General features: G+C 46.3%; 1 protein-coding gene across 1 annotated transcript; it reads left to right on the top strand.

Moving 5' to 3' along the window:
- Window positions 1-10240: 10240 nt before the first annotated feature.
- Window positions 10241-57875, top strand: LOC143958250 (vomeronasal type-2 receptor 1-like). Its single transcript, XM_077467768.1, has 5 exons — window positions 10241-10335; window positions 11607-11861; window positions 22903-23197; window positions 42261-43046; window positions 57612-57875. The coding sequence occupies exons 1-5, from the start codon at window positions 10241-10243 to the stop codon at window positions 57873-57875; spliced, it is 1695 nt and encodes a 564-aa protein (XP_077323894.1).
- The last annotated feature ends 12939 nt before the right edge of the window (window positions 57876-70814 follow it).

The raw sequence follows: 70814 nt of genomic DNA, 5'->3' as shown, positions 1-70814 counted from the left end.
TTTCCTCTTTTGACCCAGCTACTATAGAGGAAGTCACTAAACTTTTTTATAATGCCCACTTAACCTCCTGCCCCCTGGACCCTCTTTCTTCTCAAATACTATGGTCACCATCTGACTCAATCCTACACTCCTTAACTCATATCTTCAACCTCTTACTCTCTACTGGCATCTTCCCCAACCCTCTAAAACATGAGCTAGTCACCCCCATACCAAAAAAGGCCTCAGACCCCACCAATCTTAACAACTTAAGACCCATCTCTTTACTCCATTTTGCCTCCAAACTCCTTGAACGTTTAGTCTACAACCGACTGAGCGACCACCTCATTGAAAATAACCTTCTCGATCCTCTTCAGTCTGGATTTCACTCACAGCACTCCACAGAAACTGCCCTTCTAAAACTCACTAACGACTTACTAACAGCCAAAACCAACGGTCATTATTCCATACTCTTACTCTTGGACCTTTCTGCTGCCTTTGATACAGTTGACCACCCCCTCCTCTTTAAAAAACTCAATTTGCTTGGTCTCCATGGCTGCACTCTCCGTTGGGTTGAATCTTACCTATCTCATCGCACCTTCAGTGTCACTTACAACTCCACTTCCTCTTCTCCAACTCCCCTTTCCGTTGGGGTCCCCCAAGGTTCTGTCCTTGGACCTCTACTATTCTCGATCTACACGTCCTCCCTGGGTCAGCTGATATCTCCCATGGCTTTCACTACCATTTATATGCCGATGACACCCAAATCTATCTCTCTGCCCCTCAGCTCACCCCATCAATCTCCTCACCCATCACTGATCTACTTACAGACATATCAGCCTGGATGTTACACCACTTCCTCAAACTTAATCTATCTAAAACCCAGCTCTTAATATTTCCTCCCCCACGTGGCCCTTCCCCTGACTTCTCTGTCAAGATCAATGGCACATCTATCAGTCCATCCCCACATGCCAGAGTGCTAGGGGTAACCTTGGACTCCGAACTGTCCTTTCAGGCCCACATACAAGCCCTGTCCAAATCATGCCACCTTAGCCTCCGCAACATTTCCAGAATATGCCCCTTTTTAACTAATGACACCACCAAGCTTCTAATTCACTCCCTGGTCATCTCTCACCTCGACTACTGCAACTCCCTCCTCATTGGATTACCTTTACATAAACTATCCTCTCTTCAGTCCATAATGAAGACTCATCCACCTTACCAGCCGTTCAGTGTCCTCCACCCCTCTCTGCCAATCCCTGCACTGGCTTCCACTCACCCAATGAATAAAATTCAAAGTACTAACAATAATTTACAAAGCCATCCATAACTCTGCCCCCAGCTACATCACTGACCTAGTCCCAAAATACCAACCAAGCCGCTCTCTTCGGTCATCCCTAGACCTCCTGCTCTCTCGCTCCCTTGTCACCTCCTCCCATGCTCGCCTCCAGGATTTCTCCAGAGCTTCCCCCAGCCTTTGGAACTCCCTACCCCAATCTGTCCGACTGTCCCCTAATCTATTCATCTTTAGACGATCCCTGAAAACCCTTCTCTTCAAAGAAGCCTATCCTGCTTCTAACTAACACTGTTTTACTTCCTCCATCAGCTCATCCCCCCCACAGCTATTACCTTTTGTATCAATTGCTCCTTCCTTTTTAGATTGTAAGCTCTAATGAGCAGGGCCCTCTGATTCCTCTTGTACCAAATTGTAATGTATCTGTAATGTCTGCCCTCATGTTGTAAAGCGCTGAGCAAACTGTTGGTGTTACCGGCCTCAAAATGTGAATTAAGAGAGCCGATGATTGTAGACGTGATGAGATAAGGTGATCAGCTTGGCGTGGACTGCAAAGAATCACACAAACAGCATGAGATATGACCACTGACTTTATGGCTGGAAGTAGTTTAATTTTACATAACAATACATCTTTTACATTTTTATAGTCACATGTTTATAACCATTAACAATATATATAATACAGATTTTAACTAAAGTATTTTAAAACGTAGTTACAACAATGAACATTACTAAATTTAATAGCATATATATCCCTGTTATTCAGTGTTATAGATAATTATCTTTATCTCTCTGGTACACTTTAAGTGTGTAATAATCATACTAGCAATGCATTGCTTTAATACAAATATTTTCATGGTAGTACTCTTTTTTAACCACTAGATGGTGCACATTGCATGTCTGTATGATGCAATACATAAGCTTTACATACAATAGGTTTTTCTATATTAAATAACAGAAAACATGCGCTTCTATAAATCTATGCCATTTTCAATAAATCAGGTTTAAACATACCTATTTAGAAAGGTTTAGTGTTTATCATAGACATTTGTTCTGACTAATGCAGTATTTTCATGTTCTTATGCACTTTTCACTTGCTTCTGACACATGCTGTTCTAAACTTCTAATTACAGCAAAACTATAGCATAAAATCTGCTGAGACTTTTTCTGCATCTGCTCAAGATGTTTAGGAATCTTTCTATCACAGGTTAATACAGATTAGGAACAATTTAGAGTACATACCTGCAAAGAATCACACAAACAGCATGAGATATGACCACTGACTTTATGGCTGGAAGTAGTTTAATTTCCAGTCACATGGTGTGTGGCCTTATATAGACTCTGTTTGTGTACCTTCTCTGCCATCTACTGGTTATTAATAGAATAGAAGGGAGATGTTTAGAAATATAAAAAAAAATGAATATGTACTTTGCTTTGGGGTGTCTGTTTTGTGACCATATAAACCCCAGTCCGTCACATTGGCGCTATATAAAACCTGTATAATAATGATAATAATAATCTGTCTGCGTGGAGTGTGTATGATTTCTCTGCTTCTCTCTGCATGGAATGTGTATGGTCTCTATGCATGAAGTGTGCATGATTTATCTGCCTCTGTCTGCATGGGGTGTGTATGATTTGCTCTGTTATAATCTCTTAAATATTAAATATATAAATGATCCCATTGAGAAGAAAATTTAGCTATTTCTGATTTATAAGTGCTAAGAAAATCTATAAAATAAATAAATAAATAAATATATATATATAGTAAACAAATATACATATTACAGTTGATTTTGCCCCCTTCAGTCTTTATCTGATATATTGAATTTATTTTGTATTTTTTGCTACACTTCTCTCTGCCCTTCCTATTAATGATCAGTGACCTGCCCCTCTCCCCCCACCTCATTATCCCCCCTGACATGTATTGCGGTGTATATGGTGTACATCCAGGGCCAAAACTAGGGGGCAGAGGGGGAAACACCCCCCGGTGACGCACCCCAGGGGTTCCGTCACCCGCCCTTGTAATGGGAAGAGCTGCTCTAAGGGCATCAATGCCTCCTGATGAAGTGTAATGGACAGGAAGCATCCGCTGCATAGTTTACCAAATAAGAAGGAGACTGCACAGGTACACTAGCACTGAATCACTCTGCGCCAATGCGGAGACCCTGGGCTGGGGGATTGGTGAAGAGGAGGCTTTGGACTGGGGGGGGGGGTGCAGAAGGGGCCCTGGACTAGAGAAGGGTTGGGGTGGCAAAGACTCTGGATTAGGAAAGGAGGCCCTGGACTGGTAGGTACAGAGAAGGCCCTGGACTAGCAGAGGAGTGCAGAGGAGGCCCTGGACTAGCAGAGGAGTACAGAGAAGGCCCTGGACTAGCAGAGGAGTACAGAGAAGGCCCTGGACTAGCAGAGGAGTGCAAAGGAGGCCCTGGACTAGCAGAGGAGTACAGAGAAGGCCCTGGACTAGCAGAGGAGTGCAGAGGAGGCCTTGGACTAGGAGGGGAGTACACAGAAGGCCCGGGACTTGGAAGGGAGTACACAGGAGGCCCTGGAGGGTGCAAAGAAGGCCCTGGACCTGGGGTGTGCAGAGGAGGCCCTGGACTAGCAGGGCAGTGCAGAGGAGGCCTTGGCCTTGGACTAGGGGATGCAGAGGAGGCCCTGGACTAGGAGGGGAGTACACAGGAAGCCCTGGAATGGAGGGGTGCACAGGAGGCCCTGGACTGGGTGATGCAGAGGAGGACCTGGACTGAGGGTGGGGGCAGAGGAGTCCCTGGACTAGGAGGGAAGTACACAGGAGGCCCTCTTGCACTTCTGTGACCCATTTTCAGCTGACAGCGGGCTGTCGGCTAATGTCCCAAAGCCAGTCCAGGCCTGGGAAAGATCGCAAGCATGTATCCAAACGCACAGTGTCTGCATTCAGATCAATGCACCCACTTCTATAGGTGAAGCTCTCTGGTGGATGCAGATACAGCAAAATATGGCTCAGCATACAGGGCCTGTCTCAGTGCCTGTCTGAAGGAGCCCTTAGGGGAATTCATCAAAACTAGAGCAGACAGAATCTGGAGGAGCTGTGCATGGCAACCAATCGGCTCATAGTTTTCATTTTCAAAGCTGAACAAGTTGCTTGCTGTGGGGGGCACCCAGCAGGAGGGAGGGGCCAGGGGTGCCGGCGAGTGACCCAAGAAGAGGAGGATCCAGGCTGCTCTGTGTAAAACCACTACACAGAGCAGGTAAGTATAACATGTTTGTCATTAAACCACTTCACCAAAATCGTCGTACCTGCACGTCGGTACTTTGATGCTTAATACCGTTGTTATGGCAGCAGGTTGTGGGAACGACTTGCGTTTCTCTTTAGGATAATAGTGGTCTCTGTGGCGGATTCATCACAAGATCACTTTTATCGGTGGCGGGAGAGGTGCCCACCCCCTCCCGTCGAGCTCAGGTCGTCTCAGCTGCTTACCGGAGCCAATGTTTGCATCTGATTCCCTTGCTGCCTGGATGCCGAGTGAGGGAAAAATTGCCCCCGCTCAGCTCCATAGCAATGGAGGGCGGAAGCGACGTCAAACGCTACTATCGCCCAATGCTCGCAAAGGAGTTTTTTTTTTCTTCCTCAAATTACATTTTTTTTCTTTTTATTTTATTGCATTGTAGTGTAGATATGACCTGTAGAAATTTGTAGATGTCTCCTATGGAGATTTTGTAAGGGTAAAAGTTTGTCGCCATTCCAAGAGCAGGCACATGTTGGGTATCAGTTTACTCAGCGTAACATTATCTTTTACAATATAAAAAAAATTGGAATAATTTTACTGTTGTCTTATTTTTTAGTTCAAAAGAGTGAATTTTTTTCCAAAAAAAGTGCGCTTGTAAGACCGCCGCGCAAATACGGTGTGACAGAAAGTTTTGCAATGACCGCCATTTTATTCTCTATAGTGTTAGAAAAATAAATATATATATATATATATATATATATATATATATATATATATATAAATATATATATAAATAATTTATAATATCAATTTTTCTAACACCATAGAGAATAAAATGGCGGTCGTTGCAAAACTTTCTGTCAAACCGTATTTGCACGGTGGTATATCTATGTATATATGTGTGTGTATGTATGTATGTGTGTATGTATGTATGTTTGTATGTATGTATGTATGTGTGTGTATATATATATATATATATATATATATATATATGTATATATATCATTTTATAATAATATTTATTTTTCTAACAATGTTTGGGATTCTAAGTAGTTTTCTAGCAAAAAAATATATATATTTTAACTTGTAAACACCGAATCTGAAAAATAGGCCCAGTCCTTAAGTGGTTTAAAAAAAGAAAAAAAGAAAGTCTAGCTGTGTGTAGTAAAGGATATGCAATAGAACAGTTTTTATTTAATTAAAATTGGTGTACTGAGGGGAATCAGGAGAATCACAACATTCACAATGGACGGGTTCACTGATTCGCCTGAATATCCTTCACTCTTCACCACTCACATTATATAAAATAGGTTTATTCTTATTTGATATTTTCTGAGCGTCTCACACACCTCGTACATAATGTGACATCATCACCTCTCCCAAGTGACATCATCCTATGACTCCATTTACTATTGGAAACTCTCCTGTTATGTAAGGTTGGCCATACATTATACAATTTTCCTTCAGATTTACCGAAACCATATACCGTATATACTCGAGTATAAACCAAGTTTTTCAGCACATTTTTTAGGCTGAGAACCCCTCCTCGGCTTATACTCAAGTGAGTCGTACCTTTCATTACTAAAACATTGCGTGTCTCCCGCTGTGTAATGCAGTCTTTCGGCCATCCACTGAGAGACAGACAACTGGGCACAAAAGGTCTACAAATGGGCACCGAGAGATTACAAATAGACACAGAGAGATTACAAATAGACACAGAGACTACAACTGGGCACAGAGGGACTGCGAATGGGCACAGTGAGACTACAACTGGACACAGAAAAACTACAACTGTGCACAGAGAGACTACAACTGGACACAGAGAGACTACAACTGGGCACAGAGGGACTACAACTGGGCACAGAGGGACTACAACTGGGCACAGAGGGACTACGAATGGGCACAGGGAGACTACAACTGGGCACAGTGAGACTACAACTGGGCACAGAGGGACTATGAATGGGCACAGAGGGACTACAAATGGGCACAGAGGGACTACGAATGGGCACAGTGGGAGTACAACTGGACACAGAAAAACTACAACTGGGCACAGAGAGACTACAAATAGACACAGAGAGACTACATCTGGGCACAGTGAGACTACAATTGGGCACAGAGGGACTACGAATGGGCACATGAGGACTACAACTGGGCACAGTGAGACTACAAATGGGCACAGAGGGACTACGAATGGGCACAGTGAGACTACAACTGTGCACAGTGAGACTACAACTGGGCACAGGGGGACTACAACTGGGCACAGAGAGACTGCAACCAGGCACAGCGAGCCTGTAAATGGGCACAATTAGAAAGCAAATGGGCACAGTGAGGCTACAGATGGGCATTGTTTACCCAGTAGCTGCGGCATTTTCCCACCCTAGACTTATACTCGAGTCAATATGTTTTCCCAGTTTTTTTTGGTAAAATTCTGGCCATTCTATACTCGAGTATATATGGTAATATGAAGTCAAACCCAAACACTTTCAATTTGTATGCAATCAGGCAAGCCTCGGTCAGGAAAGGATGGGGACAGGGGTAGAAGTTTCTCCAACCCAAATGTCTTTGAAGCCTCCAGTCTCCGGACCCTGTTCTGGGAATTACAAAACAGAGAAAAACAAAACTGTGCCATCCTAATACTAAAGTAGCAGAGCAAAAGATCAGTCCAAGCAGCAGGCAAAACACATGGTTTATCAACCACTTGCTGACTGCCTCACACAGATATAATGCAGCAGAATGGCGCGGGCAGGAAGAATAACGTATGGGTACGTTACCCCCTCCCGGGTGGGGGGGCGCGCAAACGCACCAAACCCCCCCTCCCGGTGCCCGAGGTGGTCGGCGTCGTTCCAGAAGTGATCCGTCCTGAGGGGGAGGCCACAAATTCATGGCCCCTCCTTCTCGATCGCTCCTGGCAAATGGGAAGCTTCCTCTGCTTCTGTAATGTAGACAGAAACAGAGGAAGTGATGTCATCTCTCCTCGTAGAGACTTTTCTTTCCGGCTTCGGAGGAGAGAAAACATCTACTGTGGGTCTGCAACACTACACTGACCCTAGCACACATAGGCACATAACCCCCCCATCACCCCCCGATCACCCCCTGCACCCCCTGTCACAGTGACACCAATAACAGTTTTCATTTTTTTACTGACCACTGCATTGGTGTCATTTGTGACTCTTATAAGTGTTAGGGCAGCTAGTGGTAGGCCCCTTTAGGTCTGAGGTAACCCCCCCTAATAAAGGTTTAACTCACTGATCACCCCCCCCCCCCAGTTAACTTTCTCATCCCCTGTCATCAATATCACTAAGCAATCTTTTTTTTCTGATCGGCGTATTAGTGTCACTAGGTAGCCAGGTAGGTATTTAGGTTCACCGTCAGCTTTTTATAGCATCAGATGCCCCCATATAATACCCAATAACCCCCTGATTGCTCCCTAGTTAACCCTTTCACCAGTGATCACCGTATAAGTTACAGGTGATACTGGTTAGTTTGTTTTTTATACCCACCGTTTATTTCCCAATAAAGGTTTAACCCCCTGATCGCCCCGGCGGGTGATATCAGTTAGGTTTTTGGGTCATATAGGGTCTGCGTCGCCCCAGGCAGCGTCAGATTAGTGTCAGTACCGTTAACACCCACACACGCAGCATACACCTCCCTTAGTGGTATAGGATCTGAATGGATCAATATCTGATCAGATCTATACTAGTGTCCCCAGCAGTTTAGGGTTCCCAAAAATGCATTGTTAGCAGGATCAGCCCAGATACCTGCTCGCACCGGCGTTTAGCCCCTCCGCCAAGCTCAGCCCAGCCAAGTGCAGTATCAATCGATCGCTGTCACTTACAAAACACAACACACATAACTGCAGAGTTCGCAAAGTCAGGCCTGAACCCTGCGATCGCTAACAGGTTTTTTTTGATAGCGTTTTGATACAGTCGCTGACAGCCTAGGTGCTTTTTTATCAGTGAGTCTCACTAATGTACCCCTAAATTTAGAGCCCAAAATGGCAAGGCGAAGGTACACTAGTGAAGAGGCCTATGCGTTTCTGAGCATGACAGATAGTGAAGAGGAAGTCACTGTCAGATTCAGGCTCAGAATACGATCCTGTAGACGACAGCAGCTCCATGACAGATAGCTCTGACGACGGAGTTATGGTCTCTGCCAAGGTTAGGTGTACCAGACCCTGATCGTCTTCTGCTGTTGAGGTGCAAGAACCACAGGGCTCTCATTTGGAGCAGAGCAGTAGTAGCGCTGTTCAGCCTTCTGGTGAACTGGCAAGCACCAGCGGCCTAGTACACCCTGGTCGTACATCCAGCACTGCAGTAGCACATGGTGACGTGGCAAATCCCATAAGTGCAGTTCAAGCTGGTGAGGTGGCAAGCACAAGTAGTGTCACCGCTGCCACCAAGAAGACAAAGACATGCCCTTCTTGCCCATAGTATCCTTCCTGCTGCATTCGCCAATCCTAATTGGGAGCCCACCACTTCTGCAGAACCCGTACTTCTCCTATTCACTGGCCAACCCTGTATTCAGGTGGAAACAGTTGATTTTACGTCACTTGATTTTTGCTGTTTTTCACTGAAGATCTCTATAGATCTATTGTGGACCAAAGCAATTTATATGCTGGTCAACACATCGCCGCTAATCCCCAGTCCTCCCTTGCTAGAGATTGGAAACCAATTACAGTTTCCGAATTTAAGACCTTTCTGGGCCTATCCCTAGACATAGGCATAGTTAAAATGAGTAGGTTGCAGTCATATTGGTCCACTGACCCAATGTACCATATGCCCGTGTTCTCTGCTTCCATGTCCAGGGCACGAGACGAGCTGATCTTGTGGTTCTTGCATTTCAACAACAAAGAACTTTGTCGTCCTCGTGGAGATCCTGCATACGATCGGCTCTACAAAATTTGGCCCTCATAAACCACTTCAACAAATGTTTTGCAGACTTGTTTACTCCCCATCAAGTTGTCTGCATTGATGAGTCCCTGATTACGTTTTCTGGCTGCTTGTCATTCAAACAGTACATTCCCAGCAAGCGTGCCAGATACGGGGCAATATGTATAAGCTCTGTGACAGGGCCACAGGCTATACATGTAGTTTTATGGTTTACGAGGGCAAAGATAGTCTCGTAGAGCCGGAGAACTGCCCAGATTAGACAGGGAGCGCTGGCAAGATTGTGTGGGATTTGGTGTCACCCTTATTCAGAAAGGGGTACCACTTGTATGGGCTCAGCGAAGCTAGCCCCCCTACAATCAGCCCAAATAAAAACTCAAGTGTGTTTCTTTAGTGCTACGTTTGTGCTGTTTTGTGCCGCTTTTAGATATTAGCAATTGTTTTTTCCAGAATATGACATCACCTAGCCCCCTACAAAAGCCAAATGATACAAAACTGGTCCCATTGGTTAGCGCTACGTTTGTGCTGCTAAAATTTTTATTTGTGCTGTTGTGGTTTTTTAGTTATAACAGCTTGTTTATATTCAATAACACCCCACCAACTTTGCACCCCATGTTATTAAATCTTAAAAACAAACATACTATTGTTAGTGCTACATCTGTGCTTTTTTGTGTCCTAAAAATAAAAGTTTGTGCCACTTTGATTGCGGAGATATTGTGCGTTATAGTTGCTGAAACCGCGCCCGCTTTGCCCCCCATGTTATTGAATTTTAAAAACAAACAAGCCATTCGTTTGTGCTGCGTTTCTGCTGGTTTGTGCCGCATAAATAAACTTGTACTGGTTTCGGAGATCTTGTGCATTATAGTTGCTGAAACCCCATGTCCAGAGGATCTCACAGCACGGGTAGCAACTTGGATCCCCTGCGGTTGCTGGACGAGATGGCAGACGTGGACAGGCTGCTTTCCCAGCTCAGGTAGGAGGCGGCATCCAGAGGAGCGGAGTGGCTGGAGGAGCAGCTCTCATCTGTCCTGCACGATCAAGCCTCTGGGTCAGGGACAGGGGTCAAGAGTCCATAGGAGCTCAGAGGTCTCAGCCCCTGGAGCGCTTCCCTCCGGTCTCCTCCCCCAGAGCTCAGTGCCACATTGGGAGTCCCATGTGGGTGCTCCTGGAAGGAATACCCTTCATTTTCGGGGGCGGGGCTTCCGAGGGTGTCTGTGTCTCTCACCCGTAATCAGGATCAGGACTAGGCGGGCTCCTCCCCGGTGATGAGTCAGCGTGGCAGAGCCTTGGCGGGGGAATCATGCTGCTATGGGCCCCAGGCCCTTTACTTCTGTAGCCTGTGGCTCTCCAAGGACCAGCCAGCACCAGATGAAGTCAGAAATGTGGAGGAGCAAGTGGTGTGAGACCAGCAGCGAGCACCCAGGGCCCTGGGTGCTCCAGTAAGGTGACCCAGAAATCAGTGGTTGGAGCCGGTTCAAGCAGGCGGGGCCAGCAGCCACACAGATTCTCGGCATCCAGGGCCACTACTCCTAGGGTGCTGCTGGAGAGAGGAGACATGGAGATAGATGAGAGATCAGATGGCAAGTTGTCCACTTCAGAGGGGGAGGAGTCGCATGGATGGAGATGGGACCTGCGGCTGGTGGGATCCTTCCTAGGCAGCCTGGTAACTCTAATACTTCTAACATGTCTGTGTTTTCAATTCAATTTAAATTTTTAATGTGTGTCTAGGGGGAAGAGCCCTCTCCCGCATGGAGTTGGCGGTCTGATTTGCCATCACTTTCTGCCCATTCTAGTGCGGGCCATGGTCACGCCACATCTAGGTCAGATGAGGGGTTTCAGAGGTTTCTTTTGGGTTTCAGGGAACTGCTCCAGCTATTTGAACCAGAAACGATTGCCCAAGCCATGCCATTCTCGGCTTGGATCCCGCCGGTGAGTGGGTCAGAGGCGAGGAGGCTGGCTTCAGTGTCCAGGGTTGATTCCCCTGTGTCGGTGGTGCCCGCTGCAGGAGCAATCACGGCGCTGGGCCAGTCTGCAGTGGGGCACAAGTTGTCGTTGAGGGACAAGGCTGAGTCTTCGGGGGAAACCGTTACCTAACAGGATTCAGTCAGATTAGCCAACTCTGTGAACTGTGAGGTTTACGTTTATTTTGAAGGGCCTCTGGGTGCGCACCTGAAGCTGGAATTCCACCAAAAAATTTGGAAGGGTATGTGGGGATATTCTAGATTTTAAATTTTATCTGGATAGAATCAAGCCAGAGGAGAGAAAAAAGGAGGATGAAGAAAGACTGCTGTACAGGCTTATCCCGCAGACTTTCCCTAATTGGCTGCAGGCTTTTGCCATTATGGCAAATGTAGTTGGGGAGAAGAATTTGGAACACTGTTCGGCGTTCTTCTGTTATCTTAATGCCATCAGGGAGGCCTACATGGTCTATGGGGAATCTGCATGGTTGAGGAACAACGAGCAGTTCCAGCAGCAGAGATCTATCCACCTGTCCTTGCGGTGGGACCACAAGGGCATTAGCTTGTGGATGCAACTTGTGACCTTGGTGCAGGCTCTTAATCAGTTTTTTCCATGGGGGGGCAGTGGCACATTTACCCCCGGGCAACTGGCTGCAAAGAAAAGATGTGTCTGCTGGCAGTACAATGAGGGCTACTGCAAGTTTGGGGGGGGGGGGTGTTCCGGCTGCGGAAGTTTGCATCCCTTATCCCACTACTTCAAGCAGGGGAAGGGCTGTGCCTGCAAGTCTTTTAACAAAAGGGGTGGATGTTAGTGAGGGTGGAAAGGATGTGGCCTTTCCTCGATAGATAATGGATCGGGAGGCTGCTTGGTTGTTAGAGGTGGGTTTTTCCAAAGGCTTTCGCATACCTTGTTCCCTGGCCTCTGTGTCCCAGAACTTGTGCTCGGCCTTGCAACATCCTGCAGTGGTTTCTGAGAATTTGCTGAAGGAACTTGAATTGGGCCACATGGATGGCCCTTTCTCCTTGCAGCCTTTAGCGGATTTTGTGATCTCACCCCTGGGGGTCGTGCCTAAGAAGGACCTTAAAGTGCGTTTTCACTGTGACAATCTTGGGGTGGTACAGGTCATCAACTGTGTGACAGCCTCGTCACCAACCGTGGTCCGACTTCTTCAGCACCTAATGTTACATTGTCTACAGTTAAATGTTTTTCTTGACATGTGAAGGACTTATCCCCCCAGTCTCTTCCATCCCCCTAATAAAATCTCCAATCCCTCCCCACAAAAAACGTAACAAGGTATTGGAGTAAATGGCCTTGCCGGCCTTTTATTAACAAAATTAACATAAACATAAATAAATAACATTTTAAAATAAACTTTATAATAACCTTCTCTGTACTTTTTATGGGTCTTGGAGGGGGAACACACACCACTGGTCACTGCGACAAACTTTGTATCAACTTTTAGGTCTCCAGTCGCAAACCCCTGACTGTAAGACGGTACCCAACCTTCGCAGTGACCTACCTTTTCCACCCCTTCCTGGTTAACCCCTTGTAACCGGAAGGTACCTGATACCCCAACTGGGTAACAACCATGTTATATCTCCATATAACATACATCTCCTCCTCCTCCTCACAGACCCAAACCACTGCCACTACTGCCCCTATTAAATACACTCTACATAAGGGAGGGTGGGTGGGAATCTCTCTCCCCGCCGCTCACGACTGACGTCACTTCCTCTCCTTTCCTCCTTCCTCTCCCGGCGAACAGATTTTTCCTGCTGAGGCACCTCCCCTTTTCTTAAAGGGAACATGCCTCAGCCTCCCCCCTGACAGCGTGACTGTGCAGTCCGCACATGTCATGCTGTCCCTGCGCTAATGCTCTGCTCCGGGACTCCCTTTATGCTGTTCACCTCCCGGGAGTTGAGAACAGCTTAGCAGGCACATTGTCTCGCTTTTTAGTGGGGCAGGTTCTAGGAGTTGGCACCGGCAGTGGAGCAATCCAGGGTCCCTTGTCCCGAATGGCTGTGAAGGATTGCCTTGGGGTCGTCTCCACATGGATCAGATGATCCGTGCATGACATGACGTTGGGCAGCCTATTATAAATTATGGCAAGAGTGGTTGTCTTTGCAACAGCAGGCTGAGGTGGAGCAAGAGGGCCCGGAGGTAAGGTTGCTGGTCCTTTACTTTGTTTCACGGAACCTTGAGGAGAGGGTGCTGGTGTCAGTCGTGGAGCGTAAATTGGGAGGATTAGCATTATTCTTAAAAATTGCAGGGCTGTCATGATTTCACAAAAGATTTTTGGGTCCGACAGCCTCTGAAGGGGTATCATAGGTCTCAGAAGCGCAGGGATTCCAGATGCCCTGTTTTGTTTGATATTGTGTAAAATGTTTTAGCCCAGTTGGTTTCCCTGTGTTCCTCAGCCTACGAAGTCTCTTTGTTTAAAATGGCCTTCTCTTTTTTTTTGTAGCTTTTCAGATTAGCAAAATAGTCAGCCCTTAAAAGAGGGTCTATGGGGGTATATTGTATCGGGAGGTCATCTGTGGGGAGGACAGGGTATCCCTGCTTTTGCAATAGTCCAAAACGGATCAGGCTGGCAGGGGTAGCTTTTTACTGTGCCGGATTTGCCCTTGTGTCTGGTGGGTGTTCACCCTCATCTTTTGTCTGGGGGGGTGGGGTTAGGTAATTTTGTGAGTTTTCTGTGTTGATAAGCCGGTGTTTGCGTGCTTGTTTGGTGTTATTTGTGGTGTTGTTTCTTCTCTTTCAGGTGGTGTGATGGGCCTTGTCTGGATACTGGACCACTCCTATGTGTTTTGGGGAACCAGGCGAGCAGACATTAGGCCCAATGGTAGGCAACTAAGCATTTCTAGATATTTCTTTGGGGTACCGGGCATGCTGTGGAGCAGAATGGTGCCAGAAGTGCATCGCTTTGCACGACTAGATAGACAGCCAAACGTTCTGGTGCTACACGTCAGCGGTAATGATTTAGGACTGAGGTCCATGTTGGACATCATTTGTGATGACAAGTTTGATTTCCTGTGGCACGGCATGACCGGATATGCTCGTTGTGTGGTCCGACATCATTACTCAGACAACTTGGCATTTGGCTACGTCAGTGGAGTGGCTCAATAAGGCCCGCAGGAAGGTCAACAGAGAGGTAGGCAGATTTGTAATTAGGAATGGGGGCCTGGTTATCTGGCATTTGGAACCGCAGTGCATTCTTGAACATACGATAGTTTGGTGTTCCTGCAAAGACCAACGCGATAAGTGACTGATGGGTTTTTGGTTTAATAAATGTTTTTTAAGGTTTATGTTCATTTAAGTTTATTTGTTAATAAAGAGGCTAATACAGCCAATTTTTTACTCCATTTATGGTGTAGTCTCCATTAATGGGATTTAATGGTACTGGCGGGATGGAGTATGGGTTTGGTCTGGCAGTTATTGGCTAAGGATGGAACATCTGTTCTACAATGGTCATGCTTTTTCCAGGGTACAGTATGAAGTTCAGTGCCCGTTACAGTGGGAGGAGCATTACATTACGGAAACCCAAGCTGAGTATAGGTTCTGTAAGTTCTGTATGTAAGATTTAATAATGAGGTGTAAAGTCAGTGTGGTTCGGCAACATATAACGCGCAATATTTCCGAAACCAAAGCGGCACAAAAGTTTATTTTTGCAGCACAAACCAGCAGAAACGCGGCACAAACGAATTGCGTGTTTGTTTTTAAAATTCAACAATGTGGGTTGCAAAGTGGGCTGGGCTTAAGAAACTATAACGCACAATATCTCCGAAACGAAAGCAGCAGAAAAGTTTATTTTTGTGGCACAAACCGGCACAAACAAATGGCATGTTTCTTTTTAACCACTTAAGGACCAACTCCTGTAGATATATGTCGGTACTTTGAAGAGGGATATCTCGGTAACGGCAGCAGCTACTGCCACAACCGTGATATCCCTCTTTACAGGAGGCGGTTCTGTTTACGATAACGGTGGTCTCTGTGGCAGGTTCACTGCAAAATCACCGTTATCGGCACCGGGAGAGGTACCACCCCCCTCCCGCCACTCTCTCGCACCCTCTGCCGCTTACCGGAGCCGTTGGTAGCGGCAGAGGAGATTGGGTCCTGCACACTGCTTGGTATGGAGACTAAGGATGAGCTGAACACCCCCCTGTTCGGTTCACACCAGAACCTGCGAACAGACCTAAGCTTTGTGTGAACTTTAGAACCCTATTAAAGTCTATGGGACTCAAATGTTCACAATCTAAAGTGCTAATTTTAAAGGCTAATATGCAAGTTACTGTCCTAAAAAGTGTTTGGGGACATGGGTCCTGCCCCAGGGGACATGGGTCAATGCAAAAAAAAGTTTTAAAAACGGCAGTTTTTTCGGGAGCAGTGATTTTAATAATGATTAAAGTGAAACAATAAAAGTGTAATATTCCTTTAAATTTCGTACCTGGGGGGTGCCTATAGTATGCCTGTGAAGGGGCGCATGTTTCCCGTGCTTAGAACTGTCCCTGCACAAAGTGTCATTTGTGCAGAAAAAAAAGTCCTTTAAAACTTTTTTTGCATTGATACATGTCCCCTGGGGCAGGACCCAGGTCCCCAAACACTTTTTAGGACAGTAACTTGCATATTAGCCTTTAAAATTAGCACTTTAGATTTCTCCCATAGACTTGTATAGGGTGTTCCGGCTTTTCGAATTTGCCGCAAACAGCCCAAATTGTTCACTGTTCGCTGAACAGGCAATGTTCAAGTCGAACATGAGTTTGACTCAAACGAGTGAGGCTAAGATGGCCCCCACTTGCCACTATACCATAGGAGGGCAGAAGCGACGTCAAAATGTCACTTCCGCCCATACCTCTTAAAGGTACATTTTTTCAAATGACATTTTTTTTAATCTTTTTATTTTTTTATTGCATTTAAGTCAAAATATGAGATCTGAGGACTTTTTAACCCTCCAGATCTCATATGTAAGAGGACCTGTCATGCTTTTTTCTATTACAATGGATGTTTATATTCCTTGTAATAGGAATAAAAGTGATCCATTTTTTTAAACAATGTAAAAATAAATAAAATCAAGTAAAATAAATAAGAAAAAAAATGTTAAAGCTCCCCGTCCCGACGAGCTGGCACACAGAAGCGAACGCATACGCGAGTAGCGCCCGCATATGAAAACGGCATACGAATAAATGTGAAGAAAAACAAAGGTACAGTGAAAAAAAAAAAAGTTCAGTTTTATAATTAGAACAGCGATAGAATCTTCAGGAGCTATTGTCTTTAAATTGAGTGGAGCTCTGCTTTAAGTGCAACAAAGTGCTTTGAAATAGACCTGCAGCAGAATCTAATAGCGTTCACATAACACTAATGTAGTGGATGACGTTTGGGACCAAATGTCACATGCTTTGTAAATTTAGTTTTTGCCTCAGGAGCTTACAGTACTGAGGGTTAATTGTGTAGGGAGGCCTTAACACCAGTCTGGCCAGGCCATGATTGATGTTCTGCCTGGTCATGTGAGCGGTGAGGTGCACATGATAGGTGAGAACCAGGCATGGTTGGATGTTTGGGTATCGGCTCTCTCGGAGCCAATCAGCAGGAGTGCCGGGAGCCCGCTGAGGAGTCTGGGAGAGGGTACTTAAACAGGTGTGGGTCACGTGTTCAAGGTTTCGGAGTTGTTCGTGAGACCCGTGTGGTCTGTTCTGGTTCCAGGACCGGGGTAGCCCCGCGAGGGGTCCCGGTCACGGGGTGTTTGACATCCCGCAGCATGTTCCTGTCAGTGGCCCCTAATAGAACCGACTGGTCTGGGGTAGGGATCCATCTGTTCCCGACTCTCGGAACCGGCTGGTCTGAGGAGCAGTAACTGAGGGAGGATTCAAGGTGTCCGGGTGTGCTCTCAGCTTGGAGGGACACCACAGGTTATGGAAGTGACCGGGGGAGGACTCTTCGGAGGAGGGCCAGCAAGTGGCATCCTGAGAAGTGCCTGGTTACTGAGCTGGGAAGGTCATTGACGAGTCCACACTTTTCAAGTACCTCAAAGGAAGCGGGAAACGTTCCAGGTACAGTCGGAAAAAAAATGTCCTGTTTATCTTCAGTTGATTGTTCAAGTTTTGAGTCAACGTGCTGACTGCCATGATCTCTGGCTAGAGGTCTGTTCAGCCTTCAAGTACCCAGCTGCGAGTGGCTACTCTCTGGGTGGAAATAGAGACTTTGTTAAACCTGCAGTTCAAGGTACCTGAGTTCTTCCCCCGTTCCCTCTGTTCCCAAAGAGACTGTGTTTTGTGAAAGTTCTACTGCAAAAAGTTCTACCTTTTGAAAGGACTTTATCTGTGTCGGTGTTCAAGTGGTTGGGTATCAACCCTGGGAACCCCTAGATGTGGAGGAGCAGGCCAAGAGAAGGTAACCGGTAAGCCCATTAAGTCAAGGCCGTCCTGCAATGGGTTATGGCTGCTACACTAAAAAGTTAATAAATAAATAGAAAGTGATCCTGCACAATAGTGTAAAATGCATAAACTAAAATAACCTATAATAGCAAAAAAGATAAATATAAAAATATTTTCAAATATGTGTATATAAATAAATATGTGATATGAAATCGTTTAAAAAGGTGCTTAATAAATGTCCATAAATGAGAGAAATATGTCCATAAAGTATTAAATTAAAAGACATATTAAAAAAGTCTCTAGAATGGTGTTCTTATGCTCCCATATTTAACTATCCCGCAGAAGTGAATCAAACACACGGATATAGATGTGTAATCCAGTAATGAGCTCACAGAACTCTCCCCTCCACTCCTTAGTTATGTCAGCATAATATTGGATAGCCTCCTTGCCTATTTCGATATCTGCCACCAGGGGGCCTTCCATCCCTATAGCTCCACTGCTTCGTTGTGTCAGCATAAGGTTGTACTGGATAGCCTCCTCGCCTATTCCGGTATCTGCCACCAGGGGGCCTTCCGTCCCTATAGCTGGTATCTTTTAGTGCGTGAAACTCACCAAGGGGACAAAAAGAGGTGAAGGATGCCTCCAATGGTGTAGTATATTAAAACAACGGATTTCATTTATTAATAAAAAGAAAATTGGACTCTTACATAGAACATAAAATAAAAATAAAAAGTAACTGTCTGCGTTTTTCTGCCAGTCTCACGTCACTTCCGGTATTTTGAAGCTCCACTTCCGGCCCCTCCCTACACGTTACGTCAACCACGTGACTTCCTCAGGGGAACCGGATTGGCTGTTGTGGACTTCCTTTTATATAGCAAAAAACGGAAGTACCAGTGTGGCCATTTTATTGAAGTCCGTTATAGTAATCAAACGACGGCCATTTTCTTGTGGTCAAAAAAGGTAATCAAACGACGGCCATTTTCTTGTAGCCAATTGTGTAGGCACATCACTGCCATTTGTGGGTTACTGTATTGACAGCGGTCTCCGATAACAGTGTGAGGCAAATATATCCACTAGCATTGGGGGATCATATTAAAATGATCCACAGTGACAGTGCTAAATGCAGGGCACATTTATCCGCTAAGCTCAGAGGGACAAAAATAAAACAAATTCACATAATAATAATGGGACATGGGTCTTATTCAAGAAACACACTAGAGCTTTTATTTGTGCTGATTGTTGGGGGGCCAGCTTCGCTGAGCTGTTATCTGCTCTGGAAATGAGAAGCTGCCTAGCCATACCAGGTGAAACATCCTATTTTCTGAAATTCTGCTTTGTTCAAGATGACACCTAATAGGTTGAACAGTCTCAAGCCTTCCCAGGCAAGCAATCTGATTCTTCCAAAGAGAAGACAGACAAGTATGGCTGAAAGAATGTTGCCTTGTTCAAGCGACCAAGGATAAAGATGACGACAACACCTAAGCATGTGGTCAATACACTCTAAAGGAGTCATTTCCACTCACTCTGACTAGGGATGAGCTGAACACCCCCCCCCCCCCCCCCGTTCAGTTCGCATCCAGAACATGCGAACAGGCAAAAAATTTGTTTGAACACGCGAACGCCATTAAAGTCGGAGTCTTCCACCGTGTGCCGCTTTTGTTCTTCTGACACTCATTATATAATGGCCTTCCTTATGGCTTTCCCTGTGTTGTCAGAGGGGGGCGGGGTCACCTGTTTAAGTAAAGGGGTGATCCCGCCCCCCCACTGATATCACGGGGAAAACCACAGGGAAGTCCCCGTGTGTCAGAGGGGGATGGGGTCACTGGGTGGCCCTGGCCTCTGTTATATAACAAGTGTCAGAAGAACAGAAGCATAACAGGGCGGAAGATTCCCACTGAGGTGGATCGTGCAGACGGCGCAGAGAAGAAGCCGAAGCAAGATGCGAGATGAGAAGATGGAGAAGAAGATGGAGAACACCGTAGGAAGACCAGAAGAAAGAAGATGGAAGAAGAAGCGGAAAGAAGAAGAAATTAAAAAAAGTCTCTTCTGTTTTTAACCCTTTTGACACTTTTTTGTGAAATGGTAGGGGTACATTTGTACCCAATAACCAATTCACACAGGGGGGGCGGGATCTGAGGTCCCCTTTTAAAGGGTGCTTCCAGATTCTGATAAGCCCCCCACCCGCAGACCCTCACAACCACCGGGCAAGGGTTGTGGGGATGAGGCTCTTCTCCCCATCAACATGGGGACAAGATGCTTTGGGGTGGGCTGCTACCCCTAAGCACTCTCCCAATGTTGAGGGCATGTGGCATGGTATGGTTCACTAGAGGGGGCGCTCTCTCATCCCCTCTCTTTTCCTGTGGCCTACCAGGTTGCGTGGTCGGATAAGAGTGTGGTATGGATTTTTGGGGGGACCCCACACCTTTTAAAAAAAAAAATCGGTGCGTTGTTCTCCTTAAAATTTGTCTGGTATGTATTTTGAGGGGGGCCCCCACGCCATTTTTTTTTATTTTGGCGTGGGGTTCCCCTTAATAACCATACCAAATCTGAAGGGCCTGATATGAAAATTAGGGGGACCCCCACACATTTAAAAAAAAATTTTGGTTCAGGGTTCCCCTGTGGGGGAATTCCATGCCATTTTTCTCTTTAAACTGCTATGTGTATTGTAGCACTTTTCATTTCTCCCATAGACTTTTAAAGGGTGTTCCGCTGCTTTTTGAATTTGCCTTGGTCAGAAGAATATTCAGGCAAACTATTCAGACAAGTCTGGACCACAATGACTGGTCCAAACTACTGCGAGTCTTTCGAGAACTAACAGAGCTTGGTATTTTTCTTTCAGAGGTAGACCGCTCACATCCCCAATCAACACCAAGTTGCTGAAGTTCAATTCCAGGGCACAGAATCCGCAAGCAATCGGGGTGGAGGTGCTGACTGCAGAGTGGATCTCCAAGACAGCTTATGCCTTTATGCTGCTCCCGTTGATTCTCAGCCTCCAGCTGAGACTGTGGTGGGGGAAGGTCACAGTTCTGGTGATGATCCTAGATTAGCCGAAGGGGCCTTGGTACCCTTTGCTCATCCTTATAAGTGTCAAGAATTGACTCCCTCTGTAAGATAAAGTCTTCTCCAAAGTCCCATTCATCCAGCATCCAACAGGCTCAGGCTGATGGCCTGGGTCTAGAGAGGCAGAGGCTAATGGATTTAGAATGCTCTGTAAAGATTGTAAATACTCTTACGAAAACAAGAAAGGACAGCGCTAACCATGCCTATATGTCAGGAACCATGGAACAGACAGAGACAGAAGTACAATCTAATCACACTTGTTTATTAATAAAGATAAATAGGAAAAAGCGTAGTCAAGCATAGCCAGAGTCCAGTAGCCAGATCGGGTAGTCAGTCAGTCCAAAGTTCATAAACCAGATCAGGTAATCAGCCAGTCCAGACGTCAGGGATCCACGGAGAGCAACTGCAAGCAGGATGGAAGCCAGGAGGGATGTTAGCAAGCCAGTCTTGAAACAACAGCAGGAGATGGTTCCTAGTGATGTGACCAAAGGTGAAGGCAAAGGAGAAATGAGCTGGAAGACTTTATATAGGCAGGCCAGACGAGCATCATCGGGAACAGCTGGTAACTGAAGAGAGAGAAGAGAGCTCGCAATTAGCCGACAGCTGAGCGGCCAGCCCAGAGAAGGAAGGGTTAAGCCAGCCCTGACACTATAGTAGAATATGGCATAAATTCTCAGTATTATTGCTGATTAAGATTTTATGCTGGACTCTTCAGAGCTCTGTTCTGAAATGCCTGCAGGCATGGGTTGGTGTATGCGTAAGTATGCTATAGGTACATGCTATCTCTGCCTTCACACAGTGGGCATCCAACACATAATTATACTGTTTTTCAAAATGCAATTTGGTTGAAACCTCGAATTGTTGTTTCCAAAATGGGATCTCCCATTGCTGTTGAACATTATTGCATCAGATGCTTTAATGGTGGCAATAACACCAGCCAGAAGAGTCATCATTGGTGGCCTTGGGATTTAAAGAACCCATACTCGTATTCGTACGTACTTACAGACAGGGTGGTACTCATGCCAATGCTCAAATTTTGTGCCTGAACTGACCTTCAGAGTCCATATCACACAAGAGGTTGTCCTCCTATGTTCCTTTTGGGGAGTACTCAGGAAATTAGCCCATTGGATGCGGGCCAAGCTTTACAAATGTTTAATCAAGGTGACTTCTGCCATCAGGAAGTCGGAGCATCTGTTTGTCATTCCAGGTGGAACACATAATGACGACTTTACGGCTTCCAGCGAGATTATTACCTCTTGGTTGGTAAAGCTCATCTCCTTGGCCCACAAGTTGAAAGGGTTGGCCGTGCCAGGAGAATCATGGCACCCTTCACTAGAAGGGTCCTGACCTTGAGAGCGGCAGCAGGCCGAGTGTCTTAAACTATCTGCAAGGCAGCTACATGGGCACCAAAATATTCATATTCATGACTTAATGACAGTTGAGTTTGACAGAGGCATCCTGGATTCTGTTTTCTTTTTAGTCAGAATTGAGGAGTGTGTAGCATTATCTCTCCCCTGTTTTGGCTAGTTAGTTCCCAGCTGTGCTGACATGGAGCTGTCAGGAAAATGGAAAATTGAATTCAAATACTTACCGTAATTTTCCTTTCCAGACGACCACAGATCCTACCCAGCTTGGTAGAACGAGACTGTAGGTGGGATCAAATTTATATGAGTTATGTCCTGGAGGCATGGGGCCGGAGCTCGCCAGGAAAGGAAAATTATGGTAAGTATTTGAATTCGATTTTCCGTTATCTATTAGCCCTGAAAATGTCCAGAATACATTTTCAAGATTTGTCAATCTGAAATTCAAAGGCGTTCCAATATTAGTGCACAATTTTTGGACATCTGGATGGGTTTGAGGAACACCCTGTGAAATTAACCCATCCCTAGCTAACGTTAGGCCACCAGTTGTGTTACTAGATGATGAAGACAGAGCTTGCCTGGTGTGAGGTCTTCTTTCTAATTCTTTTTTTTTTTTTTTTTTTTCGTAAAAATCTATTTTATTTCAAGGAATTATACAACTATAAAAAAAAAATGTGAATAGTTATTAGTAGTAGTAAAAATAGTCAAAATATTTTTATTTTAAAAAAAATCTGTATAGAAATATTAGTATTACTGTCTAATGTAATGATATGCTTTCTAAATCTTTCACAGGCTGGATATACCAGCATATGAATACATGATACCATTCTTTTTGGCAATTGATGAGATTAACAAGGACCCCAAAATCCTTCCCAACATTACTCTGGGCTTTCACTTGTTTGATACGTGTTCATATACTTATAAAGCAGTAGATTCCACCCTACGAATACTGACTGGTGGTAGACAGATGGGTGTTCCAAACTACTTGTGTACGGAAGGGGCTGAAGTTGCTGGTTTTGTGGGCGATGCCACTTTCCTGCCAACACTTGCCGTGGCTGAGATCTTGAATATTTACCAGTACCCACAGGTAGGTTGTCTCTTCTGAAAATGTCATAACTATGATTTATAAGCTATAAAAGCAAATAAAATCCTGGGATATCTCAGCCCAACTAAACAATACAAAAGTTTCCCAGAGCACTTATCATCTAGGCCAGGGTTTCTCAACTCCAGTCCTCAAGGCTCCCCAACAGGTCATGTTTTCAGGCTTTCCATTATTTTGCACAGGTGATTTGATCAGTTTCACTGCCTTAGTAATTACCACAGCCATTCCATCTGAGGGAAATCCTGAAAACATGACCTGTTGGGGTGCCTTGAGGACTGGAGTTGAGAAACACTGATCTGGCCAGCAGTATGTGGAAGCCATACTGTCTTTTCAAGGTATCTATGATGTAGGCCCAACTGTCCCTGATTTCAAGGGATTGTCCCTGATTTGCAACAATGTCCCTCTGTCCCTCTTTCCTTCTCATTTGTCCCTTATTTTGGTCTGATCTATACAGTTGTATATAAAATGAACTATTTATCTTTCAAAAAGTATTTCCCAGCGTTAAACCGTTCATCCAATTTCTAAATTGCTGCATTTGTAAATTTTAAAAGCCAGTATAAAGGAATAGTAGTGGTAAAAAAGGCACTTGTGGATTTAACCAAACATTTTGTCTTTTGTATAAGTTTCCTTTTAAGGGGGCGTGGCAGGGGGTGTGTCTGATGCCTACATACTAATAGGTGTCCCTCATTCCCATCTCAAAAAGTTGGAAGGTATGTGTAGGTAGTGGTAGTGTAGCCCTTTAGTCTAAATTATGAGAGCCTTAATCTTGAAGCAAATCTTGAACAAATTCAAATTGGATATGCCTGGAGGTAGCCCAATCTTTGTTATGTGTACAGACACACTAGAAGTCCAGCACAGAAGTTGAAGGCCTCCAGCTGGGGCATACCTACAAGGATCGCAGGGATCACAACTCTGACCCAGCCCCATGCTGCAGGGGCCCATGGAGACCCCCTGTATGCCTGGATAGGCATGCAGTGGTGGGGCACCTGCCTATAGGGAAATGATCTCTCAATTTTCCTCCTGCATTTTCCTTCTACAGCCGCTGAACATCTATGGCAGTGTTTCTCAACCTTTTTTTCAGTCAATTTACCCTTTATAAAGTATGTTATACAAACAAGTCTGCTATACAGGCGACTGCCATCTTCCTCATTAACTAATGATGTCATTGGTCGTTAGGAGGTGGGCAGCTAGGTTGTAATGGTGCACAATAACAAAGGTGTAACTACAACCTTCAGAGCCCTAGTAGTAGTAGTGGCGGTGGTGTTTGGGATGGGATCAGTGGCAGAGGGATGGTGGTGGGGGGGTGGGACCAGTGGCAGAAGGAGGGTGGTGGGGGGATAGGATCAGTGGCAGATGGATGGTGGGGGATGAGATCAGGGGCAGAGGGAATGTGGGATGGATGGGATCAGGAGCAGAGGGATGGTGGGATGGATGGGATCAGAGGCAGAGGGATGGTGGGATGGACGGTGGGATCCAGAGCAGATGAATGGTGAGATGGATGAGAATGGGGCAGAGGGATGGTGGGGGATGGGATGGTGACACTGGCATTCACCTTCTCTGTATCAGCCGATCGCTCCCTCCATGCTCAGTACTCTCAGTCTGGACTCACAGTGCCTCCAATAATGCCTCTCCCAGCATGGGGACTCTGTCTGCACATCTCCTCACACAGGGGAGAGCTCCTCCCCCTTCACTCCACTGGCCCGTCAGCTGACTTTCTCCTCCACTCTCCTCCTTTCCAACATGGGTCTGCTAAGTGAATAAAACCTGATGAGGTAGTCCTGAGGATGTCCATTGGGTATTGAAACAGCCAGTGACGATGATAGGTGGAGGGTGAGATTTAGAGTTTCTATTCCTCAGGTATTGGCTCATCAAAGGAGAAGGAGAATGTATGTAAAGCCAGTTGGTCATCCAAAGAGGGGGCTGAGGAAATGAAAGCTTGCCATCTGAGAAAAAAGCGAGATCTGGATTTGGGATTTGAAGTCCATGAGGAGACTTTCTCTGAATAGGAGGGTAAGATTTTCTTGGTTGAGCTGGGAGACGGACGGGCTTTGAGGAGAAATCCAATTCCTGAGGATAAGTCGTCTAGCAATGAGTAGGCAAATCAGGATCCAGTCTCTGGAGGGAGGGTGAATGGCTGGTCTTGTAGGGGTAGAGGCCTTGGAAGATAAAGACCAGGGTAACAGTATGAGGTCCCAGTAGCCAAAAATCAGAAGGAGGGGGTCCTTGGGCAATTTCAGCAAGGTGATCTCCAATTATGAAGGATATAAACTGGTCCCAGAATGAGGAGATGAAAGAGCATGACCAAAAACGGTGTGAGAGAGAGGGTCTGGGGGCCGAGCATAGAGGGCAGAGGGCTCCATCTTTGTTGGACTTGGGGGAGAGGAAAGGGACATAGGCCCGGTGAGCTATTTTGAGCTGAGTTTCTCTCCAGGTTTCATTTGGGGTTAGGCGGAGAACCTCCCGGAGGCCATGGAGGATCTTTTTGACTAGGTCGGAATCTGGGAAATCTTTACGCTAGTTGGCCACAGACCATGACAAGAGCGGTGGAGAAAAGTCCCTTAGGAGAGGTTTGTATATATCCGAAATTGAGTATTGGCCAATCTGAAGAAAGCGGTCCAGAAAGCTTGATTTAATTCTCAGAGATTCCGCTTCACATGTGCTGGAGAGAAAGCTGATGCATTGCTTATAGTAAAAAGCGTGAGAGGTAGGTAGGGAGAACAAGGTTGATACGGTCGAGAAGGGTAGCGGTTTTCAAGATGAGGGATTACATAGTGTGGAAAGTTTTGAGCCGCCATGTTGTTCCCATATTGCATAGGATTTGTAGTGGAGACCAGGAAGGAATGCAGGGTTTCCTTGGATGGGCAAGTGAGACGAGATGAAAGGTGGGAGCTTGAGGATTTTTCTGACCTCTCTCCAGGCCAGTGCCGTGTCCCGCAGCAGAAGATTGTGTTGATGCGGGGGAGGCACAGCTTTCCATTTACAGTGGAGGAGGGCCACTAAAGAATAAGGGTGGGCCATGGCAGATTCCATAGCAAAGTTCGAGTGACGTGATTGTTGAGTTAACCAATCTAGACTGGTCCTTAGCAGACAAGCAAGGTTATACATTCTGATATTAGGTAAACTAATACCCCCTTCACTCCTAGGAAGGTACAGTTTCCTGAATGCTATAAATGGCTTTTTGCCTTGCCAGAGGAATTTGAAGATTTGCGAGTTAAGGGCCGAAACATCCTTATGTTTTAGCAATAAAGGAATAGTTTGCAGAGGATATAGCAGTCTGGCAAAGCTGATCATTTTAACAAGGTGACACCCTCCCTTGAGTGACAGGGGGAGATCCATCCAGTTTGACAACTCCTGATTAAGTTTAGTGAAAAGAGGGGGGAAATTAAGGTGGTAAAGTGAGGAGAGCAGTTTCCCTATCTTTATACCTAGGTAGGTGATGTGAGCTGGAGCCACCTGGAAGAGAGAGTGTTGCGTCCAAGGGGGTGAGGAGTGGGTGCCAATAGGGAGGATTTCGCTTTTGGAATAATTGATGCAGAGTCATGAACATACTCTGAAGTCATCAAATATATTCTTAATGTGTAAGATGTCAGTAGAGGGATTTGATGTGAAAATGAGGACGTCATCTGCGAAGAGAGACATCCGAAGTTCCAAAGATCCTACAGTGATGCCTCGTAAGGGAGCGGTCAGGGAAAGATATCTGGAGAGAGGTTCCAGGGCGATGTTAAATAGTAAGGGGTACAGGGGGCAACCTTGTCTGGTACCCTTGTGGAGGCGGAATTCCTCAGAGAGGAGACCCACTGCCACCACCCTAGGGTGGAGGGGGCTGTGTACATTATATTTATGAGGTGACAGAAGGGGCCAGAGAAACCCATTTTGGTGAGTGACAGTGAGAGCCAGTCGAAGCTGACATTATTGAAAGCTTTCTCTGCATCTAGGGTGATGATGGCATAATCTCCCTTAGGGTCACGTTTTGCTTGTTCGAGGGCTAAGAGCACCTTACGTATGTTCAAGGTGGGTGTGCGTCCTTTTACAAAGCTGGATTGGGCAGGGTGTATGAGATCAGGGAGGATGTCCGCAAGCCTGGAGGCTGCGATTTTTGATAGGATTTTAACATCTAGGATAAGCAAAGAAATAGGCCTGTAGGAACCTGGTTCCAGGGGGACTTTTCCCTTCTTAGCAAGGAGCTTGATGATAGCTTGGTTACCCGTGGGCAGATATGGACCACCTGACCAGATGCCAAAAAAACTGAATGCAGGATGGGTACTGTGATATTAAGGAGAGTTTTGTAGAAGTCACCATTAAACCCATCAGGGCCAGGAGCTTTGGAAGGGCGAAGGCTTCTAATGGTGCATTCTATTTCGTCGACTGTGATAGGAGAGTTCAGAGATTACAACTAGGCGGGAGAAATGCAAAGTATATGCACTTTGTCTAGGAAAGAGCGGGCAGCAGTCTCATCAATCAGGTCTGGGCCATAGAGGGCTGAGTAAAAATCCAGCATAGTTTTATTTATGTCAGGGGGGTGGAGTGAATGGCCCCTGTCTTGTCCCGAAGGGAGGTGATGTGAGTTGGCCGGGAAGGGCCTTTACAAAGCCTGGAAAGAAGTTTGCCAGACTTGTTCCCAAACTTATGTCGGGTGGCGTCAAAGTGTGCTTTTTTGGTGAGTTCAAGAGTAGAGGCCCAGGAGTCAAAGGAGGATTTAGTGGCGACCATTCATCTCTGTCCGCAGAGGAGGTGGGTGGAGGTGGCAATGGAGATTTGAGCGCTGTGCAGTCTGGTACTAGCTAATTTGAACTTGCCCATGGCGTTTCTTTTGAAAGTAGAGGCATAGGATATGATCCGACCCCTCAGGAACGCTTTGCCAGCATCCCAAAGGAGGTTTGAATCACTTAGATGGGGGGAGTTGGCCGAGGAGAACTCCTCTCAGGAGCGTTCCATATAGTCCCTGAAGTCAGTATTGCCGAGGAGGAAAGAGAGGAAGCGCCAAATGTTAGGGTGAGGCGGGAGATTGAAACGGTCCAACGTGAGTGTTACGGGAGCGTGACCGGAAATAGCTATGTCCCCCACCCCGGATTCAGAGATCAGGGGGAGAAGACTTTCGGATCCAAAAAAGTAATCCATCCTGGTCCGGACCTTGTGGGGGTTAGAATAAAAAGTAAATTCCCTGTCTATCGGATGGGATAGCCGCCAAATGTCTGTAAGGTAAAGGGATTCCATAGTGGAGGCAAACAGGGAGGGGGCAGCTTGGGGGGGATTCATTGGAAGGGTTTTCGGGGAGGCTCTATCGACCGCTGGGTCCATAATATCATTAAAGTCTCCTCTGATTAGATGGGGAATATGTGAGTTATTGAGGAGCCAAGTGGATAACTGACAGTAAAAGGATTTGGAGGGACTATTGGGGGCATAGATATTGGAGATCATAAATTCTTTAGACCCTATTGTTACTCGCATCGAGAGAAACCGCCCTTGGTCGTCTGTGTGAGTGGAGATAATGGAGCAAGGGAGGTTCCTATGAATCAGGAGAACACCAGCTTTGCGTCCAACTGATTCTGAGCCCAAGACCGAGCCCACCCAAAGTTTCTGCATACGATGGAAATCAGAAGCTGGGAGGTGGGTTTCTTGTAATAAGGATATGTCAGTCTTTAACCGTTTAAGGTGGCGAAGGATCTTCATTCTCTTATGAGGAGAACAGAGACCCTTCACATTCCATGAAACTACCCTAAGCCCTTGTACACACGGTCGGAGAATCCGTCAGAATGTGTCCTATCGACTGTGTGTGGTCTGCATCGGACTGATTCCGTCGGAATATCCGTCGGACCCAATTTTCCAACTTGTTGGAAATATTTTCCGACCAACTGGTTCGATCGGACATACTCCGATCATGTGTAGAGAATTTTGATCGGACCAAGTGCCACGCATGCTCAGATCAAATTCCTACATCAAAGCTATTGGCTACTAGCCTGAACGTAGTCCCATCGTAACGAAATTACGTCATCAAGTTCTGAATGATCTGATTTTTCGACAACTTAGTCCGACCGTGTGTATGCAACAGTTTCGGACAAGATCCGACAGACAAAATCCGATGGACAAAATCCGACGGATTTGATTGTCGAAATCTCCAACCGTGTGTACAGGGGCTAAGAGATTATAAGGTGGAGGGAATATGCAGGAAGGCCATGTGTACGGTGTTCCATCAATGGAATAGTGTAGATTTGACTTAGTGCCGGGACTGAAGGTAAGTAGAGGCATCTAGCCCACTGGTGGAGGACATAAGGGGAAGGGCAGAGGGGGGAGGGAAGAGGGGGAGGAAGGGCGGAGAGGTCAGGGCAGGAAGGAACAACAAAACAACTACAGCAACTATTGGTGCAAGCTTCACTTTTTTCCGCAAGAGAACACTGTACATAGCGGCTCCCCATACAGGGGACTTGCGTTCAGCATTGAAGGATCCCATACGGTGTGCACGTTCTACCGTAAAAGGGCCTGCCAGGCCCATGGCTTCTGGAATGCGTTTTGAGCAAAATTCCATTAAGGTGGCTGCAGGGAGCGACTCAGGGACGCCTACAAAACGCAGGTTGCTCCGTCTGGACCTGTTTTCCAGGTCTTCCAATTTTTGGAGAATGTATTTGTTAGTTTTATCATGGGATTGTTCCGCGGCTTGGGCTTGGTAGAGTTTATCTTCGACCTCTGATACACGGTGTTCCAGTTCGTTTAATCTGGTTGTCTGATCAGTAAGTTGTGCTTTTAACTGCTGCATGCCAGCATTAACTGCCTTCTCCACATAGGCTGCTATCCTGTGGGTAAGGAGAGCTGCCACTGCCTGTGCAATGCGATGTGTGTGTCCATCATCCCCGGAGGGGCTGTTGGAGAGACTGACCGCTGGCGGGGTCTGCTGGGATAGTGGAGGAGCTGATCCCTGGGGTGGAGCGGTGTGCAGGAGGGGGGAGCCGGGGTAGCACTGCCACTAACCTCCATGTCTGACTTCGGTGCGTTCGTTGCAGCATGTGTATAGGCCGAAGCCGGGGGCTCAATTTGCAGCCCGTCCTGCAGCCACGTACGGACGGGCGCCGTTTTTTACTACAAAGTGATCCATCTGTGCCCAGAGGGTGAGGAGGAGCAACCGGTGGTGGTGGCTGGGCTGAAGGGCCTCTCAGGCCATTTTTTTAGGCCGAATTAGGGTACCCGGAGCGGGAGCTGTGAGGAGGCGCAGCTACCACATGCGGTGCCGGAACCGGAAGTGCTGCTGACTTTTAATAAGGACACTTACCTGTCCTGGGTGCCCTCAATGTCGGTGGCCCGAGGCCGACCATCCCTCTGCTCTCGAGTCCCGGCGCTGCCACTCCAACTAAGGGAGACAGGCAGTGGAGCCTTGCGGCTTCACTGCCCATTATCTACTGCGCATGCGCGAGTCACGCAGCACTTTGTGAATGGGGCGCACTGTGTTCTAGGACACGCACAGTAACCAGAACACACTGCGCCCCATTCACTAGAAGATGATGCGAGGAGGAGAAGACTGAAGATCCCCGCGGAATAGGAAGAGGCAGATTAGGACGATCTGCCTAGCAACAGGCATTTCTGGTAAGTTAAAAAATTAAAAAATTCCTCCAATTTTTTTAGGAACATTTTTAGACTTTTTTTTTTTTTTTTTTTGAGTGGCCCTCCACTTTAACTGACAGTTCATTTGGGCTTTAAAAGCATGATGGAAGTGTGCTCTCATCTGCACAATGTGGGGCAGGATTAAAGCAAATCTACAATCACAGCACAGCATTCATTTTATAACATCATCCATGTAAAGGAAATACAGACAATAGTTATTTTTGAAAAATCCAATATAAGCATACTTGAAAAATGTCCTTTCATGTTGTGAGTTCTGCTTGTGGGATAGGTGCAGTGTGATAGTGAGAATGCAAAGTCCATGCTCAACAATAGTATTATATTGCAGAGAGTTCAGCAACACGCAAACAGACCCAGCAGGGAGGCAACCCATCTGGAGCCACTTACAGACTGTAACAGCACTGGGACAGTAGGCTGAAGACCTGGAGATGCCTACAGCCTCTGCCATGAGGAGTGGAATGCAGCCTGTCTGGTCCAAAGCCAATGGGGAGGCTTTCTGGAGAGGTTGGTTTGGTCCCTGTAAGCCCTTGTACACACGGTCGGACATTCCGACCATGAAATCCATCAGATTTTGTCTGAAACTGGTGTTGCATACACACGGTCGGACAAAGTTGAAAATCTGATCATTCAGAACGTGATGACGTTCATTCGTTACGGTGGGACTACGTTCATGCTAGTAGCCAATAGCTTTGGTCTCCTAATTTGATCTGAGAATGCGTGGCACTTTATCCCGATAGCAATTCTCTACAAACTATCGGCCAAAGTCCGACCGGATCATGTTGTCAGAAAATTTTATATCCAGCTCTCAAAAGTTGTTGGTCGGACATTCCGACGGAAAAGGTCCGATGGAGCCCACACACGGCTGGATTATCCGACAACACGGTCCGATCGGACATTTTCCGTCTGAATTTCCGACCGTGTGTACAAGGGCTAAAACATTTTTTTTTTTTTGCCAGCAAATACCTTATACAGCCCACTTCCTGTTTCCTGTCTGTTCATTAGCCTAGGCTTATGGCATCATTCACAGCTCTCTCTCTCACTCTTGTGAGAATTTGCCAAGAAGGGAGGGGGGATGAGTCATAAGAGGGCAATTTAGAGCTACAGGAGGATTTTTGCAATTTTTTTGGCAAAAAAAAACACTTTTTTTTTTATTTGAATGCACAAAAACCCACTATATTGTCAAATGTTTGGTAAAAAAAAAAAACATGATCTTATGCTGAGTACATAGATACCAAATACAAAATGCTTTAAAGTTGGGTGTGCAGCGGCGACAAACTACATACATTTTTAAAAGTCTTTACAGATTACCACTTTAGATTTACAGAGGAGGTCTACTGCTAAAATTACTCTCCTCGATCTGACAGTGAAACCTCACATGCAGGGTGAAATTGCTGTTTACATAAGACACAAGACCGATGCTTGTGTTCGCGACGTTTGCACTTGAGCACAGGGGGGACAGGGGTGCTTTAATTTTTTTTTTTTATTATTTATTTTGCTTTTTTTTATTTTATATTTACACTGTCCCTTTTCATTTTTTTTTTTTTTTTTTAATAATTTTTATTGTTATCACGGGGAATGTAAATATCCCCTATGATAGCAATAGGTAGTGAAAGGTACTCTTTTTTTGAAAAATGTGGGGGTCTATTAGACTCTAGATCTCTCCTCTGCCCTTAAAGCATCTGACCACACCAAGATCGGAGTAATAAGATGCTTTCCCAATTACCTAATGGTTATATCCAGAAAAAACAAAGTCATGAAATGCTCGTAGCTTCTGGTTTCTTAGGCCATAGAGATGATTGAAGCCATTATATTCTCTGATCAGCTCTATGGTCAGCTAGCGGAACCACTGACTGCATTCTCGTATTCCCCGGTGGGACAGGAGAGCCATAGAAAACCATGTAAAGCGGTGGGAGGGAGGGGACTGTCATGAACCTTGGAATACTGAAGTATTTCTCCTTTGATTCTATTGCACAGTAGTGGGTCTTCTGCCCTGTCTTAAGGCTAACCCTTTCCAGACGTCTCTGTGGTCTGGAAGGAATGCATTGTCCTGTGTTTGACTGTTTGTTTATGTACTTTAATTACCCTCTGGGACTTCTCTGTGTTAACATTAAGCATATCAGTCCTCCTATTCAAGCTATCGGACCAATCCCTGCTGACCCCGTTCCAAGTCCTCATTTGCATGGCCAAGAGGACCTAATTGAGGACTAAAGTTTACTTTACAATTGACCAATGGGAAAGTGGTTGTTGGGACAGGGTGTTCAAACTGTTATGTATAAAAGTGTGTTGTGTGCATCCAATAAAGGTGAGATTCCTGTTTGAACTTACATACAGCCTGCCTAGTGTTTGTTCTGAGCTATCACAACTCGATTCGAACAGCTCATAGCTGTAGTTCGAATCCCGGAGCATCAGATGACCGAACCATCAGACGTTGCGATCTGCAATCTGATTCCATAGCTACAGAGGAGTGTCGGGAGAATGGAACCAAGCGAGCAGGTGCTCGTTACAGGGACGTACATTCCAACTGCTTGTAAGAGCAGTCTAGCGGCTAATTAGCTGCTAGGATTGCCTTTACAAAAAAGCCGACCACCGGCTGAAAAAACAAAACCAAGTTAATGCCTAAACCTGCAGGCATCATTCCGGTATAACAACGCAAAGTCCAGCAACATACCAGTACATTGCTGGTCCTTGTTGTGTATATATTGTAATGTTCTTTTTTTTCATGCAGCCTGTGGGCTGCATGAAAAAAGAGAACATAACAGATTTCTCCATTCACATCGATCTATCGGTGATATGCTCATCATTAAAATACCGCCCTGCATCCACCCACTTCTAATGATTGGCATATATGCACTGAACAAAAACCCCCCCCCAAAAAAATGATTCCTCAATTCACATCAATGGATGTGGATGAAGACATCTCTGCCAAGAAAGTGAATATAAATATATGCCAAAGCATATGCCCACCCCTACCCCTATGTTCCGGCTTATATGCTTTTAAAAAAAAACTGCAGTGGTGAAATCACCTCCTACAGCGATAGTTGCTGATTTACGTACCGTGAGAGTCGTATCGTATTGTGCTGCTGTCAAAATAAGCAAATCAGTTCTGGAGCTGAATGGCGTACCTGCAAAGCAAACAATGGTTAACAATAAATCAGAGTATCAATAAAACATTAACTAAATAAAACAAACTGTGCTAAAAAAAAGGAAAAAATATATGGCGAAGCACAGGGGCAATCCTCCCCTATGTCCACCCCAGCCACTTTGCTTCGCCATATATGCTCTTTTTTCTAACTTTGGTGGTGAAATAACCTCATGCAATGCTGGAGTCACTGATTTACGTATCGTGAGAGCAAACCTTGTTGCTGTCAAAATAAACAAATCAGTGCTGCAGCTGAATGAAGTACCTGCAAAGCAAACAACGGTTAATAATCTATAACAGTACAGTAAAACAGGAGAAAGGCTTGCTTGCAAAGCAAACACAATAGCATTACAGTATATCATTTATAGGGGATCAGAGGGGTGAACAGCTGTCTCAGAGACAATCCAGTAAAATAAAACTGGCTTTATTCCGCAAACTGGCAAAAAAAAAAAAAAGAAGACATGGCTTGTCACACAATTGTGCACACAGGTACAGCTCACAGTTCCGCAGCATACAGGCTTACAGGCTTACAGGCAATAGTACATGGCTCTAATCAGAGCTACAGCCTTTTATGTTGTTAAGCTCACCCAGCAAGTACACAATCCAGCAGTGGATCTTTTCAGACAGAGTGCTGCTGTGTATCTCCTACTCAAACAGCTCCTCTCTGACACTTTTAGCCAAGCTGGCAATAAGCTGGTCTGAAGGGGGAGTACCTGCCCTTTTCAAATAACCCCTAATTATCCCTGACCCAGGCAGATCCTCTACATATCCCCCCCCCCCCGTTCCAGGCCAGGGGGTCTGAACACCATGAATCAAGTGGCAATAGACCCAGGAAAGGGCATCCACATGCTGATGTAACTTTCCTGGTCTATGTACCACTACAAACTTGAAGTCCTGTAGAGCAAGGGACCACCAGGTTATTGTGGAGTTTTTGTCTTTATTTTGGGCCATCCATGTAAGGGGTGCACGAGCTGAAACTAACTTGAAGGGCCCGCCCAACAAGTAGTAGCAGAGTGTCTCCAAAGCCCATGTTATTGCAAGATACTCCCTTTCCACAATAGAATAATTCCTGCTCAAGTACATAACAGGTTGCTCATCCGCCCCAACCATCTGGGACAGTACTGCACCCAGACCCAACTTTGAGGCATCTGTTTGTACCAGGAACTTTTTTTGGAAGTCAGGAGCTACCAACACTGGTTCCTGGCACAAAGCTTGCTTTCACGGCCCATTAGGTCACTCTTCTGGCAGCTGGGAAGGATGCAGGACAAGGTGCAGTAGTGTTGGAGGTTGTTCCGCCACCACACCTCCAAAATGCTACTACTGCCTGTGACACACCTCTCTCCTCCACCCCCTCCTCTTCTTCTTCCTCCATGGCCTCTTCCAGTGCTTTGTCCTCGGAACCGGAGGTGCTCCATAGGTGTTTAAGGGGCTACGCAAGTATGCAGGTAAAAAGACGCCATGCCGTGCTTGCGCTGGTTTGTTTGGGGAACAGGAGCCACACTGGGCAGATATTTTGTCAGCTCTGCAGGGGCAGGCCGAGAGGTGGTTGACGCCACACCAGCTTAAGCCAGGAATGGTGGTTTGCGACAATGGCACCAACCTCCTCTCCGCCCTCTGACAGGGACAACTAAACCATGTGCCCTGTGTGGCTCACATCCTTAACCTGGTGGTGCAGCGGTTCTTGGGCAGGTACCCAGGCTTGCAGGATGTCCTGAGGCAGGCCAAGAAAGTCTGTGTGTATTTACGCCGACCATTTAATGCCAGTGCTTGGCTGGCTGAGCTCCAAAAGGAGTTGAACCTGCCCAAGAACCGCCTTATATGTGACATGCCCACTAGGCAGAACTCAACGTTGGCCATGATGCAGCAGCTGCACATGCAGCAGAGGGCCATCAATGAGTACCTGTGCGACTACGGCACCGGGACAGGGTCAGGGGAGCTCGTTTTTTTTTCACCAGACTAGTGGGTGATGATCAGGGATGCATGCACTGTCCTGTCACCATTTGAGGAGGCCACGAGGATGGGGAGTAGTGACAGTGCATTCATCAGTGACACTGTACCTCTTGTCCACCTGTTGGAGCATATGCTGCGTGGAATAATGAACAAGGCACTTGAGAACAGAGGCAGGAAGAGGAGGACTTCCTTGCCTCTCAAGGCCCCCTTTATTCGAATGCCTCAGCTAACCTACGCTGCATGGCCTCCCTGATCCTGCAAAGCCTGCGGAATGGATCAAGGAAAGGGACCATTACTGTTTGGCCACTCTCCTTGACCCATGGTACAAGGGTAAGGTTGCGGACTTTATCTTGCTGTTGCAGAGGGAGCAGAGGATGAGACATCTCTGGGAGGTCTTGCAGAAAGGTCTGCGCAACGTTTTCCCAGAGACTGGGAGGTTACAAACTCCTGGTACTGGACAACGTGTTGCTGAGGCTTCGGTCAGTCACAGAAGGAGCAGTGGAGAAGGTGGCCATCTGAGCGATGCATTCAGACAATTTTTTAGTCTGCAGCCCCAAAGTATGATCGGTTCCATCAACCATCGCCAGTGTCTGATTTACATGGTGCAGGAATACCTAGGGGCAAGGTCAGACTTGGACACCTTTCCTACCAAAAATCCTCTGGCTTACTGGGTCTTGAGGATGGATCAATGGCCAGAGCTTGCACAGTATGCAATTGAGCTACTGGCCTGTCCTGCATCCAGCGTTCTTTCGGAACGCACCTTCAGTGCTGCTGGAGGCTTTGTAATCGATCATAGGGTGCGCCTGTCCACCAACTCGGTTGATTGACTGACCTTTATAAAGATGAACCAGTCTTGGATGACCACCAGCTACCAAGCACCTAAAGCTGATGTAACCGGATATTTTTTTTGAAATGTCACATCCCTTCAAGACTGCCTATGCTGATGCTGAGTGACTGTCCTGTTATGTTGACTGACTATCTTCTTCCACCTCAATGATCCTGCTGATAGCTTGTAAGAACATTTTTGGTTCTGGGTGACGCCACCAGCCCAATTTTTCAGCCCCTGTTTAATTAAAAATTTTGATGCAATGCTTTGCAGCAGGGCTCATTCCTGCACTCCAACTAGAGTATATGGGAGAGGTTGCAGTGTCGTGGCACCAGCACCAGTGCCTAAGGCACAATGTTCAACCCCTGTTTAACAAGGGCATGTAATTACAAATTTTGATACAATGCTTTGCAGCAGGGCTCATTCCTGCACTCCAACTAGAGTAACTGTGAGGATTTATAGTGTTGTGGCACCAGCACCACAACCACCAAAGGGCCATTTTTTCTACCACTGTTCAACAATGGCATGTAATTACAATTCTTGATATAATCGTTCACAGCAGGGAGCTCCAGCGCCCACCAAGAGTCACTTTGAGGGCTTACAGTGTTGTGGCAACACCAACACCTTAGGCCCCCATTTCTGCAGAGCATATAGGGCAGGCCCCTACTTTCAAACATCCAGCTTACAAACGTCTCTGTGACGGAACCTATCCCACACTCTGATTGGGTGCTTCCATCATATACCACTTCCTCCCAGCCTGAATGTAGATATCAGGTATTCCAACCGCTCAAAAGCACAAAACAAGACGAGACTTGCTTAGCTGCTAAACATGGACTCATTTATTAGAACCAAAATGTCAAGTATTTATAATACAGTAGACGACTAAAACCTAACCTAATTAGCATGAGCTAATTATCTAAATCAACACTCAGACTAGTTAAATGAGGGATAAGACTTTTCGGCTCCTAGCTCACTAACAATTCAATAAACATTACCGTAAACATAAACATAGGGTTAATTAGTACAAACAACAATGTGTGAATACTCAATACTCAGACTAGACTCATTTACACAACAGACAGGTGGCTGGAGTTCATGACATTAGAATCTAACAGTGTTTGTCCCAACAGCATGAGACGACACACATTATATACACATATATACAGCATTGAATCTGACTAGCACAGATTATAGTGGGGTTCTCATTCACCCTGTGCCCCTTAAAATCCAGGGCCCATAATCCATCGGCAAGAGGCTTGCATTAAGTCCTCTCAAAAAGCCTGTGTCCCGGCTAGGTCTGTCACAGTCTCTTACTTGCAAACGGAAGGAGACAACAGGAAGGGAGAAGAAAAAAGACGGACGACCAAAAAAATTATACAGGGGTGATAACCCTTCCCTATGTTTTCCAAAAAGCTTAAAAATAGATTGTTTGACTGGAGCTACACTTTACGAATGTACCAGTTCAAAATTACAAACAGATTCTACTTAACACAACAAACCTACACAGTCCTTGTCTTGTTTGCACCGCCTGTATACTCCTGTTCTGAGTATATAGGGCTTGGGGGCCCACACCTTTCCTTTCTTTAACCACTTGCTTACTGGGCACTTAAACCCCCCTCAGTCCCAGACCAATTTTCAGCTTTCAGCGCTGATGCACTTTGAATGACAATTGCGCTGGCATACAACACTGTACCCAAATTACATTTTTATCATTTTTTTCCCCACAAATAGAGCTTTCTTTTGGTGGTATTTAGTTACAGCTCGGAGTTTTATTTTTTGCTAAACAAACAAAAAAAGATGCAAAAAAAAAAAAAATCATGTTTAAAAGTTTGTTAAAAAATTTTGCAAACGGGTCATTTTTCTCCTTCATTGAAGTGCGCTGATGAGGCGGCACTGATAGGCTGCACTGGTGGGCACTGATGGGCTGCATTGGTGGGCACTGATAGGCTGCACTGGTGGGCACTGATAGGCATAGTTAAGGCGGCACAAATAGGCACAGATAAGGCAGCACCGATGGGCACAGATAAGGCGGCACTGATGGGCAAAGATGGGCACATAAGATGGCACGGATGGGTGGCACGGATGGGTGGCACGGATGGGTGGCACGGATGGGCACTGATAGGTACCACTGATAGATGGGACTGATGGGCACTGATAGGTGGCACTGATAGGTGGCTCTGATAGGTGGCACTGCTGGGCACTGATGGGCGGCACTGCTGGGCACTGGTAGATGACACTGATGGGCACGGATATGTGGCACGGGTGCAGCACCTTTGTTAAGGCAGATTGTGGGCACTGCTGGGTGGCACTGTGGGCACTGCTGGGTGGCACTGCTGGGTGGCACTGTGGGCACTGCTGGGTGGCACTGACGGGGGGCACATACTTTTTTTATTGTTGCACTGGCAGGGGGCAGGTGGGCACTGTCAGGGTTGCAGGTGGGCACTAGCAGTGCTGGCCATGATCGGGACTGATGTCCCGATCACAGCCGCCGGTGATCGGCTTTTTTTTTTTCTCCTCGCGCTGACAGCGCGAGGAGGAATAATAGCCAATTACCGGCTCCGTTATATCACATGATCAGCTGTCATTGGCTGACAGCTGATCACGTGATAAGGGGTCGGGATCGACCCCTTGCACGGATCGGTGATCAGGCGAGTCTCGTAGACTCGCCGATCACAGAGCGCGCCGCTCGTGCACGGGACACGTCAATAGACGTAGTCCCGGCAAAGGAGATCCGCGCTGTAGCCGTCAATTGACTATAGCGCGGATCTCAAGTGGTTAATATGGGTACGGGGTTCCCCTTAATATCCATACAAGACCCAAAGGGGCTGGTAATGGGCGGGAGGGGTACCCATGCCATTTTTCTCAATGATTTTCATACATATTGCCAGGACCAGACATGACATTAAAACCGCAAGCAGTTTTAATTTACTTTTTTCCGTTAAATGTCATTTTGTGCAGGGCCTGTTCTAAATACGGCAAACACGTGCCACTTCACAGGCATGCTATAGATGCCCCCCGGGCATGATATTTAAAGGAATATTTCACTTTTTTTTTAACTTTAATCGTCATTAAAATCAGCGCTCCCAAAAAAAATGTCAGTTTAAAAAAAAAAAAAATTGGCATTGACCAATGTCCCATGGGGCAGGAGCTGGGTCCCCACACCCTTTTTAGGACAATATCTTGCATATAAGCCATTACAATTAGCACTTTTTATTTTGAACATTTGAGTCCCATAGACTTCAATGGGGTTCTAAAGTGCACACTAATTTTCGATCCGTTCGAAAGTTCTGGTGCGAACCAAACCAGGGGGTGTTCGGCTCATCCCTACTGACTGTCAAAAACTGTCTATCTTTACATGGTTCGATCAAGTTGACGTGGTAAATCTGGTGGGCTGATGGACTTTATAGTACCCACCGTCTCAACTATCTCAAAGGGTCCTTTCCACTTGGCGAGAAGCTTACTCTGCATGGTAGGCACTAACATCAGCACCTGATTCCCAGGTTTAAACTCTCTAACCTTGGCAGGTCAGTTGTATACATGAATATATACAAATATTATGGCGCTCATAAAAACACCCACCCACCTACCGCTTTTTTTCAAAAACTTGAAAAAACTTAATATATTCAGTATTTTAACAATCATATTAAAAAGGTAAGTAATAATACTGTAGGTATAATCAGAAAAAGAAAGGGAATGGGGTGGGACGGGGGGAAAGGGAGGGAGAGGGACAGAAACAAACCCTTTCCTCAACAAAGTCTTTTTTCTGACAAGGAAGGAGTTAATTTTTCTCTGGGGGGTAAAACAACAGTCCAAAAACAGCAGCCATCCAGTGGAAACTGAAACCGGTTCCCAATTGAGACTGTAAAGACAAGAGAAAGAGGCGCCTCTGGGTGTAGACTGTAAAAATCCTATTTAATTAGCATGTGGTTAAAAACACTCACATTATATAATAAATTATCAGGCAATGTATATATTCCATAAACGGAGGGAGAAGAACCTCAATGTGTGGTCATCTGCGTCCCTTGCACTGGGGAGTCCTGTCAGCATGTGTCCGCCCCTGGAGGCTATGTTGATATGCAGAGGCGGCCGATATAAACAGCGCGCGTTTGTCCGAGGAGTGGAACGCACGGGGGACTCCGGGCGACGGGAGATGATGTCACAGAGGATGCGGCGCGTTTCCTGAGCTGGCAATACCGTAGATGACAGGACGGCTGCGCTCCTTTGTCAAGCTGGAGGCGATGGCACTATTCCAATCGGTGTGACACCACTTCTGCCGATTTCAGGTACGACTTCAATAGACATCTGTACATGAAGCCATACAAATGTCTATCAAGTAGCACCTGAAATCACGCTGCCCTTGCAACTTAGAAATTGTGCTACTTCAAGTGAAGTAGCATCAACGTGAACCAGGGCTTAACAGTCCTAAAAAAAATTAAATATGAAAAGTGCAAACAGGAGCCAACAAGTGAAACAAAACTTCAGGCTAGATGAACTTAAAATTTGGCAAGCATGTCTACATAATCACGTAGTCTCTCTGTAAAGCAGTGGCAGCCTCTTTTATTTGCTCAAGATCATTCAAACATTGCATCATATCTGCGCTCATTCGGCCAATTGTGCATCTTGGAAGTTTGTGACTTGCACAAACAGAGGCTCACAAATAGTTTCTTCCACTTCTGGGTCTCTTTGGCCCTCCGACTTGCGTCAGGGCTTGTTACATCAACAAGTGCAAGATCTGTGCTGTGTCCAGGTTGAGCTGACCACACTCACTTTCCTGTTTTTTGGGGGGGGGAGATGGCCTTGTTGTCTCCCCTGTTGGGGCCCGAGCGAGGGTAGCGTCTTTTTGTTCCCTCTGGTGGCTTGTCAGTAGCCTAATTTTTTGTGCCTCGCCTGAGGAAAAGCGATTCCTCATAGAAGGAAGACAATCACACACAGGTAACCCTCCTGTGTCCTCGAACTCGAATGGAATCTATACATTGCCTGATAATTTATTACATAATGTGAGTGTTTTTAACCACATGCTAATTAAATAGGATTTTTACAGTCTACACCCAGAGGTGCCTTTTTCTCTTGTCTTTACAGTTGTATACATGACTCTGGGGTTTTTTCTCAGCCTGCAAATGTTCCCATAATATGGGCATAACTTTTGTTATTCGATCCTGCATTTGAGAGACGTGTGTTCTACCACACTCCGATACGGGGAAGATTCTTGTTCCCACGTCTCTTTCATTATGTCCAGTAGTCCTCGGGAGTGTCTCCCATAAATTTACATTTTTCTTTTATTGGATATGTTTTATTGCAGAAAGAAAAAAAATATTTGTCAGGGAAAAAAGGACAAAAATTGGGTACAGTGTTACACAACCTCGCAATTGTCTGTTAAAGTAACGCAGTGCCGTATCGCTAAAAATGGCCTGGTCAGGAAGGGCTCAACCCTCCCTGGAGCTGAAATGGTTAAAGGATCAGAGTGTATGTCATTGACCAGATATGTGAAAATAATGATATGTTCCTATTACATTATGTTTCTACAGATCAGCCATGGCGCCACCGACCTTCTCCTGAGTGACAGAGAAAAATTCCCAAACTTTTACCGCACCGTTCCAAGCAACTGGATTTGGTATGAGTTGGTTATGGATATACTGAAAAAGTTTGGATGGAATTGGGTTGGAATCATCACATCGAGTGATGGAACCGGAGAAACAGAATTGCGGGAACTGAGAAAAGAGATGACCAGACGTGGGATCTGTATAGAATTTGTTGTTTACCTGACCAACAATGTGGAAATTAACAGAAAGAGGGTGGGGGATATCGAGAAGTCAACTACCGATGTTGTCATATTATGCGGCCAATTTAAATATGAATATATGGCGTTTTCTAGAGAATCAAAAGTTCTCAGACAAAATATGACATTAATTGTCAATCAGTCATGGAATGTAGTTGGATATAAAGAGATCAGCCTGAAAGAAACATTTAACTGCAGCATTGTAGCGATGTATGCTTTGTTTTGCATTCCTGGATTGGAGGATTATCTGAATAATGTCCATCCATCCAAACGGCCAGATGATCCATTGCTGGAAGATATTTGGCTAAATTATTTTAAATGTCCTTCTTCAAATAATTTTAAAAATAATTTAAATCCTTATCGTTCGATCTCTAACATCACCTGTACTGGGCCAGAATCATTGACATATTACTTTACAGAGAAGCATGATGGAAAATTTGGTTTCATCTACACTGCGGTATACGCTCTAGCTCACGCTTTGAACAATATGAAACTAAGAAGAAATAAATCCGGAAATTATGGAATAAGGAAAAAAGTAAGTTACATTTCCTGATTTATCTGTTCCCTTAGCTCTTGTACACACGGTCGGAAATTCCAATAGAAAATGTCCGATCGGAACGTGTTGTCGGATAATCCGACCGTGTGTGGGCTTCATCAGACTTTTTCCATCGGAATGTCCGGCCAAAGTTTGAGAGCTGGATATAAAATTTTCCGACAACATGATCCGATTTGTAGAGAATTCCGATCGGACAAAGTGCCACGCATGCTCAGATCAAATTACGAGACTAAAGCTATTGGCTACTAGGCTGAACGTAGTCTCGTCGTAACCAACTAACGTCATCACGTTCTGAACGATCAGATTGTCCGACAACGTTGTCCAACCGTCTGTATGCAACACCAGTTTCGGACAAAATCCCTTGGAAAATATCCAACGGATTTCATGGTCGGAATTTCCGACCGTGTGTACAAGGGCTTAGATGTTGTGTCTATAATATACAGTGGTGTGAAAAAGTGTTTGCCCCCTTCCTCATTTCCTGTTCCTTTGCATGTTTGTCACACTTAAGTGTTTCGGAACATCAAACCAATTTAAACAATAGTCAAGGACAACACAAGTAAACACAAAATGCAATTTGTAAATGAAGGTGTTTATTATTAAAGGTGAAAAAAAATCCAAACCATCATGACCCTGTGTGAAAAAGTGATTGCCCCCTTGATAAAACATACTATAACTGTGGTTGTCCACACCTGAGTTCAATTTCTCTAGCCACACCCAGGCCTGATTATTGCCACACCTGTTCACAATCAAGGCATCACTTAAATAGGAGCTGCTTGACACAGTAAGGTCCACCAGAAGATCCTTAAAAGCTACACATCATGCCGAGACCCAAAGAAATTCAGGAACAATTGAGAAAGAAAGTAATTGAGATCTATCAGTCTGGAAAGGGTTATAAAGCCATTTCCAAAGCTTTGGGAATCCAGCGAACCACAGTGAGAGCCAATATCCACAAATGGCGAAGACATGGAACAGTGGTGAACCTTCCCAGGAGTGGCCGGCCGCCCAAAATTACCCCAAGAGCGCAGCGACGACTCATCCAAGAGGTCACAAAAGACCCCACAACAACGTCCAAAGAACTGCAGGCCTCACTTGCCTCAGTTAAGGTCAGCGTTCATGCCTCCACCATCAGGAAAAGACTGGGCAAAAATGGCCTGCATGGCAGAGTTCCAAGGAGAAAACCACTGCTGAGCAAAAAGAACATCAAAGCACGTCTCAATTTCTCCACAACACATCTTGATGACCCCCAAGACTTTTGGGACAACATTCTGTGGACCGATGAGACAAAAGTGGAACTCTTTGGAAGGTGTGTGTCCAAGTATATCTGGCGTAGAAGGAACACTGCATTTCATAAAAAGAACATTATACCAACAGTAAAATATGGTGGTGGTAGTGTGATGGTCTGGGGCTGTTTTGCTGCTTCAGGACCTGGAAGACTTGCCGTGATAAAAGGAACTATGAATTCTGCTGTCTACCAAGAGATCCTGAAGGAGAATGTCCGACCATCTGTTCGTGTACTCAAGCTGAAACGAACTTGGGTTCTGCAGCAGGACAATGATCCTAAACACACCAGCAAGTCCACCACCGAATGGCTGAAGAAAAACAAAATGAAGACTTTGGAGTGGCCTAGCCAAAGTCCTGACCTGAATCCTATTGAGATGTTGTGGTATGACCTTAAAAAGGCCGTTCATGCTCAAAAACCCTCGAATGTAACTGAATTGGGACAATTCTGCAAAGATGAGTGGGCCAAAATTCCTCCAGGACGCTGTAAAAGCCTCATTGCACGTTATCGCAAACGCTTGGTTGCAGTTGTTGCTGCTAAGGGTGGCCCAACCGGTTATTAGGTTTAGGGGGCAATCACTTTTTCACACATGGCCATGATGGTTTGGATTTTTTTTCACCTTTAATAATAAACACCTTCATTTACAAATTGCATTTTGTGTTTACTTGTGTTGTCCTTGACTATTGTTTAAATTGGTTTTATGTTCCGAAACACTTAAGTGTGACAAACATGCAAAGGAACAGGAAATGAGGAAGGGGGCAAACACTTTTTCACACCACTGTATTCTGGTTAGAAGTAGAGATACCGGGACTGGAACAGACAAATGATTTTTGTATCAGTGTGAGTACAAAATGGTGAAACATAAAACATTATCATCATACCGTATATACTCGAGTATAGGCCGACCCGAATATAAGCCGAGGCCCCCAATTTACCCCCAAAAAAACTGGCAAACTTATTGACTCGTGTATAAGCCGAGGGTGAGACATGCCTGTCCATCCCTGTGTGTGTGTCCGTCCATCCCTGTGTGTCCGTCCATCCCTGTGTGTCCGTCCATCCCTGTGTGTCCGTCCATCCATCCCTGTGTGTGTGTGTGTCCATCCATCCATCCATCCCTGTGTGTGTGTGTGTCCATCCATCCATCCATCCCTGTGTGTGTGTGTGTCCATCCATCCATCCATCCCTGTGTGTGTGTGTCTCCATCCATCCATCCATCCCTGTGTGTGTGTGTCTCCATCCATCCATCCATCCCTGTGTGTGTGTGTCTCCATCCATCCATCCCTGTGTGTGTGTGTATCCATCCATCCCTGTGTGTGTGTGTCTCCATCCATCCATCCCTGTGTGTGTGTCCGTGTGTGTGTGTGTGTGTGTGTGTGTGTGTGTGTGTGTGTGTGTGTGTGTCCAGCCTACCTGTGTCCCGAGCCTGTGTCCCGAGCCTCCGTCCCGTGCCTTGCCTCCTTGCCTCCGTCCCGTGCCGTGCCTTGCCTCCTTGCCTCCGTCCCGTGTCGTGCCTTGCCTCCGTCCCGTGCCGTGCCGTGCCTTGCCTTGCCTCCGTCCCGTGCCTTGCCAGGATCGCCGCTCTTCGGCGGCCATTCTAAAATTCAAAAGCCGCGCCTCCGCCTTCGCCTGTGATAGGCGGAACACTGAATTTCCCAGCAGCCTGTGTTCCGCCTATCACGGACATCGTCTCATCCTCGTCCGTAGTACGAGGATGAGCGGATGTCCGTGATAGGCGGAACACTGACTACTGGGAAATTGAGTGTTCCGCCTATCACAGGCGGAGGCGGAGGCGGAGGCGGAGGCGCGGCTTTCGAATTGTAGTATGTCCGCCGTCTGTCTGCTCGATACGCTGATCGAGCAGTCAGACGGCGATGACTCGAGTATAAGCCGAGGGGGGCACTTTCAGCCTCAAAAAAGAGGCTGAAAATCTCGGCTTATACTCGAGTATATACGGTAATTGTAAATAGTGTTGGGCAAACTCTAAAATGAATCAATGCATTAAATCAGTCATGATCAATCAATCAACTATTCATGTGACATATGTTTTACATAATTAAAGCGCAACCCATATAAGGTGGATAAAATTAGTGCAGGCCATATCATGCATAAAGTATATAGTGCATAATGATTCCAATGGTGATATCAGTGACATGAACATAGTCCCCCAGGGCAAGGGGCCCACTGTGCCCTGACACACACTGCCCACTTGAAGTGAGTAAATATTGGTCCATAACATTTCCTTCGGGCCCCATGACTTCAATCAGAGGGGCCCAAAAGATGGGAGTATCAATGGACTTTTTTATTTTCGGCTCACAGACCGAAGTAGCTTGATCCACATTTTCTGATGCTAGGATAATAGTTCCGTCAGAAACTGTAGGTGGGTGGAGTTTGGTGGGTGGTGTATTTCTTCAAATACAAAAGATCTTAAAAATAATTCAAATAAGCAACATATTTATCCAACATAATTTCAATCCTAGGCATTTTTATACTATTCAGCAAGCCTTTCCCAATTCCCCTCCCCTCTCCCCCCACCCTCCCCCATTGAAGAAATACTCACTTTCTATATACAACCATGCTAGGTTTGTAATTGCATCTATATTTTGCTACAATGTTGCAATACTGTTAGAAAGCTGGGTTTGCTTCTGAGATCTTGGGTCTTCCAGCAGGACAACGACCCCAAACATACGTCAAAAAGCACCCAGAAATGGATGGCAACAAAGCGCTGGAGAGTTCTAAAGTGGCCAGCAATGAGTCCAGATCTACATCCCATTGAACACCTGTGGAGAGATCTTAAAATTGCTGTTGGGAAAAGGCGCCCTTCCAATAAGAGAGACCTGGAGCAGTTGGAGAGGTGTAAGAAGCTTATTGATGTTTATAGGAAGCGACAGTTATTTTTCCAAAGGGTGTGCAACCAAATATTAAGTTAAGGGTGCCCAGAATTTTGACCAGCCCATTTTTTGAGTTTTGTGTGACATTATGTCCAATTTGCTTTTTTCCTCCCTTTTTTGTGTTGTTCCAATACATGCAAAGGGAATAAACGTGTATAGCAAAACATGTTTCACTGGAATACTTTTCTGTGAGAAATACTTTTCTGGAAAAGATTCTGGGGCGCCAAAAATTACGGCCATGACTGTAGATAGATATACAGTGTGTAAAGTTTCTAATACACTTTAGGCGGTCTATGCAGTATCTAATACAGAGTAGTGTAGTGTTGCAAAACAAAAAATACATCTTGTCCGGAAGACCACCAAAGAGAGGCAGACGCTCACAGGCCATTAAAAGAGGGCAAGCAGCCTCCATATCTTCAGTCAACAGTGCTGGTCATGGACAAGGTGCATACTCTGCAGGTGGCCGTGGGGCACGCTTGTCCTTTTTTCTGCTGGACTTGATATTTAGCCAGAACATACAGAAGAGTTGGTGGAGTGGATAACAAAGCCGTCCTCATCCTCTTCATTCTCTGTCACCCAGGCTCAGAGTAGTTTGCCTTCCAATGCAGCTGCCAAAGTGGCCTTTTCCACCGGCCATTTTGGCACAGTCACTTTTGTCCACAGTCACTCCTGTAGCCTCATCATCATGCATGGACGAGTCCCCAGAATTATTGAACCACAGAGTCAGGTACACGCTGCGGGAGGATGCACATCAATTTGAAGGCTCCGATGTTGGCTCCCAAGTTGAGGAAGGGAGTAATGGGAGCCTAGACTGAGGGGATGCCCAAGAAGGACAAGAAACTGGCAGTCATGTTCCTTCAGCTGCAGCATACTGCCAAGTTTGCTCCAGTGACTAGGAGGAAGGATATGATGAGGTCACTGACTGTACTTGGGTGCCCAAAAGAAGAGAGGAGGAGGAGGAGGCACAGCTCCAACAAGGCAGGATGTCCACTATGAGGCAGCATAAGGGCAGCCACCCTGTTCCATCACACCGCAGAGATCCATAGGTGCAGGGCACTGCTGACTCCACACTGACTTTTAAAAGTTCCTTGGTGTGGGTCTTTTTCAACACGTGTGCAGCAGATTGCACCATTGCTGTGTACAGTGTCTGAAGCCGATCAAGCGTCACCAGAAAAGCAGCCGTTTGGGCAACACATGCTTGACCAGACATATGATGACCTTCCATGCAGTCCGTTGACGAGAGCACTTGAAAGATCCACATCAAAGAAAAAGGCGGACTTCTCCATGCTCCTCATCTGGGATCTCCAACCATACTATACCTCCAGTCCTCTCAAAACCTGCACTGAGAGGAATGAAGGTATAGCAATAGATCTCCCAAGTACTTACAGCCAATCTGCTAGCAGTACACCACCATCTGGTTTTAGCAGGCAAATTTCCCTACCCTACTTCCTGAACCGTAAAAATGTAGTTGGTCCCAGCCATCCACATGCTCAGCATCTAAATGCTAGCTTGGTCAAATTGCAATTGCTGCCTTTTCATCTGGTAGACTCTGCCCCCTTTTGTGAATTTGTGGAATGTGCTGTACCTCAGTGACAGGTTCCAAAACGCCATTTCTTTTCATGGAAGGCCATTCCGGCTCTCTATCGGCATGTGGAAGGCAATGTTTTGGCCTCGTTGAACAGGGCAGTCAGCAGTAAGGTTCACATTACCACTGACTCATGGACCAGCAGGCATGAGCAGGGACATTACCTTTCCTTCGCGGCACACTCGGTAACTCTGCTGGCAGCTGGGAAGTATGCAGGACAGGCTTCAGTGTTGTTGGAGCTCGCTCTGCCACCATGCCCCCAAAATGCTAGTGGTGATTCTGCCATAGCTCTCTCCTCCACTCCCTCCTCTTCTGCATATTTGTTCTCTGAACCATCAGGTGCTCCATAAGCGTTCAGGGAGCTATGCAAGCAGTCAGGCTAAAAGATGCCATGCATTGCTTGAGTTGGTCTGCCTAGGGGACAGGAGCCACACTGGGCAAATATTCTGTCAGCTCTGCACGGGCAGGCTCAGAGGTGGTTAGCACTATGCCAGCTTCAGCCAGGAATGGTTTTATGTGACAATGCACCAACCTTCTCTCCGCCATCTGACAGGGACACTTTACCCATGTTTCATGTTTGGCACACATCCTGAATTTGGTTGTGCAGCAGTTATTGACCAGGTACCCAGGCTTACAGAATCTCCTGAGGCAGGCCAAAAAAGAAGAGGAGGAGGATTGTGTCAGCATGGGTGTAGAGGATAACTCTCAGCAGCAGTCTTCAAGGGATGGTTTTCAATCTCCAGAAACCCTAGGAGTTGTATGTGTCTGGGAGGAGCTAGGTACGGATCATGTGATCCTTAGTGACACAGAGGAATCAGAATAGAATGCCTCTGAAAACTTATGCTGCATGGTCTCCCTGATTCTGCAAAGCCTGCGAAAGGACCTTTAGGATTTGTGTTCTCAAGGAGAGGGACCATTACTGGCTGGCAACCCTTCTTGATCCACGTTACAAGGGTAAGGTTGTAGAACTCATCCTGCCTTTGCAGAGGGAGCAGGGGATGAAACATACTCAGGAGGCCTTGAAGAAAGGTTTGTGCAATGTATTTACAGACCCTGGGTGGTTACAATTTCCTGGTGTTGGACAATGTGTTGCTGAGGCTTTGTTCAGTCAGAGGAAGAGCGGTGGAGAAGGGGGCCGGCTGATGGATGCCTTTAAACAAACAATTTTTCAGTCCTCAGCACCAAGGTCTGATCGGTTCAAGCAACCTTCGCCAGTGTCTGCATTACATGGTGCAGGAATATCTAGGGGCAAGAGCAGACTTGGAGACCTTTCCAACAGAACATCCACTGGGTTACTGGGTCTTGAGGATGGACCACTGGCTAGAACTTGCTCCATGTACAATTTTGTGCTATTGGTCTGTTATGCATCCAGCGTACTTTCTGAACACATTTAATGCTGCTGGAGGGTTTCTAATGGATTAAAGAGTGCGCCTGTCCACAGACTCCGTTGTTAGGTTCACATTCATAAAAATGAACCCGTCTTGGATCAGCTGCTATCAAGCACCTGATGCTGATGTAACTGATTGAATTTGCTATGCATGTGGGATCCCTTGAAGACTGTCTATGCTGACTATCCTATTCCTTCTCAATCTTGATGATGCTAGCTTCCAACAATATTTTTGGTTTAGGGCACCACCACCACCCTAGGCCCAATTTTTCTGCTCCTGTTTAACGGGGCATGTAATTACTATTTTTAATCCAATATTTCTGTCATGGATATGCAGTGATCTTCCTCTGTTTGCTTACCCCCCCCTCATGTGTTCAGACTTAAAGGCCAGCCACTTCCACCTGGTGTTTTTTTTAACCTCTCCTCTAAGCTTGGCTCCACCCCAGGCCCTATCAGGGAACACTATATTAACCTGTGCACTGCAAGCCAGAGGTGCTGATCAACCATTGTGTATTCATTGTGTGTTTGGCTTCCTGTTTCCTGCTTGCTGTGTGCTCTACGTTTGACGCTGCTACAGACCTTGGTGTGTTCTCAACGATTCCTGTCTGCTTGTGACCTTGACCTTTTGCATGTTCTCGACCATCCCTGTCTGCCTGTGACTCTGAACCTTTGGAGTATACTCTGTTGTTCCTGTCTGCTAGTTGCCCTGACCTCTGCTGTATCCCCTTACTATCCTTGTCATCCCAGCCTGCTGCTTCCTTCTCCTGTAGTCTACGGTGAGCATGAGCTGTGAGACCCTAGGGGCCGTGACCTGGAGCCAGACTGCAGCAAAGTCCATCCTCACCACTGGAGGCTCTGGCGAACACCCGCTGGCTCTTAGACTCCGCGCTCTGGGGAATCTATGCTCTAGCTCCCATTGGGATCTGTGTTAGTGATCCTGTAGACCTGTGTCCTGAATTTCCTTGGATACAATCCGCAGCAGTCAGTCCTAAGGTCCACTACCTAGTGGTGCACTTCTGACTCTTACGGAGTGCATCTGTCACCTGGTCTCAGGTGACTTGACAGTTTGATCAGCCATGGACCCAGCTGATGTGCCGCTATCCGCTGATGATCCATTGCAGGGATTAGTTCGCAGACTTGAGCCCCAAGAATCGCATCAGACCCAGGTGATGCAATTCCTTCAGGATTTGGCATCCCGTTTTGATCAGGTTCAGGCCTCATTAGGACCCCCGGTTCAAAAACCTCAACCACTATCTGCCACTGCACCTATCGCATCAGTCGCAGCCACACATTCATTACAACTACCAGCTCTGGTCCGTTTCTCTGGGGACTCCAAGGCTTGCAGGAGGTCCCTTAGCCAGTGCACAATTCATTTTGAACTTCAGCTCCAAAACTTCCTGTCCGATCGCGCAAAAGTAGCATATATTATATCCTTCCTGTCCGGCGGGGCGCTAGCTTGGGCTGCCCCTCTGTGGGAACTAAATGATCCAGTGGTTTCCAGCCTGTCTGATTTCTTGAAACTTTTTCAGAATATCTTTGAGGAACCGGGTCGTGTCTCCTCAGCGGCTAGCGCTCTTTTACGTCTCTGTCAAGAGTCCGCGTCTGTGGGACAGAATGCTCTTCAGTTCCGTATCCTCACAGCTGAATTGAGCTGGAATAACGAGGCCCTAGTTGCAACCATTTTACATGGCCTCTCTGATAGAGTGAAGGATGAATTAGCAGGAAGATCCCTTCCTGCTGATCTGGACCGTGTCATCACCTTGTGTAACCAGATCGATATTCGCTTTCAGGAGAGGGCCCTGGAAAAAAGACATCAGCACTCCCAGTTCTTTAGGCAGCCTGAGCTCCCAGTCCCTTCTCTTCAACCCGAGGAGCACCCCCTGCCTGCTGAGGAACCTATGCAGTTGGGCCGGACAAAGTTATCTCCCGAAGAACGCACTAGGCACAGAACTCTGGGCCTATGCCTCTGTTGTGGGGCCAAAGGTCATTTCCGTGACACTTATTCTCTTTGTCCGGAAGAACGCTCAGGGCTAATACATCTGAAAGGGGGAGTATTAGACTCTGAAATATCACCTTCACCTTCTCGTCTTCTCCTTTCTGTGTTGCTTCATGTCGGGGCTTTCTCTCGTTCAGTCTCAGCACATCTGGATTCCGGAGCCGCTGCCAATTTCATGGATTTGGCAACTGCATCCTCCATGAGACTTACCCTTTTGCCCCTTACAACGCCATTGGTGGTCTTGGCGATTGATGGCACTGTTCTTCCAGGGGGCCCTATCTGCTTCCAGACCCTCCCTGTTAAGATGTCAGTAGGGACACTCCACCAGGAGTGGATATCCTTCCTTGTCTTACCTAAGGCTTCATCTCCTATCATATTAGGTCTTCCTTGGTTACGGCTCCATTCTCCACACGTCGACTGGTCTGCTGGTCAGATCCTGGCTTGGGGTTCCTCCTGTTCCTCTTCCTGCCTACTCAAGGGAACCCCAAAGGAGAAACTTCCTGTTGCCACCATCCCAGTATCTTCTGCTCTTCCCGCTGTATATAGCGATCTCGGGGATGTGTCCTGCAATAGTCGGACTGGTGCACTCTCTAGGTCATGTGGTACTCTGGATGAGGGGCCCACCTATGAACCTGAGTCGATCATTCACTCCAGTTTGCATAACCATTTACCTTTGCCTGTCCCTAATCTCCCTTGGACGCACAGCCAGGCTAACTTGTCTGCAAGTTCCACAGTCGCTATGCCTTGTGATGCAATTGAGATTGTCGCTATACCTGACAATACTATTCAGTCGGCCTCTGCACCAGTTATGCCAGTCCAGCCCATGCCCAATGAGCTTCCTGGTTCTTGATCAAGACCTTCTGTAACCTGGCCTCACCCTACTGCTACTATGTCCATTCAAACCCGTTTAAGAGGCTTAATCCACCCGTTGGATAGACTGCCTCATTCGGCCAGGTGGGGTTTTCTAATCTTTTTCTCAGGGCTCTCTGCATTCTGTTTGTTTTTCAGCTATCCAGCTTGACTCTTGTGACATGTCACCTTCTAACCAACCTGACCTCAGGGATCCACTGACCTCTGCCGGGTCTGGTGGTCCTGTGCTGGATGTCCAGCTCATGTTTAAGGGTCTGGGGGACCCTGCTCAGACTCCTGATCTTCTCATGCCCTTACCCATTCCTAAAAAGCCTTTAGTCCTCAAGTCCTCTCGTCCTCTGCCTACCTCGGTTCCCGTCTCTGAGGATAATCTAAAATATGAGATTAGTCAAGTTTTGGATTCCCGGCTCCGTAAAGGCATTCTTCAGTACCTCGTACATTGGAAAGGGTTTGGCCCTGAGGAGAGGTCTTGGATCACTGAATCTGAGGTCTTTGCTCCTCGTCTGTTGAGGAGGTTCCATCTGGAGTTTCTCTTTAAGCCTGGACCCAGGGGGAGGGGGTGGCCTCGTAAGAGGGAGGGTACTGTCATGGTTATGCAGTGATCTTCCTCTGTTTGCTTACCTCCCCTCATGTGTTCAGACTTAGAGGCCAGCCACTTCCACCTGGTGGTTTTTATAACCTCTCCTCTAAGCATGGCTCCACCCCAGGCCCTATCAGGGAACCCTATATTAACCTGTGCACTGCAAGCCAGCGGTGCTGATCAACCATTGTGTATCATTGTGTGTTTAGAAGAGTACATTTGGCAAGTACAATGGAAATGCAGCAAAATGTCATAAGGGTGTGTCCTTCCATAAGCAGATAGGATCTAACAGTTAGCAACTCTAGAGGAAGCCAGTACAAAAACGTTTTCCCTTCCAACTAATTGGATGGGAATACCTTGTTGATCGATTGCCCTATTAACTTCGGTATATGACCCATGCGTAAACGTCAGGTTATTAAATAATGTCAGACTTACCTGCAATAGGAGGACAGTTCATGACAATGTGAATGACATGTAATATAGTTTTCCATACTACCTTGTGGTTGGCTTTTAACCGGTTCCCGACCAGCGCACAACGGCGTACGTCGGTAGAATGGCACGGCTGGGCAAATGGGGGTACCTGTACATCCCTTTAAATTTGCCGGGAGCTCCATGAGTCAGGTCGCGGGTCCTGTGAACTCGATACCCATGATCGCCTCATGGAGAGGAAAAACAGGGAGATGCTAATGTAAACAAGCATCTCCCCATTCTGCCTAGAGACAGTGTCACTGATCAGCTCTCCCTGTGATCGGGAGCGCTGATCAGTGATGTGTCACAGTTAGCCCACCCCCCCCTACAGTTATAAACACTCCCCAGGACACACTTAACCCCTACAGCGCCATCTAGTGTTGACCCCTTCACTGCCAGTCACATTTACACAGTAATCAATGCAATTTTAATCGCACTGATTGCTGTATAAATGTGAATGGTCCCAAAATCATGCCAAAATTGTCCGACCCGTCCACCATAATGTTGCAGTCATGATAAAAAAGTTCTTCTGATCGCTGCTATTACTAATAACAAACAAAATAATAAAAATGGCATAAAATTATTCCTTATTTTGTAGACGCTATAAATTTTGCGCAAACCAATCAATAAACGCTTATTGAAAATTTTTTTTTGTTTACCAGAAATATGTAGAAGAATATGTATCAGCCTAAACTGAGGAAAAAAAATGTGTTTTTTATATATTTTTGGGGGATATTTATTATAGCAAAAATCAAAAAATAATGCTTATTTTCCAAAATTTACGCTCTTTTTTTGTTTATAGCGCAAAAAATAAAAACCGCAGAGGTAATTAAATACCACCAAAAGAAAGCTCTATTTGTGGGGAAAAAAAAAGGATGTCAATTTTGTTTGGAAGCCACTTCAAACGACCTGCGAAATTGTCAGTTAAAACGACGCAGTGCCGAATCGCAAAAAGTGGTCTGGTCTTTGGCCAGCAAAATGGTCCGGGGCTTAAGTGGATAATGAACTGAGGACTTTTGCATAATGATTCATGTAGTTAGTTTGGGATTTATGGATTTAGTTTTCTATTCCCTAACATAGCTTTGGGGTATCCAGAGAAAACCTTATGATAGGTTCCCAGGTATTGGGTTCCGTGTAGAGAAAGCCATTATAATAGCAACTTCCATCTGTATGGGTGGTAATCCTATCTCTATCCACGTGTGATTGGGGTTAAGTGGCATAAGGAGGGAAGGATAAGAGTAAAAGAGGGATCTCTACCTGAGGAGTTGGACATACTCAGGTGTTGATTTGAAATTATGCCAGCGTGCCCAAGTGTTCCTATATACTTTGCAGGAGTCCTGGGCCTGATGGATGAATTCTTCCATGGGCGCTATTTTGTTTTACTAATCTAATCCAATCAGCTATCGACAGTGGATTGGGAGAATTCCAGAGGACTGGGATCGGAAAAATTGGAATAACATTTTTGCTATATATGTATCGGAGAGATTGGTCGGAATGTGGATTCCAAGATATTTGATGTAGTTCAGTTTCCATTTGAATGGGAAGTTAGCTTGGCAAAGGGTTTTGGTGTCATGTGGAAGAGAAATGTTAAGTGCCTCAGATTTAGCAATTTTAAGATTAGCTAGGGTTTCGAATAAGGTTAGTTCTTTAAGCAGATTGGGTATCGTAACATGTGGGTCCTTTAGGGTCCTTTCACATGGGGCGGATCAGTGCTGATCCGCCCCGTGGATATCCACTTGCTCAGCGGGGATCACCCGGAGCGATCTCCGCTGAGCAGGAAGAGTGAAACATTATTTATTTATTTTTATTTTTTTACAGAATTTCTAAAGGAAAAAAAGTCATTTAAAACTACTCGCGGCTACAATGAGTTGTTGGTCCGCAATACACATAAAAGTTCATTGATAAAAATGGCATGGGATTCCCCCACAGGGGAACCCCGAACCAAAATTAAAAAAATAAATAAAAATGCATGGGGTCCCCCCAAATTCCATACCAAGCCCTTCAGGTTTGGTATGGATATTAAGGGGGACCCCGTGCCAAAATAAAAAAAAATGGCGTGGGGTCCCCCCAAAAATCCATACCAGACCCTTATCCAAGCACGCAACCTGGCAGGCAACAGGAAAAGAGGGGGGAGGAGAGAGCACCCCCTCCAGAACTGTACCAGGCCACATGCCCTCAATATTGGGAGAGGGCTTCGGGGTAGCCCCCCAATGCACCTTGTCCCCATGTTGATGGGGAGAAGGGCCTCATCCCCACAACCCTTGTCCGGTGGTTGTGGGGGTCTAATGGCAGGGGGCTTATTGGAATCTGGGAGCCCCCTTTAACAAGGGGACCCCCAGATCCCACTTCCCCATGTGAATTGGTAATGGGGTACAAATGTACCCCTACCATTTCACAAAAAAATAGTCAAAAATGTAAAAAAAAGACAATAGACGGTTTTTGACAATTCCTTTATTAATGTCTTATTCTTTCCCCGCTTCTTCTTCCATCTTCTTCTGGTCTTCCTTCTGTGTTCTTCTTCTTCCTCCATCTTGTTTTTCCACCTCTTCTTCCTTTATCTTCCTCGGCTTCTTCCTCCGGTCTTCTCGTCCGGCATCTTCCTCCGGCTTCTTATTCTCTTCGTCTCCTGATCCACCTCAATGGGAGTATCTCCCACTTTGTGACGCTTCTGTTCAGGTGACAGCTCTTATATAACAGAGGGTGGGGCCACCCAGTGGCCCTGCCCCCTCTGACGCACGGGGACTTCCCTATAGCTTTCCCAGTGTTGTCAGAAGGGGACAGGAGATCACCCGTTTGCGTTTGTTCTAAGCATGGGAAACATGCGTCATTTTACTGGCATACTATAGACACCCCCCAGGTATGAAATTTAAAGGAATGTTACACTTTTATTGTTTCACTTTAATCATTATTAAAATCACTGCTCCCGAAAAAATGTCAATTTTTAAAACTTTTTTTTTGCATTGATCCATGTCCCCTGGGGCAGGACCCGGGTCCCCAAACACTTTTTAAGACAATAACTTGCATATTAACCTTTAAAATTGGCACTTTTGATTTCTCCCATAGACTTTTAAAGGGTGTTCCGCGGCTTTCAAATTTGCCACAAACACTGCAAATTGTTCGCTATTCGGCCAATGTTCCGACGTGAACATAAAGCCCATCCCTATTATCTAGTACACCAACACACACTTCTGAAACCATCACCCCCACACCAAAGAAACACTTCTGTAACTGCTGCCACTGAGCCAATTACACGCTTCTATACGAACAGACACTTTTGCAAAACGATCCCTTCTGCACCCACCAGCATTGCACCAACAGGTCCTTTTGAACCCGCTGCACTCACTGCCATTGCACTACAACAAAATTCCACAATCCTCCTTACTGTGTTAACTTCATCTGCTTCTTATTTGTATGATCTTAGAGGTTATGACAAATATGAGCTGATGTATTTGGAAGAATTACTTTCTAAGCATTTTTTTTTCTTCTAAAAGCTGAACAGATATGTCCGCACAGTTCAAATCAAGAACCCCGTCAGACAAACCATCATGTTCAATGAGAAAGGAGAAATGGCTGATTTGCTTAGTCTAGTAAACATGTTTTTTGATCCTGATCCAAACAAGTGGAATGCCAAAATAATTTATTATACACTCAGCGATTTGTATAGTGAAAGCATGGTAGAGAGCGAAGAAAGAGGAGTCCGTTGGAAACATGGCAAAGTAAGATATTTCCATTGTTTTGTGTCTGATGTATTTTGAACACACATCCTTCCTGAGAGCCGGTTCACACAGGGGCAACTCAGATCTGACTTCAGGTCGCCCCTAGTTGCCTTAGGCCGCGCTTCATGTAAAAATCAATGTAAGTGAATGAGAGCCGTCTTAATGCACACTACTGAAGTCGCTCTGACTTCAGAAAAGGTTCCTGTACTACTTGTATCTGACTTGTAGGCGACTGGTACCCATTGATTTCAATGGAAGTCGCCTCCAAGTTGGATCTCCGTCTATATGGAGGCGACTCTCACAGAATTATCTCGAGAGGCAACTCCACGTCAAATTAATTTAAAAAAATTTGGGGCGTGTTCCCCCTGCGGGAGCATACCAGGCCCTTAGGTCTGGTATGGATTTTTTTTTAAATGTATATTTATTGAAAAAAAATTTTTTCTGTAAACAGTACAAAAATGTCATAAATACGGTACAGTAGTAAATAACATTGGGTGGACATAATAGGGGCACCATATTGTAGGTTACAAACGGGTTAAGTGATAGGATACACCATGAAGCTGTAAACAATGGTGATGGCATAACTGAAAAAGAAGTATAGAACGAACTAAGACATTGGAAACCAGACGTATGGGTGTTCTCGGTCTGATACGGTATAATACAGTAAACAGGATATCAAATCTCCCTAAGGTCACTTAAGTAAGGGCTGGCAGAGGGGGTAATAAAAGATTCTGGGTTGAATATGGAGGCATCCCATGGGTCCCATGTCTTGGAAAATTTGGGCAAGGAATCATGAGCTATTGCCGTCAAATGTTCCATCCTACGCATGTGAGCAATGGACGAGACTACATGTGCTTGTGTGGGAGGTATGGGAGATAGCCAATGAGCTGGTATCACTCTCTTGGCAGCTAGGAGTATGAAAGCCATTAGTTTTTTAGCATATTTAGGGAGATCTAGGATCGGAAGGCCTAACAGGTAATGTGTCGGAGTCAGTGGGATATCTCTTTTCAATATTGATTGGAGAATGGATTGGACCACAGACCAAAAAGACGTGATACGTGGACAATCCCAAAAGATATGAAGGTGTGTGCCAAAATCCTGTAGGCACCTCCAGCATAAACGAGACAGTGAGGGATCATACTTATGTAAAACTTCGGGGGTCCTATACCAAAACATTAATACTTTATAAGCAGTTTCTCTCTGCTCAACACATCTCGAAACTTTGGAGATGGAAGTCCAGATCTCCTGCCATTGAGAGAGAGAAATAGTAGCGGGTAGGATTTTGGCCCACTTCCGCATATAAAGGTGAGAGTCTAGAGTGGGAGGTAGTGAGTCATGAAGAATCCTGTAAATAGCGGAGATGAGACCCTTCTGATGTGAACCCTGGGTGCATAACATTTCAAAGGCGTTAGGTTTTTCCAGGCTCATGGCAGGGGATACAGAGCAAAAGTAGTGCTTAAATTGAAGGTAAGTGAAAATGGACCGTTGTGGAATGTCAAATTTGTCTTGTAAGTCTGGAAAAGATAAAAGTTTGCGGGACACTGGGTGAACTAAGTGGCGAAGTTGGAGAATGCCTGCTTGAGTCCACGGGGTCATAGCCATTGTGGACAGACTGTCAGGTATGTCTGGGTTGTGGGTAACATTTAAAAGGGGTGGACAGGGGGAGGAAAGAGAGAACTTCTTGTGGCATTTTTTCCAAATATCCAAAGTAAATAGCATAGGAGCAAGGCAAATACGTCGGAGTTGTGATATAGAGGAGGATAGGTCAGACCAGAGCATAGAACAAGGATGGACCGGGTCAGTGATACTCATTTCTATCTCCGCCCAACGACTTGTCGCAAAATAGGAGGACCAGGAGACCGTCGTAGATAAGTGGGTCGCGTAATAATATCGTATAATATCGGGAGCTCCCAGACCCCCGTGTGAGCGCGGTGCAAAGACAACCGTATGGGCAATTCTATGTGCTTTGTCACCCCATATGAATTTAGTAAAGGCCCTCTGGATACTGCGGAGTTGGGGCATGGGAAGGGCCACAGGTAGAGTTTCGAAAAGATACAAAAATTTAGGGAGTATTGCCATTTTAAGGACATTTATCCTGTCTAAAAGGGATAGGGGACATTCCATCCATTTACAGAGTAGACTGTGTGTTTCTGAAATCAAAGAGAGAAAGTTAGCCTGGTATAGTGTGCGATAGGATGCTGTTAAATGAATGCCTAAATATTTGAGCGAGTCAGAACGCCACTGGTAGGGAAAGGTGTTGCGTAAGGCGGCGAGAAGTGGGGGAGGGATATGAATGGGAAGCGCTTCGGTTTTAGCTGTATTAACTTTATATCCTGATATATTACCGAACGTTTCTAGGAGGGCATGGAGGCTGGGGAGTGAGGTGTGAGGTTTAGTTAAAGTAAGCAATATGTCGTCAGCAAACGAGGACAGCTTGTATTCTTTCCATCGTAAAGAGACTCCCTGATGTCTGAATCTTCCCGAATGTGTGCTGCCAGAGGTTCAAGGCATAATATAAATAACAAGGGGGAAAGGGGGCAGCCCTGTCTAGTACCATTGCTATGTGTAAACGTTGGGGATTTGAAGGATGCCAATTGAACTTGTGAGGTGGGATGGGAATAAAGGGTTTGAAGAGCCGATACAAAGGAGCCTGAAAAAACGTAGCGTGCAAGTGTGGCAAACATGTAAGGCCATCCAAGCCTATCAAAAGCCTTTTGGGCATCTAGGCTGAGAATAAGAGCAGAGCGAGAGGTTTTATCAAGCATGTCAATTAGATCAATGGTGCGTCTGGTGTTATCGCCCGCTCGTCTACCTAAAACAAAACCCACTTGATCATTGTGAACAAGGGCGGGGATTATGGAAGAAAGTCTATTGGCTAAAATTTTTGTAAAGATTTTATAATCTGAGTTCAGTAGGGCGATGGGCCTGTAATTATCTGGCAGGGATGGGGATTTGCCCGGTTTCGGAAGGACTGTGATATGAGCGTGTAGGAATTGCGAGTGTGGAGTGACCCCTTTTTGTAAGGAGGAGTAGAGCTTTAATAAGTGAGGGCCGAGGATGGGAAGGAAAGTTTTATAATATTGATATGGAAGACCGTCAGGCCCAGGGGACTTATGTAAGGGCAGTTCTTTTACTACTGCTGCTAACTCTTCTGTCGAGATATCTGCATTAAGGGCGGCTAGCTGTGACGGTGATATTTTAGGCAACTTTAAAGGGGAGCAAAAAGAATCAAAAGCCTCTTGAGTGAAGGAGTATTTAGGGTCAGAAGCTAAACAGTTGTACAATTTGTTGTAAAACGAGCCAAAAACTTTGGACATCGTCAAAGGACAATGGGTCGGGGAGCCGTCAGCCTGAAGGAGGAGGTCAGGATAAGATTGAAAGGGACGCGGTTTAACCACTTGAGATCCGCGCTATAGTAAAAAGACGTGTATAGCGTGGATCTCAATTTCCGGGACTACGTCTATTGAGGTCGTCCCCTTTAAGAGTTCCCCGCGCGCTCCCGGGAGCGCGCATCGGGGAAAATCTGTGTTGGCCGTGTCCGCTGGACACAGCCAATCACAGATCGCTGTAAACGGACAATCACAGCGGCCGTTTACAGCGCGATCGCCTCCTCCAATGGGTGATGATCTCAAATGTAAACAAATGAGATCATCACCCATTGCCGAACGTGTCTCCTCACACAGCGATAGCGTGTGAGGAGACCGAAGGTGTTTGTGAGTGTAAAAGTGACAGTAAACTGATAAAAAACCCACCTGTGCCCAGATCTACCCTGCCAGTGCCCAGATCTACCCTGCCAGTGCCCTGCCAGTGCCCAGATCTACCCTGCCAGTGCCCACCTGTGCCCACCTGTGGCCACCTGTGCCCACCTGTGCCCACCTGTGCACCGCCAGTGCCCACCTGTGCACCGCCAGTGCTCCATCTGTGCACCACCAGTGCCCGCCAGTGCCCCGCCAGTGCCCGCCAGTGCCCGCCAGTGCCCGCCAGTGCCAGCCAGTGCCAGCCAGTGCCAAAGGGTGCCCATCTGTACCAATCGGTGCCCATCTGTGCCTCAGCAGTGCCCATCTGTGCCGCCTAAGCAGTGCCCATCTGTGCCGCCTCAGCAGTGCCCATCTGTGCCGCCTCAGCAGTGCCCATCTGTGCCGCCTAAGCAGTGCCCATCTGTGCCGCCTAAGCAGTGCCCATCTGTGCCCATCTGCTGCCTTATCAGTGCACATCTGCCGACTCAGCAGTGCCCATCTGTGCCGATTCAGCAGTGCCCATCTCTGCCGCCTCAGCAGTGCCCATCTGCCGCCTCAGCAGTGCCCATCTGCCACCTCAGCAGTGCACATCCGTGCAATAAATCAGTGCACATCTGTGCCGACCCATCAGTGCCCATCTGCCGCCTCAGCAGTGCCCATCTGTGCCGCCTCAGCAGTGCCCATCTGTGCCGCCTCAGCAGTGCCCATCTGTGCCGCCTCAGCAGTGCCCATCTGCCGCCTCAGCAGTGCCCATCTGCCGCCTCAGCAGTGCCCATCTGCCGCCTCATCAGTGCACATCCGTGCAACAAATCTGCACATCTGTGCAATAAATCAGTGCACATCTGTGCCGACCCATCAGTGTCCATTTGTGCCACCTCAAAAGCGCCCATCTGTGCCACCTCAAAAACGCCCATCTGTGCCACCTCATCAGTGCCCATCAGTGCTACAATGGCTAAACGCGTCTTTTCCGCTGAGGAGGCGTACCAAATTATTTCCGCGGCCGACGAGAGCAACGGGGAGCTCTCCTCTTCCGATTCCTTTTCGGATTCGGATTCTGAAGACGTAACTTATGAGCCAGTCCTCAGCAGTGAAACACTGACTGATGAATCCGAGGAGGAAGATATCCGGCCCATCAAGCGAAGGCGTTCTAGTGAGGCAGTGCCGTCCACCAGCACCGCAGTGCCGTCCACCAGCACCGCAATGCCGTCCACCAGCACCGCAGTGCCCCAGCAAGAAAGGCCAAGTACCAGTGGGGTGTCATCTCAGCCCCAAAGGGTTAGGAGCCATGCTGGCCTTCCCTATGCCCTTCAGAACCCCTTGTGGCTTCCTCCTAATTCAGGAGAGGCCAATGTTCCCCCTTTCACCGCCCAGCCAGGAGTCCAGGTGGACACGGAGAATTTTAGCCCCATCGATTTTTTTAATTTAATTTTTACGGAGGACATGTTGGCGTCAATTGTGGCCCAGTGCAACCTGTATGCACAACAATTTATTTTTCAAAATCCGACCTCCTATTATGCCCGTCCCTACGAATGGAGAGACCTAACGGTGGAGGAGTTCAAGCTTTTTTTAGGCCTCACATTTAATATGGGACTCAACAAAAAAAACCAATTACGTACCTACTGGTCAACCCACCCCCTCCACCACTCACCGCTCTTCTCCGCGGTAATGCCCAGAACCAGGTATCAGATGATCCTGAGGTTCTTACATTTCAGTGACAATTCCCAATGCCTTCCACGAAATGATCCAAATTTTGACCGCCTTTACAAAATTCGACCAATACTAAATTATTTTTTCTGAAATATTCCCCAAATTGTTTACCCCGGACCAACACATATGTGTGGATGAGTCCCTTATTAAATTTAGTGGCAGGCTTAGGATGAAGCAATTTATGCCCAGCAAAAGGGCCCGCTATGGGGTGAAGGTCTACAAATGATGTGACCGAGCCACAGGGTACACATATTCCTTCAAGGTGTACGAAGGGAAGGACACCCAGCTACAGCCCCATAATTGTCCGGATTATTTGGGATCCAGCGGAAAAATTGTTTGGGACCTCATATACCCACTACTGGATAAAGGCTACCACCTCTATGTAGACAACTTCTACACATCTCTGCCCCTGTTCCACAACCTTCACCGGAAGAAGACGCCAGCATGTGGCACTGTAAAAAAGAACCGGAAGGGCTTTCCTCAAAGTCTGGTGAACAAGAAGCTGCGGAAAGGAGAAACCGCAAGTCTAAGAAACAAGGAGGTTCTGGCAGTGAAGTGGAGGGACAGAAGGGATGTGTATATGTTGTCTTCTATCCACAACGATACCTTCGTAGAAATCCCCAGAAGGAATGGCCCCGTAAAGAAACCCAAATGTATTTCAGAGTATAATTTGTTCATGGGAGGAGTCGACTTCAACGACCAAATGATGGAACCATATCTGGTCTCAAGACGGACATATCATTGGTACAAAAAAGTAGTAATTTATTTTTTTCAATTGGCCATTTACAATTCATATGTAATTTACAGCAACGCCACCCAAAACCCCAAACGTTTCTTTGGCTACCAGGAGGAAGTTTTCACAGCCCTTATTTTCCCAAACGGCCCACCAGAAAATATCAGATCAGACGTTGTAAGTCGACTCTCCGAGCGCCACTTTCCGGATAAAATTCCCCGGACACCAGCAGGCAAAAGACGCCAAAAAAGATGTAAGGTGTGTACCAAAGCAGGAGTCAGAAGAGACACATCTTATTATTGTGCACAATGTCCTTCCCAACCAGGCCTCTGTATAGGCGACTGTTTTCGCCGTTACCATACTTCAATGAATTTTTAGTGAAGTATGGTAAACATAATCCTCAGTTCCTGCCTTCATACACCTTCACACCCCTTATGCCACTGCCTGCTCTGTAACGGACCCTGGCTTGTTATTTGACCACTCTTATGCCTGCCGATTCTGTACATACCGCTGCCTGATCTGGAACTGACCCTGGACTGTTATTCGACCACGCTTCTGCCTAACGATTCTGTACATACCTCTGCCTCATCTGGAACTGACCCTGGACTGTTATTCGACCATGCTTCTGTCTAACGATTCTGTATATATCTCTGCCTGATCTGGAACTGACCTTGGACTGTTTGACCACGATATTTGCCTGCCTCTTGGACTGATCTTGTATTCTGCAACTGGACTAGTGGGATTCAACACGGGGTCTCACATATGTGAGGGGCTCCAGTATAGTTTTTCTGGAAGAAGAAAACAATTTTCTTTGTTTTCTTATTCCTAGATTAGGGTCTGGAGACTCGGAGGCTTCAAAGAGATTTGGGAGGGAGAAGCCTCTACCCCTATCCCCATTCTGTCCTGAACGAGGCTCTACTTTTGTCTGCTGCCTGTAGGACTTACTGCCATCATGCCGCACTGACCACACCACAAGGACCTGCCTACTACCAGGACCAATATTTTTGGCACTGCTGACATCTCTGCACTAACCCTGGACTGTAATATGGACAGTATCCCTGCCTGCTGCCTGAAAAACTGTGTTCGCTGTTGCTGACCAAGTCCCTGCCTGCTGCCTGGACCAGTGATATCCTCCTGTGGACAACTGCGCTTCTAAAACCACAGGTAATCTTTTCTTTACCCTTTGCTCAGCATAATGTATTTGGGGGTGTAATTCTTGGTATGTGCAGGCTATGTGTCCCTGGAACGCCGACGGTGTTTCTTGCATGTTGCGCCTCTGTATTTGGTCAGGCTGTGTAAAAGTCTCACACATGTGGTATCGTTATACTCAGGAGGAGTAGTAGAACGTATTTTGGGGTGTTATTTTTGCTATGTAAATGCTATGCGTTGGAAATATCTTATAAACGGACAACTTTGTGTAAAAAAAAATGCGTTTTCATTTTTTTCCACATTTTCCGAAAACTTCTGGAAAAAAATGAACCATTGAAAAGACTCATTATGCCTCATAGATTATACGTTGGGGTGTTAGCTTTCCAAAATGGGGTCATTTTCTGGACGTTTCCATTGCCCTGGTGTTCCAGGGCCTTCAAAACTGTAATAGGTGGTTGAGAAATGAAATGTGTAATTTATGCTCCTAGAATGCCTGAAGGTGCTACTTCAAAATTAGGCCTCTGTATGTGGTCAGGCTGTGTAAAAGTCTCACACATTTGGTATCGTTATACTCAGGAGGAGTAGTAGAACGTATTTTGGGGTGTTATTTTTGCTATGTAAATGCTATGCGTTGGAAATATCTTATAAACGGACAACTTTGTGTATAAAAAAATGCGTTTTCATTTTTTTCCACATTTTCCGAAAACTTCTGGAAAAAAATGAACCATTGAAAAGACTCATTATGCCTCATAGATTATACGTTGGGGTGTTAGCTTTCCAAAATGGGGTCATTTTCTGGACGTTTCCATTGCCCTGGTGTTCCAGGGCCTTCAAAACTGTAATAGGTGGTTGAGAAATGAAATGTGTAGTTTATGCTCCTAGAATGCCTGAAGGTGCTACTTCAAAATTAGGCCTCTGTATGTGGTCAGGCTGTGTAAAAGTCTCACACATGTGGTATCGTTATACTCAGGAGGAGTAGGAGTATGTATTTTGGGGTATTATATGTGGTATGCACATTCCGTGTGGGAGAAATAAGCTATTACAATGAAAATTTTGTGAAAAAAAAAAAAAAATCGTAATTTTGCAAAGAATTATGGGAAAAAATGACAACTTAAAATAACTAACCATGCCTCTTACTAAATACATTGGAATGTCTACTTTCCAAAAAGGGGTCATTTGGGGGGCATTTGTACTTTCCTGGCTTGTTAGGGTCTCAAGAATGGAGATAGGCCTTAGTACATCAGATGTGATCTTTTTTTGCAAATCTTTATGATTTGCACCATAGCTTGTAGACTCTATAAATTTCACACAGATCATATAATATGCAAAAATTTGGGTTATTTTTACCAAAGATGTGTAGTAGTATAAATTGTGGCCAAAATTTATGAAGAAAAATTGCTAATTTGCTAAATTTTGTCACAGAAACGAAGAAAAATTCATTTTTTTTCAAAATTTTCGGTCTTTTTTCATTTATAGCGCAGAAAGTAAAAAACCGAGAGGTGATCAAATACCACCAAAAGAAAGCTCTATTGGTATGAAGAAAAGGACAAAAAAATCATTTGGTTACAGTGTTGCATGACTGAGTAATTGTCATTCAAAATGTGAGAGCACTGAAAGCTGAAAATTGGTCTGGGACTGAGGGGGGTTTAAGTGCCCAGTAAGCAAGTGGTTAAGCTTGTTTACTAGCATCCTGTGGGGTTTGTTAGCGAACTCATAAAATTTCTGCTTTGCCCAAATTAGGGCCTTAGAACATTTTTGCATATCCAGGAGCAGATCTTCAGCCTTACGGAGCTGTAAGAGGGTGTCTTGCCTCAGGGCTGCCGAGTCCCGCTTTAAGCGGGCGCCGGCAGAGATACATGCACCTCTAAAAAACGCCTTGTGGGCTTCCCATAAGGTAGACACCTCTGCCACTGAGCCCTCATTCAGTTGAAAAAATTCCGATAAATTTTGGGACAGTTGAGCCTCGACAATGGGATTGCGGAGGAGAAAGTCATTGAGTCTCCAATGACAGGTTCTCGGCATGGAGCAGGCAAGAGCCAGGTCAGGCTGAACCGAGGCATGATCTGACCATGTTATGGGGTTCAGTTCTGATTCCACCGCCGATGTCAGTATAGGTGCTGATATAAAAAGGTGGTCAAGTCTGGAGTACATCTTATGTGGGGGGGAGAAAAATGAAAATTGTCTGCTAGTGGGGTGCTTGATTCTCCATATGTCCAACAGGTTATGGGTTCTAATTAGTTTACGAAATGTGGTGGACTGACGTTCCACTCTAGATGAGGGAATGGAAGGAAAAAGCATCTGTCTCTCCTAGGAGACATGACCATGTTGAAATCCCCCCCCCCCATGATCATGAAGGGTTGAGCGTATTTACCTAAGCTGTCCAGTAAGTCAGAAAGAAATTGGATTTGGCCCGAGTTAGGAGCATATACATTAATCACAGTAAGAGAGCGTGAGAGATATTCGCAGTCCAGGAGGACAGGATTTCAACCCCTGCTTTGCCAGAGGGATCAGAAGCCAGAAAAGAATTTGGAGAGTGTTTAGCAGCAAATTTAAGAGAACCCCCGGGGCGGAAATGAGTCTCCTGGACCAGGACTATGTCCGCAGCCGAAGATTTGAACTCTTTCAGAGCCAGCCAGCGCTTATGAATAGAGTTCAAGCCTTTAACATTATAAGTAAGAACCCTTAAAGCCATCTTTATGGATTGGCATTAATGCAATGTAAGCAGAACAAACATGTATTAACCAAAAATACCCGTAAAAATTAACTAGGCAGTATAAACCATGGTGTATCCTATGGGATAAAAGCAGACGTGCGCATACAACATCGACTATAAGGAAAAAAGCTACACAATACCTTGAGCAAAGTAGGTAAAAAAAAAGGCCCATAACAAGAAAAAAGAAAGAAAAAACCGGAGAAAAAGAGCCTGGGGGGTAAAAACCACCCAGGAGTCCACGGCCAAGGCCGCGGAACAAACGGAGGCACACAAGGGGTTCCATCTCATCGGGAGTGGCTCCCCTCGCCACCTTCCGACAGCGCCTAAAAATAGCCAAAAAAGAAAAACAAAACAATATAACTTAACTTGACTCTAGTCCAAAGGAGCAATGAAAGACCCATAATTACGGGCATGGCCAACCCCATAACAGGGGAAACATGGTGACTTAGGCCGCGTACACACGGGCGGACTGTCCGCCCAACTAAGTTCGTCTGACAGACAGTCCGTTCAAAATTTGCATGAACGGACTTGACCACACACGACGAACGAACAGTCCGCTGAAAACTTGCGCGATGACGTATACAGCACGTACGACGGGACGAGAAATTCAATGTCCAATACACTGCAATGCAACCTTCGCCATGGAAATCCTTTCTGAGCATGCGCCCAACTTAGTACGGCGAACTTGCCTACACACGAGCGGACTGTCCGCTGAAACCAAGTTTGAACGGACTGTCTTACGGAAATTCCGTAAGACTTTGTTCGTCAGACTGTCCGCTGAAAAAGTCCGCTGAAGCCCACACACGAGCGGACTGTCCACTGAAACACTGTTCAGCGGACTAAGTTGGGCAGAGAGTCCGCCCGTGTGTACGCGGCCTTAGGGGCCGAAGTCAATCCCAACCAGGGTTGGGGAATGGGTCCATCTCAAGGAGGATGTCTGGCAAATGGTGAGCATTGAGGGGTAGAAAAGTTCTTCTGCGACCTCTGCCGAGCGGGGGTCCAGAGTTGTCCTGGAATGGAAGTGGGTTTGGGTGTCACGGGAAGAGGAGTGGGGTCTTCATCTTGAATCGGTGGTAGACCAAGGCTGCGGAGAAATGCTTCACTTTCCTGTAAGTCTCTCATTGAGTATTGAATTCCGTCTTTTGAGGCAGACAGGCGAAAGGGGAAACCCCATCGGTACGGGAGTTGATGATTCTGTAGATGCGTAGTCACCGGTCGGAAGCTTCTGCGTTTGGCAAGGGTGATCGGAGATAAGTCGCTGAAAATCTGTATCTTCGCCCCCTTAAACTCTAGGCGGGATTTGTTGCGGGTAGCCACTGTTAAAGCCTCCTTACTGTCATAGTAATGAAAACGTACTATGATGTCTCTGGGGTTGGCACCCACTGGGGGCTTGGGGCCAGGGATCTGTGCGCCCTATCCAGTCTCCAGTCAATGTCCGGAATCCGAGGGGCCACCACATTGAACAAGCTGAGAAGATATGGTCTAATCTCTCCCTCGCTAACGGTCTCCGGCGCGCCTCTGATACGTAAATTTTGACGGCGTTCCCTATTCTCTAAGTCTTCTTGCTGGGATTGAAGCTGGGAGATTGATTGTTTCAGGCCGGCGTTGTCTTCTTCCAATACGTGGACATATTGGATCAGATCATCAAACTCCGTTTCCAAGACATCGGTGCGTTCACCAATTTGAGCTATCTCTCCCCGTAGTTCGTGTGCAAGCTTCCCCATTTCTTTAGAGACGTTGCTGGTCAGGTCTTGCAGTAGGGCCTTAAGTTTGTCATCAAGGACTTCTACCGTGACAGGGGCGGCCATTGTTTCTGGTGAGGCGTCTGAGGAAAGCTGAGAAGCGTTTTGCGTCACCCCTTGAGAAGGCGTTTGCGTGGACAGGGTGGGGAGGTTGGGGAAGGGGATGTAGGTCTGCTCAGAAAACGGTCAAGTGTGTGCGAGGGTCGCAAGTCTGGAGATTGAGACTGAGTGGGATGTTTTGGCCTGTATTTCACCATGAGGCGTTTGGACTAGAAGTCAGACAGTTGTGCTGTCCCCCTTTGTAAAGATGCTGGTTATGCGTTGTAGGGGGAGTAGGAAGGCGGCTTAGGGCGTCATTTAATAGTTACATGGTGCTCATCCTATGGGACCATATGTGTGGCCCCCACAGCAGAGAATGAAGCACATGAGGTAGAGGGACCACACAGGTAGAAAGGGTAACGTGGGGCCCCTAAATGAGAAAGAGGATTCCAGGGGGGTAAATTGTGCTGGTGAGGTGGAGGGATCCGGGGAGAGAACGGAGGAGCAGTGCTCACTGAAAATGTCTCCGGAGTCCCAATATGGCCGCCAGGTAGGCCAGAGCCTCTGTGTTCAGCTGAGGGTAGTGGTAGGGGGAGAGGCAGAAGACTATTGCCCTGCCTGCGTGCACAGAGTGCAGAGCCAAGCCAGCATGGGTAACCAATCTAATAAACTCCCAGGGCTTCTCTTCACCTTAGGCCCTGGGTGTAGCAAGATGGCCGCCGGAGCTCCTCAGGAGCCTGAAGAACTGCTGCTCCTCCTCGATACCTCCGGGGATACCGCTGTGGATGTCTCGCCGTCCGCGAGTTCACCCTCCGGTGCGTGCGGTGGTCTTGCGGTGGGCAGATGTGTCTGCCTGTGCGGTGGAGCCCGGAGCCTGCAGGGCCCGTCGGAGGAGGTAGGCCGCAAGATGGCGGCGGCGGGACTCTCACTGTGGCGCCGGCCGCGCACTAGGCCGCGAATGGTGAGAGCGCCGAAGGGTGGAAATACCGCCCGCAAACCGATCCGGGCGGCTTCCCCACTCAGGATGAGCCGTTTTGGAGCCTCGGCAGTCGATCCTGGGTGCGGATTGAGGTGGATGCAAATGGGGATGCACGGAGCTCTCCTCCAGTGCGTCCGTCCACCTCAGCTTCTGGCCACGCCCCCCTGGTATGGATTTTA

This window comes from Lithobates pipiens, unplaced genomic scaffold (genome assembly GCF_037356315.1).
Source record: "Lithobates pipiens isolate NorthernLeopardFrog02 unplaced genomic scaffold, aLitPip1_a1.2 Scaffold_6, whole genome shotgun sequence".
NCBI lineage: Eukaryota > Metazoa > Chordata > Amphibia > Anura > Ranidae > Lithobates > Lithobates pipiens.
The sequence above is the reverse complement of the archived record's forward strand: the minus strand, read 5'-3'. Positions and strand labels throughout refer to the sequence as shown.

What these genes read in the sequence shown, in the direction of transcription:
- LOC143958250 (XM_077467768.1), top strand. Translation starts at nt 10,241, where the DNA reads ATGTCCAGAGGATCTCACAGCACGGGTAGCAACTTGGATCCCCTGCGG. An exon ending in TCTATCCACCTGTCCTTGCG is followed by an intron (nt 11,862 to 22,902) that starts GTGGGACCACAA and finishes AATCTTTCACAG; the next exon opens with GCTGGATATACCAGCATATG. An exon ending in ATTATGGAATAAGGAAAAAA is followed by an intron (nt 43,047 to 57,611) that starts GTAAGTTACATT and finishes TTCTTCTAAAAG; the next exon opens with CTGAACAGATATGTCCGCAC.